The following is a 72,089-nucleotide window of genomic DNA, read 5'->3' on the forward strand; positions in this document are numbered from 1 at the left end:
TGTTCAGTTGCAACCTCTTCTATCTTTTCAGGGGCGCTCTCCAACTGCTCCAGATCATGAGTGGCATATTTAGTTGTCCACTTACTATATACCTCTTCTGTCGGCCATGAGAAATTAATCACATTATCTTTAGTTTTAGTCAACCTTTTCCAAGAATTTCTCATCTTGTTGACTTCTGAATTGAGAAAACCATAATGTGACTTAATTTTTTCTATCTCTTGTATTGTCACAACAAAGAAAGAAGCATCATCAAGATCAATAATTCCTTTAACCCTTGCTGACAATTTAGCTTCTATCTCCTTTAGCCATACTTGTTTGTCTTTTAACTGATCCAGGTTAGCAAAAATTCTTGGGAGCATCTCAAAAACTTGATCAGTGTACTCCTTCTTGCACAAATTAACCTTCCTATCCACATTGTCCATCTCTACGGCTAATTGCATTAAGACTTTAGTGACATCAGAGGTGGATTTGATGATGGGATTAGCCCTTGCTTCATCATAGGATACACACATGAACTCTAAATCTTGCTCCCTAGGCCTCCATTTGTCAAAAATAGGTGTCAAAATGGCCTTGTCTCTCCTGAGCTCATTCCATATGTCCCTAATTTTACCTACATTGTTGTGGAGCAATGAGGCATTTATTGTATCTGCAAAACTGGAAATTGTAGCCCCTACTCTCTCCTCATACTTCTTTGCATATAAGGCCTGAGCTTGTTTCAAGTTCTCTAACTCTTGAGGAGTAATTTCAATCATTTGAGAGTTGGAGGGTGCTGGAGATGGTGTAAATTCAATGATATGGCTAGTAGGTGGAGGTCTTGCAGGAGAAGAGGAAATCATCAGTGTTGAAGACTCACCTTGTTGGTATTGTCCCATCAACTGGCTCTGCAACATAGCAATGATGCTATCTTTACCTCTCACCTCCTCCTTGGCACTGTTATAGGCCTTCAAAACTGTCTCCAACTTAATTTGGAGGGCCTGTTTTTCTTGAGCTTCCTTCTCTGCCACTACAACACTGAATTTTGCAGTTTCTAACATAGTACTAGCAGCCTCTACTACCCTTGTACTCTGTACTCTTTTTACCATCATTCCACCAAGGTAACTTGACCCTAGGGTGTCTTTGTCTTTCTTGCTCTCATTTCTCTTGAGAGACCACATGACTAGTGTAACATTATCCTTATTGAAGGTAACCCCTTCCATGGGTTTGGTCTCTTTTCTTACTGCATCTAACACCAGGGCATCTGCAATATCCCACTCTGGCAAAATAAGCACTCCAGCTTGTGCTACCATATCCCTTCCCTGCTCAGGGGTGATGGTCTTGAATTCTCCAATCATCTCTTGTTTTATTTCTTCTTCCACTGAGGCTGGATCTTTATTGGGCTGCTCAGCTTTTCTTGTCTCACATCTAGCATTATATCTATCTATATGTTGTTTCCAAATGAATTGCATAAATGCTTTCGATGTGACAAAGTTGTCATCAGCTAGAAAAGCACTACTTGCCTTTTTTATCTCAAGATCCTACTCCTGGCCTTTAAGTTCAGTTGAGGTGATATCCATTTCAGCATCAATGGGTTCTTCTGGCATCCCTTCCTCCACTTCATCATAGGTGTATGCAATTTCCCCTAAACTACCCAACTGCAAGAGGTGTTCAGCTGTTGCTTGTTCATTTCCTATATGGATAGGGGATTGGGATGGGGAATACAAAGGTGTATCTGATTGCACTTCCTTCCCCACCCTTTGCTTCTTTGGGTTGTCTTGGATGTCAATGACATCTTGTATCTTCCTCTTTCCTTTGGATGTAGAGGGCTCCCCTGTTGTAGGCACCAGCACACTGTAACCTGTCTTCTTATGCAAGGTGTAATCACTAGGAGGAATTGCTTTGCTAGAAGCTGACCTGCTTAGGATCATTCTGGCCTTTTCAGGGTTTCTCTTGATCATAGCTTCCCTCTTCTCCTTTAGTGTTTGCATCACATCCTCAAAGCAAACAATCAAAAACTTTATTTTTTCTTCTAGTGGGAAGAAGCTAGACAATGGGTCATAGCTAGCATCAAACTGATGCACGAAATCCAAGGCTTTCTTATAAGCCACCCACTTTTCTTTCCTTAGCTCCTGCTCATCTAAATCAAACTCATTTCTGATGAGGTCTTTAGGAAACTGGAATTGATGAGGCCTACCTCTGCATGCTACCTTCTTCCTAAACACACCATTGAAGAAGTCCTCTGGATCAGCACACCTGGACACTATAGTGGACAAATGATAAGGCTTGAGGAAATCCTCAAAGTTGTTCTAGCCTCCCTTTGTTATTACAAATTGGTGGGCTATAGTAGCTGCAGGGAAAATAGTCCCTTTACCTCTGCTTGTCAACTCTGCTTCTTGTAGGCCACCAATTTGCCTAAGGATCTCCGCTATTCCCACTTTGAGAGGGACCTAGTAAGGTAACAAAAATGGAGTGCCCCTAAAACCAAAAAATCTGAAAACTGTGGAGACTGGATATAGATAAATGTCGCCCCAGTTATGAACAATTTTTATATCCTCTGCGAATTCTTTTGGTCTTATGAATTCTAGAAGAACCTTAGGGATTCTTGGGTTATCAGAGCAGAGGAGAGTCCTTATTTTGGATGCAAAATATTTATCAAACTTAAAAAAACTAGCATCCTCTCTATCCCATGACAACACAGTACTCCATAATTGCACTGGCATTTTTTCTCCTCCTTTCTCCTTAGCCAGGTCTAGCCCACTGGCAAAATAATCACCACCTTTGAAGAGAAAAAGGTGCATTAGGAGTGAATACCATCTGAAAGGTCTGTCCACCTTTCCATTCTTTATTCCTATCAACACTCCATGGATAGCATCGGCAATGAAAGAGGCATAATCAAAAGTGATAGCAAGAGAAGGATTCAAAATCTGGGCAATCATTAGCAAGTAATGATTTGGCATATTTGCTTCAGCATCTTCTCCTAGAACTTGACAAAGTGCCCAATACATTCCTTTAGCCCTCAAGGTAAACATACTTAATGAGAAGGGCTCTTGTGTGTTGGGTCCTACAACTGCTAACCCTCCTATTTTCACAAAAAGTTACTTAAGGGGCCCATTCCTGAGATGACTCCTCTGTGTACCGTAAACTTGGGCTAATGATGTGAAATTTATAGGTTCTAAGAAGTTTGTGAACTCATTAAACCCAAACCCTATCCTAAATTCTTTAGCATTAATTTCTACAAGGGTTTTCCCATTTACATCCCGGATGCATCTTGTGACTGGATCATAATTTAATGCCATTTGGGTTAGCAAGTCTGTATCCATGAATACCCCTGGGACTACTAATTTCCCAACATCTAATTCCCAGATACTATTTTGAGGGGCAGGAGAATTTCTCATTCCGAATCCAACTTTAAACAACCCCAATCCAGACAGTCCAACTTGTGGGTCTCTCAACCAATTACCTTTATCATATAATCCTTCTCCTATCTTCAAACGGGGAGCCCTGGGCACTAATTCTTTAGCCTTGGATGCCTGATTGGTTGACAATGTCAACTGTTCTAAAAAATCATCACACACACTTCTTTCTAAATAGTTAACCTTGCCGGAGAATTCCCTTTTAGGAGCCATTTTGAAAATGCAAGAAAATGAATATCACTCTTAAACAATCCTGCATGAATGAATTATCTTATTTAGAACACTACACAAGAATTGCTACAAAATATGAGAGAACCTGCTCTTTCCTTGAAGTAAATTGCTCTGCAACTGAACCGACTTGCTCTGTATCTAATGAAAATAACTCTACGTCTACTCTTCTGCAAAATATTTTAAAAGATATCTTCACTTGGTTGTTAGGAAATCAAATATTTGTACTTCAGGGCCTTAACTATAACATTGATTCTGCATGCTTCGACCGTCCCTTCAAAATCAAATTCATACGAGAATTCATATTTTTCACTCCAACGGGTCACAACATTCCTGCAAGTGTTTCACTTTTACTGTTTCGTTACTGACGGCTTTGGCTTTGCTCTGGGTCCCGCTTTTCTATTGGCTACATAATACCATGCGGCACCCAACCATTGGCCTTGAAATTCCCTTTGCATTCCACTTGATACTGGCCGCATGTCTTTCTTTTATACTGCAGTGGGCCCACACTTTCTTCTTAGACCGCGTGTCATCATGACACGTGGATGGTTCTCATTCACTCTCGCTATTTCACGGGCATAAAGAGTGAGCATTTTACCCTTGCGAAATAGCACAGCCCGTTGGATCATCTTTCAAGTTGATCGGCATTTAATCCTCTGAAAAGGCTCTCAGGAGGGGTGGGCCCGCTGACTCGTCATGAACACCTGGCATCCAGTCACCTGCGGAGCTGATTTGTCACTCTGTCATTTTCCAAAAGGAAACCACGGGGGCTCCACTTTCATCTCAATAGCCATATCCTCCAGGTCATCATCATGACACATGGACAGTTCTCATTCACTCTCGCTATTTCGCGGGCATAAAGAGTGAGCATTTTACCCTTGCGAAATAGCGCGGCCCGTTGGATCATCTTTCAAGTTGATTGACATTTAATCCTCTGAAAAGGCTCTCAGGAGGGGTGGGCCCACTGACTTGTCATGAACACCTGGCATCCAGTCACTTGCGGAGTTGATTTGTCACTCTGTCATTTGCCAAAAGGAAACCATGGGGGCCCCACTTTCATCTCAACAGCCATATCCTCCAGGTCATCATCATGACACATGGATGGTTCTCGTTCACTCTTGCTATTTCATGGGCATAAAGAGTGAGCATTTTACCCTTGCGAAATAGCGTGGCCCGTTGGATCATCTTTCAAGTTGATCGGCATTTAATCCTCTGAAAAGGCTCTCAGGAGGGGTGGGCCCACTAACTCGTCATGAACACCTGGCGCCTTGTCACTTTCGGAACTGACTTGTCATTTTCTCATTTGCCAGAAGGAAACCACAGGGCTTCAATAAATTGTTAACAGCTATACCTGCCAGGTCATCTCCACCTGCGACCTGACTCATCTCTGGGGCCCACTTTGAACCTTTAATCTTGACCCACTAACTGTGGTGACTTGTGCCATGTGCTACCTTTTAATACGCCAAAAGAAAGCCATGGGGCTCTAACCACTCTTGACAGCTACACCCTTTATTCCCTCCATCATGACACATGGACGGCTCTCGTTCACTCTCACTATTTCATGGGCATAAAGAGTGAGCATTTTACCCTTGCGAAATAGCATGGGCTGTTGGATCATTCGCGAGATGCGCACTAGTTACTGGGCCCGACAACTTTAGGAGAAAGACATATAAGGCACAAAATTTTCGATTAATTAACATAACCGCCTAGGCAAACAACAAGGGGGGACATTTCCTACGACCCCATGACCCATTACTTAAGTGAATAAAGTAACAGAAGGTTAGAAACCAGAGGGCTTAAAACAAATACGATAGGATCTAAAATCAAAAACCCTTAAACCCTTAAAGTCTAGAACAAAGCTAAAGTATTTGGAATTACACCCTATTCGAAAGAAAAAAAAACAACATACCATAGCCAATCATGGGAAAAGAGAAACCCAATTTTAATAAGTGATAATAGGGACATTGGTGTCCTAAGGGGTCATTTCATGTACTAGGATGTTAAAAGGGATCATATGGTGTTCTAAGGGGTCATATAATGTCATTAGGGGTCATATGGGGTCCTAAGGGGTCACACCTTCATTAGAACACCATATGACCCCTTAAGACACCATATGACCCCTTAGGACATCATATTGTCCTAAGGGGTCATGTTGTACATTCTAGGATGTTAAAAAGGCTCATATGGTCTCCTGAGGGGTTGTATGGGGTCCTAAGAGGCCACACATGTATTAGAACACCATGTGACCCCTTAAAGACACCATATGATACCTTAGGACATCATATTGTCCTAAGGGGTCATATGGTGTCCTAAGGGGTCATGTCATGCACTAGGATGGTAAAAGGGGTCATATGGTGTCCTATGGGGTCATGTCATATGCTAGGATGTTAAAAGGGGTCATATGGTGTCCTGAGGATTCATATGGTGTCCAAAGGGGTCACATGGTGTTGTTAAGGGTCGAATGGGGTCTTAAGGGGCCACACATGTGTTAGAAGACCATATGACCCCTTAGGACACCATATGACCCATTAGGACATCAGCTGGTCCTAAGGGGTCATATGGGTCCTAAGGGGCAAGACATGTGTTAGAACACCATATGACCCCTTACGACACCATATGGCCCATTAGGACATCATTTGGTCCTATGGGGTCATATGGTGTCCTAAGGGGTCATATGGTGTACTAGGATGTTAAAAGGGGTCATGTGGTGTCCTGAGGGGTCACATGGTGTCGTTAGGGGTCATATGGATTCCTAAGGAGTCATATGTTGTTGTTAGGAGTCATATGGGGTCCTAAGGGGCCACACATGTGTTAGAACACCATATGACCCCTTAGGACATCATATTGTCCTAAGGGGTCATATGGTGTCCTAAGGGGTCATGTCGTACATACTAGGATGTTAAAAAGGGTCATATGGTCTCTTGAGGGGTCATATGGGGTCTGAAGGGGCCACACATGTGTTAGAATACCATATGACACCTTTGGAAACCATATGAACTCTTAGGACATCAAATTGTCCTAAGGGGTCATATGGTGTCCTAAGCAGTCATATCATTTGCTAGGATGTTAAAAGGGGTCATATGGCATCCTAAGGGGGCATGGCATGTACTAGGATGTTAAATGAGCTCATATGGTGTCCTGAGGGATCATATGGTGTCCTAAGGGGTCATATGTTGTCATTAGGGGTCATATGAGGTCCTAAGGGGCCAGACACGTATTAGAACACCATATAACCCCTAAGGACACCATGAGAGAGAGAGTATTAAAAAGGCTAAAAGGGGACAAAGGGAGAGAGGTCCTAAAAGGACTTAAGGGGAGGGGGAGAGAGAGGGAGATATGTATATATACATATATATACATATATATATATATGTATATGTATATGTATATGTATACATATACATATACATATACATATGTATGTATATACATACATGTATATGTATATACATACATTTATATGTATATGTATATATATATATGTATGTATGTGTATGTATGTATGTATGTATATACATATATATACATTCATACACACATATACATATATATACATACATACATACACACATACATATACATATATATATATACATATACATACATATATATACATATATACATATAGACATATAGATATATACATATACATACATGTACATACATATATACATATATACATATATAGACATATATGTACATACTGCTAGATATTGTTGGTCATTGTTGTCGCTAGGATATGTTGTTGTCATTGATGTCAACATATTCCTATGTATTTCTCTGGTGATTGCAGATTGGGAAGATCTTATGATCCGATTTGTTGTTTTGTTTTGCTAATCACTGTTTTAGAGCTTGGTATATCCTCTAGTATATTCCTATGTGATCATATCTTGTACTAAGATTTTGGGATATTTCTTGAGATGGTCTTGTGTATCTTCATTTAAGATGGATTGTGATTTGGTGCTCTGCAAGTTATCTTTCTTTGTGACAGTGGCTGATTGGTTGTGCTCTTGAGCTTTAAGATGTTGATAGATGAAGATTTGATAAATGGTGTTGGTGCAACTATTCCTGATGATTTTAACATGCTTGCCGGTGTTTCCTAGTCATGTGTCCTTTTTTTTTGGTGATCCGCATTGACCGTTGTGTGAGATTTTGATGGTTTCTATCAACTGGTGATGATTTTTGTGATATACAATTTTCTTGGTGGTGTAGTGTGTTGCAGTTGATCTTCGCATGATTCTCGGTGGAGTTGTGTGTTTAGGAATTTGTTTGAGGACCATGTTATGTTATGTAAACCATTATATTGGTCCATTGGTTGATCTTTGTATCATATGATATAGTTTTGTAATTGAGGGTTGAGGGTTTAGCTGACCTTGTTATCAAGGTTGATGATTTGTATATATAGGTGATATATTCATGTAATTTAGGTGTCAATTTTATGTCTGCATTATTAGAGAGATGTTTATGTGTGAACAAATGATTTATATTTCAGTGTTGAGTTTGAAGAGAGACACATATTGCAGAGAAAACATCTATACTTAACTGGAACTGTAATCAGGTATTTGTAGATGCTACTCTTTTAGTTCATTTTTTTTAGATTGTAGTTCAAATCTTATTGCAAGTCAGTGAGACTTCCATGAGGGTTGTAGCCTTCCAAGCTATTATCATTTGAGCAGTGAACTCTAGGTAGTGTGCCTGAATGCATGTGCATTCCCCATTGTAATATTTTCACATAGTACTGTATATCATCATCTTATTGTGGGTAGGTTCGCACAATGGTTTTTCCCTTAACTGGGTTTTCCATGTCAAAATATTGGTGTTGTGTGTTGTGCTTTCAATTTTCTTATTTGTACTGCAATTTATTAGATATGTGTTTTGTGTTTAAGTTTGGTATTCTGGTGAAGATTGATTCACCCCCCTCTCAGTCTTCCTTCTTGGTTGCCACTAACAATTGGTATTAGATCTAGATCCTCCAATAGAAGCTTAATCGCTTGAGGAGATCGGAGATGGCAGCTCAAGGTGTTATCTTTAAGAAGGACAGTCTGAGATTTGATGGAAGTAACTATGCTAAATGGAAAGATTGGATGGAAGTACAATTGAAATGTCTTGGTGAAGATTATTGGAAGATTACAAAGAATGCCTACACTATTCCTCTGAATGGACTGTCTACTCCTTATGAGATCAAGGAAGATGAACACAATATTAGAGAGAAGGAAGCATTGCTTAGTGCCCTGATTGATTCTAAGATGACAAATGTAATGGGACTGCAAACCGCACATGAGATCCGGTTGAAGCTTGAGATTCTATATGAAAGTGATAAATAGGTGAAGGTTGCTAAGTTGCAGAGTTTGAAAGGCAAGTATGAGACATTGAAGATGGGAGATGATGAGAACATACACTCTTTCATGGCTAAGGTGAATGACCTTGTCCTAGGTATCAGATGTGTTGGTGGAACCATTGAGGAAGATGAAATTGTTGAGCTAAGGTGCTGAGATATTTGTCTCCTACCTATAAACATAAGGTTGTTGCTATTGATGAGAACTAGAGTGTGACTACAGTGACAAGAGATATGCTAGTTGGAAAGCTTGCTAAATTTGAGTTGAGTGAGTTTGAAGAATCACATGGTCCAAAGTATGAAACAACATTTAGAGCATCTGCATCTATATTCAGTAAGTATAGATATGATCCTGATGAGTGCAAAATATCTTATATGAAAGAGAGAAGAGAGATGGAAGAGAAAGAAAGGGAGTTGGATGAACTTGAAGCATTGATTTCCCAAAGATTGCCTAAAGGTGCCGATAAGAATGATGGAAAGTTGCCTTTAAAATGTTTCTCTTGTAATAAGATAGGACATTTTTCTTCTAGATGCCCAAAGAGAATGGCTAAGTATGATAGGCATGACAAGTTTGATAAGCATGATAGGAATGATAGATATGAAAAGCATGAGAACTATGATGAGCCTTACAAGCCTAACTGGAAGTATAAAAATCAAAAGAACTATTGCTATGTTGTTGATGAAGGTATTATAGATGAAGAATCATAAGGAGATGAAGTTGTATTTCTTGCCACTAAGGAAGATGGACATGTACCTGTTGATTCCTCTAGTTGTACTATTGAGGAGAAAGATTTAGCTGCTAAAGTTGAAGAGAATGATGAATGGGTAATTAACAGTGGTTGTTCACATCATATGACCGGTGATAAAAGAAAATTTGTGAGTATGGAAAGATATGATGGTGGAATAGTTAGATTTGGAGATGACAAAGCCTGTGTGATCCATGGGAGAGGCTCTATTTCTTTTGATGGTAAGCATAACATTGATGATGTCTTGTATGTTGAAGGTTTGGAGTATAATCTTTTGAGTGATGGATAGATGGTTGATAAAGGTTATGATCTAAAATTCAAGGATGGAAAATGCAAGATCTTAAATTCCTTTGGTATAGAGATCGCATCTGGAACTAAGACTGAAGGTAACATTTTTCATTTGAATGCTGATGAGAAAAGCTGTTTGATTTCTCAAATTGATGAGAGTTGGTTGTGGAAAAGGAGAATTTGTTATGTAAATTTTGATTCAATGATTAAGATCAGTTCTACACAAGTTGTTAGAGATTTGCCTAAGATTGTTAAGCCTTCTAATTGGGTATGTAAGGAATGCCAGTTGTGTAAGAAAACAAGGATTTATTTCAAAAGAAAACAATATACTTCAGAAGGATTACTAGATCTTGTGCATACTAACTTATGTGGACCTACAAATGTTAGAAGTGTGCAGGGTGATAGATATTTTATGCTACTAATTGATGATTATTCTAGGATGATGTGGGTTGTCTTTTTGAAGGAGAAATCAGAAGCATTGGACAAATTCAAGATATTCAAAGCAAAGGTTGAGACTGAGTTTGGATTGAAGGTGAAGTGTCTGAGATCTAATAGAGGTGGACAATTCTATTCTAGTGAGTTCAATTCATTCTATGAGAATCATGGGATTAGAAGACAATTATCTGCTCCTAGAACCCCTCAGTAGAATGGAGTTGTTGAGAGGAAGAACATAACTATTTCGGATGCTGCAAGGACTATGCTGATTTGAAGGAAATGTTCCAAAGATATACTGGAAAGAAGTCATTAGCACTGATGTTTACATATTCAACAAAGTTCACATCAAAGGTGATACCGGTAAGACCCCTTATGAGCTATGATTTGGTCATATTCCTATTGTGAGATATTTTAGAGTATTTCATAGCAAATATTATATCAAGAGAGATTAGGATATAGGAAATTTTGATGCTAGAAGTGATGAAGGAATTTTCTTGGGATATTCTACAAAGAGAAAAGCCTACTAGTGCTGCAACAAGAGACTAAGGAAGATAGTGGAAAGTGAAAATCTGAAGCTGGATGAGAACCTTGAAAAAGAGATAAGAGTATGTGGTTATGATGATGGTTAGCATGTTATTTTAATGCCTATTCAACCTAAGAAAAATGATCCAGTAGAGACAGTTAACCCAAATGTTGTTGCTACTGGTGAAGGAGTACAGGAACCTAATAATCAAAACAATCAGAAGACTATGAGGTATGTAAGACTGAATCATTCTGAAAATCAGATTATTGGTGATAAGAATAAAGGTGTAACAACTATAAGAAGGTTAGCTACTAAAGAATTATGTTTGATTTCTAAAGTTGAACCTAAAGATGTTGCTAAAGCTTGCAAAGATGAAAATTGGATGAAAGCTATGGAAGAAGAACTAGATCAGATTGAAAAGAATAATACTTGGGAAACTCGTGCCTAGACCTAAGGATAAGAATGTGATTGGTAGTAAATGGGTATTCAGAAATAAAGCTAGATTGGTTTGCAAAGGATATTCTTAGAAAGAAGGAATTGATTATGAGGATACTTTTTCTCCGATGACTAGACTTGAAGCTGTTAGACTGTTGCTCTCTTATGTTGCTTATAAAGATTTCAAAGTATATCAGATGGATGTCAAATCTACCTTTTTGAATGGTGATGTTGAGGAAGAAGTTTATATTGAGCAACCTAATGGATTTTCATTGTCAGATGATGGAGACATGGTATGTAAACTGAAGAAAGCTCTTTATGGATTGGAACAGGCCCCTAGCACCTAGTATGCTAGACTAGATAAATATTTGTTGAAATAGGGATTTAGTAAAGGTGTTGCTGGTAGTAATCTGTATTTCAAGATTGAAAATAATAACAAATTGATTGTTGAAGTATTTGTTGATTATATTATCTTTCAAGGATGATGAATAGAGCAAGAAGTTTTCCGGTGATATGCATAAAGAATTTGAGATGTCTATGGCTGGTGAGATGAAATTTTTCTTAGGTTTGCAAATTTCACAGGCTGGAAAAGGTATATTCATTTCTCAAACTAAGTATGTGAAGAAATTGTTGAAGAAGTTTGGGTTAGATGACTCGAAACCGGTTGGAACTCCTATTGTGACCAGTTATAAATTATCTAAGAATGATGAATCTTCGAAAGCTAATCACAGTTTGTATAGATCTATGGTTGGTGGACTTCTATATCTTACTCAGACTAGGATGAACATTATGCATGTTGTGTGCATGGTTGCTAGATATCAAGTTGATTTGAAAGAGAGTCATGTCACTACTATGAAGAGGATATTCAGATACTTGAAGGGAACTGTGGACTATGGTTTATGGTATTTGAAGAATGATGATTTCGTGTTATGTGCTTACACTGATGCTGATTGGGCTGGTGATGTTGATGACCAGAAGAGCACTACTAGTGGAGCATTCTTTTTGGGTAAGAAATTGGTTTCATGGGCTAGTAAAAAACAAGATTCAGTGTCCTTATCTACTGTTGAAGCTGAGTACATTGCTGCTGCTAGTAATTTCACTCAGGTAATCTAGATGAGGCAAATGTGTCAAATAATTTGGTGTAACATTTAAAGACTAAGCATGTGTCAATCAAATATCACTAATTGAGAGAGCAAGTCAGTGATGAGAAGGTGAAGCTAGAGTATGTATCTACAAAGGAACAAATAGTTGATATTTTCACTAAGCCTTTGCCTGCATATACATTTGTCTATTTAAGAGACAAGTTAGGGGTATCCACCCCTCCTGATGAGAATTAGATGCATTGAGTTGCTTCAATCTGGTGGACTTCACAGTCTTATCTTTTTTCCGGATTGGTGTGTTGGTGTTTCTCCTCTACTGGAGTAGTCTATGTTTTGGGGAGAGATTCATGTTTCATATTCCAAGGGATAAATTTTCATTTTATGTTCTTTGGCATTGCTGTCAAAGGGGGAGAGAGATCATGTGAAAAAATGCTTTATATGTCCTGATCTTAGGGGGATTTTGTTGGAGTTTGCTAGAGATATCTTCTTTCTATGCATTGATTGTTTTTTACATTAATATGTTGCCATCAATGCCAAAGGGAGAGATTGTTGGATATTGTTGGTCATTGCTACTGCTAGGATATGTTATTTTCATTGATGTCAACATATTCCTGTGTTTTTCTTCGGTGATTGCAAATTGGGAAGATCTTATGATCCAGTTTGTTGTTTTGTTTTGCTGATCACTATTTTATAGAGCTCGGTATATCCTCTAGTATATTCTAATGTGATCATATCTTATGCTAATATTTTGGGATATTTTGTTGGGATAGTCTTGTGTATCTTCATTTTAGATGGATTGTGATTTGGTGCTCTGTAAGTTATTGTTCTTCATGACAGTTCCTGTTTGGTTGTGTTCTTGAGCTTTTAGATGTTGATCGATGAAGATTTGATAAGTGGTGTTGGTGCAATTGTTCTGGATGATTCTAATGTGCTTGCTAGTGTTTCCTAGTCATGTCCTATTTGTTTTGGTGATCTGCATTGATCGTTGTGTGAGCTTTTGATGGTTTATATCAACTAGTAATGATTTTCGTGTTATGTGGTTGATCTTGGTGTGATTTCTGGTGGAGTTGTGTGTTTGGGAATTTGTTTTAGGACCATGTTATGCTATGTAAACCATTATATTGGTTCGGCAGTTAATCTTTGTATCGTGTGATGTAATTTTGTAATTGAGGGTTGAGGGTTTAGCCAACCTTGTTATCAAGGTTGATGATCTATATATATAGGTGAAATATTGATGTAATTTAGGTGTCAATGTTATGTCTGCATTATCAAAGAGAGGTTTATGTGTGAAAAAGGTGATTTATCTTTCAGTGTTGAGTTCAAGGAGAGATTGGTGTTGCAGAGAAGACATCTGTGCTTAACCAGAACTATAATCAAGCATTTGGAGATGTTATTGTTTCAATTCATTTCTTCCAGATTGTAGTCCAAATCTTATTGTAAGTCGGTGAGACTTTCCTTAGGGTTGTAGCCTTCTGGGTCATTATAATTTGAGCAGTGAGCTCTAAGCAGTGTGCCTAAATGCATGTGCATTCCCCATTGTAATATTTTCACATACTATTGCAGAGTATCATCTTACTGTGGGTAGGTTCCCACCATGATTTTTCTCTTAACTGGGTTTTCCACATCAAAATATTGGTGTTGTGTGTTGTGCTTTCAATTTTCTTATCTATCTTATTACTACAGTTTATGAGATTTGTGTTTTGTGTTTAAGTTTGGTATTCTAGTGAAGACTGATTCAGCCCCCCTCTCAGCCTTCCTTCTTGGTTTTTGCTAACACATACATACATATATATATGTATACATATACATGTATGCATACATATATATACATGTATGTATACATATGTATACATAAATGTATGCATACATACATGTATGCATACATATATATACATGTATGTATACATATACATATATGTATATGTATCCATACATATATATATATATATATATATATATATATATATATATGTATGTATATATATATGTATATATATGTATGTATATATATATGTATATATATGTATATATATATATGTGTACACACACACACACACACACACATATGTATTTTACATACATATATATATGCATACACATTATATACATATATATACATATATTATATATATATACACATAGACATGCTATATGCATATGTATACACATATTATATACATACATACATATTTCTATATATTGGTATATTTTTATGTCAACATAACTTGCAAAAGATTTCAGGGCTAAAAACCATGATCGATCTTTTATATTTAAAAAACCCATTTGTGCTTTTATTTTAAAAAACCCGATTGCATTTAGGCTCATTAATAGCCTTGGATGACAAGGCTGAGGCTTGAGAGTTTGATTTCCCTCCATTTCCCTCAATTTTTACGTCAAATTATCACCATAATTTTACATGTCTTTTGAGCTTTCAAACCATATAATTTTTTATATATTTGGAGAGCATTAACATATTAAAGTTTAATTTTTTTTACCAGTGTCTCTATAGTTCTCAGAGACATGTGTACCATTTTTTAATAACTTTTGATATACTTATCCAAATTTAAGAGAAATTATATATTAATGTAGTGAATTTGATTCTTTACACTTTTTTTTAAAAATAATTATATTTTATATTATTTTGATGCAAGTTATGCTTCGCGCATGAATAGGCATCTAATTTTTAGGATGTGCCTGTTTCGAAAAATCATAAAAAAAAAATACTTAACAAAAAATTACAAAAAATACACAACATCTAGTGCTCACTCTTTACTATCTTTCTACCAAATTATTTATCAAAATACTAAGTCTAACTATGAATTTTTTTGATGTGCATGCCAAACACTATGTTATGTTTTTCAGAAAAAAATCAGGAACTATTTTTTGTGCACAAAGGATTTGACCCTCTTAATTGTATCAATTGTTTAAAAACTTTAGTAGTTTAGAAACTAGATTCAGAGCACTACAATTCTTGTTCTATAAATACATCTTCTAATTTTGAGTGTATGACCATCAAATTGCTCTTCCAAGTTCAGGTTTACCCGATTTCAGAAAAAATGTGTCCACTTATACCCCCCTTTTTGCACACCGTCTTGGTGCACTTACCCAATATGTTGACATCAATGACAAGTATACTGACACATCAACCATCTTCACATTTTCAACAATCTCCCCCTTTGTCATTGATGGCAACATTCATCAATGACAAACACCAATTCTCTAATCTCTCCAAATTTCTCTCCCTTTGACATCAAAGACAAAGGTGAACAACAACTCAACATAGAAACCACACAACTCCCCCTAAGAGGAAGGCCTAATCATTAGCCTAGACTAAAATATGCATGAAGTTCCCTAGACTAATGCACTGCTAAATGCATTTAGTTCAAACTAGGAAGGCCTATGACCCCCAACATCTACCAGAGATACTAAAAGGTATCTTTGCACAAAGCCTTCATAAAGATATCTACAACATGCTCTTTTGTAGGTACATATTCAAATTTCACCTCACTATCTCACACCTTTTCCCTTAAGAAATGATACTGAATAGAGATATTCTTTGTTTTGAAATGCAGTACTGGGTTCTTAGAGATATTGATTGCACTTATATTATCACACATGATTGAGATTGGCTCATCAAACATCACACCAATATCCTTCAATGTCTATTTCATCTAGAGTACCTGAGTACATCATGAAGCAACTGTAATATACTCAGCTTCTATGGTTGATAAAGATACCAAATCTCGCTTCTTACTTAACCATGCAATTAATCGAGAGCCAAAGAAAAATGATCCACCAATAGTACTCTTTCTATCATCAACACTTCCTCCCAATCTGCATCACTATAAGATTTCAACATAAAGTCTGATCCTCTAGGATACTACAATTTGAAATATTCTATTCCTTTCAAACATCTAAATTTCCTCTTTACTGCAACAACATGTGATTCTTTTGGTTCTTGTTAAAATTTGGCTGCAAGACAAATGACATACATTATATCCTGTCTAGTAGCAGTTAGGTTCTGATAGTTCTGATACTTAATATAAGTATAGATCCAATAGCCAGCAAGATGAGAGGGGGGCGGGGGGGTGAATCATACAAACTTAATCTTCCATAAAAACATCAGATTCAACCTCACTAACATATATTTCAGTAATATAACCAAAACTGTTAAACATGCAAACTCAAAAACATATGAACATCATAAACCTCATAACACAAGATTTAACGTGGAAACCTAAATAGGGAAAAACCACTGTGGGATTTCAGACCCACTAAGAAATATACTCTTCTAGAGTATGCTCGGTTAAAAGCAAATCATGTTAAAGATTACAAACACATTGCTAGATGTGACCCGATTAAGGGATTTCCCTCAGATCTGTTAGGATCTTCACCTTGTTAGAAGTGACCTTGTTAAAGGATTTCAAACACTCAATCCGAATGTCACCTTGCTAGAGGGTTTTACAAATAAGACTATTAAGTCCACTCAGTTAAGAGATTTTCTATCACTTTCACAAAATAACAGTAATGGTAAAGCAGATTCTTATTTGTTCAATACAATCTAGACATAGAACTAATCTTGTCTATCTGCTGGGCTTCTATACTCTATTATTCAAATAGGTCTTCAAGCTTCTGTGCTTGGTAATCACAATGTAGCATCCTTGTGCATACACTTGCCCACATACATTGTTTATCAACAATTTCCTATTTATAAACAATTAAGTAACCGCTTAATCTCCTTGATCACATTTCACATGATCAATGATAGCCATCAGATATTCAATCTTGTCTAGGTTCAATGCATCTTTCGATCTGAAAACATTTTACCCTGCCTTGGAACTTGTGCCAGGGTATTGCCATTTAATCTAAGCTATAGATCTTCATGCCGACTTTTCATTGCCTTAGATTCATTAATAAACTTCATTCACGGGTCACCAATCATTGATCAGTTCCAGTTCATCAGCTTCCTTCATTAAATAATGCATGTAAACATTTAATGCATTATGTTATAGTTCGGTTACAACTCGGTAACAACTCGGTGAATACTAAACTTCACTCGGTAGACATTCCGCCTTCATTAACCGATAGCGATAACCTTAGGGTTTACCGACTAGGTTCTTTGCTTGATAACATAGTATAGTATTAACCTTTATATTTACAACATATGTATGATGTTAAAACAATCTAAACATCATGATCTCATCATTGTCTGACTCGGTACTAGTTGCCCATTTAATACCTTATTCATCCCCTTATTCATCATATTCTTTCCTGTGTCTTTTACCAACATCTTTATAATTTTCATATCATACTTCTCAAGATATGGCAAGATCATACTGAATTAGAAAATCAATTTCTTGACATCAATGACAAAATAATAATATCAAGATAGTAAACATCTTTAAATAGTTATATCCATAATCATCAACAACCTTCTCAATATCCTATGAAATGCCAACAATCTTTCATTGTCTGTTATAATGCAATATTGCCAACAATCTCCCCCTTTGGCATTGATGGCAAAACCAATTGATTTGACCTTAAAAGATTCAGATTGCAGTGATTCTGAATTGCTAAAATGCTCTCCCCCATACATTAGACTTCTCCTGTTTTCAGTCTTCTTTCCAATCTGTAGTCTACTCAGTTTTCTTTTAGTCTTCTCCCCTAATAGGTCTTCTTCCTCTTTATAGTAGTCTTCTCCCCCTTTGACAACAAGGCCAAAAAGTAAAGAACTAAAACATAATTACTTTCTGTAAGAAGTTATTTCTTGCTGTTATGTATCAACTGAGTCTTGATCAGAGCATTTGTCTTCAATTCTCGTTCCTTGTAATATTTCCTATATTATTTTCTGGACACCTTTAGAAAACATCCTAAAGTGTGTAAATCAACATCAACTCTTAAAAGATATTTGATAGAGTCATCGAATTGATGCTTTCACTGAACTCGGTCAGTGAGTAGAAGATAGGGGTAGGACCCCTAACTTACTTCTGAGATACTCAAAAGTGTCCCTTGGTAGTGGCTTGGTGAAGATATCTGCTATTTGTTCCTTTGTGCTAACATACTCCAACACCACTTTCTTCTCTTGAGCTTCTTCTCTAAGATAATGATATTTGATAGATATGTGCTTTGTCTTAGAGTGCATAACATGATTCTTTGAAATGTTAATGGCACTAGTATTGTCACAGAATATAGTTTCTGGCTCGATAACTTTCTCATTTATACCTTCCAATAGTTGTTTGATCCATGCTATGTTGGTACAATTCAATACTGCAGCAACGTATTCAACTTCTGCTATTGACTGTGAAACACATCCTTGTTTCTTTCTAAGCCAACTCACTAGTCTTTCTCCTAAAAAGAAAGCTCCTCCACTTGTGGCTTTTCTATCACCAATGTTTCTTGCCCAATCAGCATCAGTATAAACTTTTAAATCAAAATCATTTCCTTTCTGATATACTAAGCCATAATCCTCAGTGCCTTTCAAGTATCTAAAAATTCTTTTGGTTGTTGTCATGTGTGTTTCCTTAGGATTTGCAAAGAATCTTGCAACTATACCTATTGCATGTGCTATATCTAGTCTGCTATGAACAACATATTGTAGCTTTCCAATCATTGATCAGTAAAGTGTCTCATCAATAGATGCAGATTCATCATTCTTTGATAATTTACAGTTGGTAGTCATAGGAGTACTTACTGGTTTTGAATCCTCCATTCCAAATTTCTTCAAGATTTCCTTTATGTACTTGGATTGAGTAATGAAAATCTCATTTTTCTTTTGCAGTATCTGTAAACCTATAAAATACTTTATCTCACCGATTAATGAAAACTCAAATTCTTTGCTCATTTCATTTCCAAAGTTCTTGCATAAAGAGTCATTTTCACAAAATATAATATCATCAACAAATATGGCTGAGATCAGTATTCTATTTTCATCATTCTTCATGTACATGTTGTTGTTCTCACTTGTCCTTATAAAGCCAATCTTAATCAAATAAGAGTGCAGTCTTTCATACCATGCTCTTGGTGCTTGTTTCAAACCATATAAAGCTTTGTTCAATTTACATACCTGATCTTTATTCTTATCTTCAACAAATCCTTCAGGTTGTTTAATGAAAACTTCTTCTTCTAATATTCCATTCAGAAATGCAGATTTGACATCCATTTGATATATCTTGAAATTTTTGAAAGTAGCATAGGCCAACAATGTTCTTACTCCTTCAAGTCTAGCAATAGGTGCAAAAGTTTCACCATAATCAATTCCTTCTTCTTGAGCATAACCTTTGCAAACTAGTCTTGCTTTGTTTCGAATGACCTCTCCTTTTTCATTTAGCTTGTTTCTGAAAATCCACTTTGTATCGATTACATTTTTGTCCTTCAGTCTTGGGATTAGTGTCCATGTGTCATTCTTCTTGATTTGATCAATCTCTTCTGTCATAGCATTTATCCAATCTTCACAATTAAATGCCTCTTCCACTATTCTCAGTTCAAATTCAGATATCAAACATGTGTTCTGTCTTAGTTTGTTCCTTGTCATCACTAGATCATCCTTATCTCCTATAATCTGACTTGGTGCATGATGTCTTCTGACATACTTGGCTAATACAGGCTCGGTCGGATTTGTATGATCTTCTTCATCACTCGGTAACTAGATATTCTCTTCATTTTCTTCAACAGTCTTCTTGGTAGGACTTCTTACTTGAACATAGACAAATTCATCATAGTCTTCTGGTTCCTTGGAATTTTCTTCATCATTTCTTTCTGCAAATTCATCAATTTTCATGTTTGCACTTTTTACTATTTTGTTAGATGATTTGATCAGACATTTAAATGCTTTGCTTCTAGAAGAATAACCTAGAAACGTTCCTTCTTCACTTTTCTGATCAAATTTGCCATTTCTATCATCTTTATGAACATAGCATCTACTTCCAAAGATTTTAAAATAACTTACATTAGGTTTCTTATCATACCAGATTTCATATGGTGTCTTCAAAGTACCTTTCTTCAATTGAACTCGGTTCAAGGTGTAAACTGTTGTGCTTATTGCTTCTCTCCAAAATGTTTGTGGCACCTTCTTTTCAATCATCAGTGTTCTAGCACAATCCACAATAGATCTGTTTCTTCTCTCAACTATTCCATTCTGCTGTGGAGTTCTCAGTGTAGAGACTTGTCTTTTAATACCATGATCATTGCAAAATAACTTGAACTCATCAGATGTGAACTCTCCTCCTCTATCTGATCTAAGACATTTTAGTTGTCTTCCTGTTTCATTTTCAACTCTTGCCTTGTACCATTTAAACATTTGAAAAGCTTCTAATTTTTCTTTTAAAAATATTATAGACATCGTCCTTGAATAGTCATCCACAAATAATATGAAATATTTATCACCATAATAACTTTGAACTTTCATAGGACCACAAAGATCAGTGTGCACTAGATCTAAAATTCCTTTAGAAGTGTAAGACTTACTTGTAAAACTTGATCTTGTCATCTTACCCATCTGGCATCCTTGGCACATAGCATTCTTAGGTTTTTCAAGACTCGATAGACCTCTTACTCTGTGCTTCTTGCTTATTTTGATTAGATTATCAAAATTGACATGACAAAACCTTTTATGCCATAACCAGGTATCATCTAACTTTGCATGGAAAAACTTATTCCGAGTTGAGTCAAGGTGAAATGTGTTACCTTTTGTTTGTGTCCCGGTAGCAGCTAACTTTCCATTTTTGTCATGAACTTTGACAATTCCCTTCTAAAATTCTATTTAGTAACCTGTGTTGTTTAGTTGTGCTACACTCAACAAATTGTATTTCAAACCTTCAACCCAATAAACATCATTGCATCTTGCATTATCAAGAAGTGTTATAGATCCTTTACCTCTCACCAGACATGGTGCATCATTACCAAATCTAACATAGCCTCCATCATAATCTTCTAATATAACAAACTTGTGTTTATCTCCTGTCATATGATGTGAGCATCCACTATCTATAGTCCAAGAATCATTAGTGTTTATGTGAGATATTAGGGCTTTTTCTTCATACATCTCTTCATCTGATCCATCCTTGATAGCCACATAAACTACTTCCTCTGTATCAGTCTCATCTAATTTATTATCGTTGGACTCCTCATCAGCTATTAGGCATGTCTTTCTATCTCTTCTTCTGAAGTCTCGGTGTCCTCTGTAATGATTATCTTTCTGTCTATCATCTCAGTAATCTCTCTTTTCAGTAGAATCTTTGTCAGGATAGTTAGAAGCCATATGTCCTATTTTATCACAATTGAAACATTTCAAAGGTAGTTTTCCTTTATACATACCTTTGCCTCTCGGTAACCTTTTGGCTAATAGTGCTTCAAACTCTTCTTGCTTTCTGATTTCCTCATATAATTTGTGTACTGCCTCCATGTTCTTACGAAATCTTTCACTTGCTCCACTATGATCTCCTTTAGAGTAATAATACTTTCTTTCATTGAAATCATTAGATTCATCAAGATGAAAATAACTAAATGCAGATTCAACTTTATTTACCGAAGATCCACTATTATCAAAATTACTTAACTCAAGTGCATGTAGCTTACCAATACTAGCATCTAAAGAAACTGGCATATTAGGTATAGACCTCAATTCATTGATTGCAGAGACTTGGATTGCATAAGCTTGTAGAAGGGTTCTTAACAACTTACTTGTTATATCCTTTTCTTCAATAAGTCCACCTACACCTTTGATTTGATTGACAATCTCCTTTAGTCTTGTACTATACTGAGTTATGTTCTCACCTTCATTCATCCTCATGGATTCAAGTTGTCCTCTTAGACTATCTACTTTTGCTCTTTGAACATGTTCATCTCCTCCATATATTGATATGGGCTTATCCCACATTGCAGCCTTCTAGATCATTAAACTCTGAATCGATCAGTGCAGATGTTATTTCAATCATTGCTTGAATATGTTCTTGCTTTGCCTTTATCTCTTCCATAGTCAATGGATAGGTGCTTGGTGTGACAAAATCATTCTCCAGATAGTATACAACATATTCTCCAAATCCTAATAGATGTAGCTTCATCCTTTTCTGCCATGTAGAGAAACTTGACTTGTTCAGCTTCGGTGCATCCCTCTTACACATCTTTGGATCTTTAACTCAAGTGCCTTCAAACTTTCCTTCCGGAGTCCAAAGCTCTGATACCAATTGATAGTTTTGATACTTAATATAAGTACAGATCCAATAGCCAACAAGATGAGAGAGGGCGTGAATCATACAAACTTAATCTTCCATAAAAACATCAGATTCAACCTCAGTAACATATATTTCAGTAATATAACCAAAACTGTTAAACATGCAAACTCAAAAGCATGCGAACATCATAAACCTCATAACACCAGATTTAACATCGAAACCCAAATAGGGAAAAACCACTATGGGATTTCGGACCCACTAAGAAATATACTCTTCGAGAGTATGCTCGGCTGAAAGCAAATCCTGTTAAAGATTACAAACACATTGCTAGATGTGACCCAGTTAAGGGATTTCCCTCAGATCTGTTAGGATCTTCACCTTGTTAGAAGTGACCTTGTTAAAGGATTTCAAACACTCAATCAGAATGTCACCTTGCTAGAGGGTTTTACAAATAAGACTATTAAGTCCACTCAGTTAAGAGATTTTCTATCACTTTCACAAAATAACAGTAATAAAATCTATCTGCAACTTCACATCTAAAATGGTAAAGCAGATTCTTATTTGTTCAATACAATCTAGACATAGAACTAATCTTGTCTATCTGCTGGGCTTCTATACTCTATTATTCAAATAGGTCTTCAAGCTTTTGTCCTCGGTAATCACAATGTAGCATCCTTGTGCATACACTTGCCCGCATACATTGTTTATCAACAATTTCCTATTTATAAAGGGTGAACTCACAATACTGGTTCCCACTTTTTGACCAACTTTGACACTTAGATGAATATTTTGAAAAAAACCTTCACTTTCTGACACCTATAACTTTTAAACCATTAAGAATTTGAAGATAATATAAACTAGTGATTTTTAATATCTTGTTTATAAAATCTAAATATATTTTTTGCAAATTTGTTTGAATAAAATTTTATTGATTTTTCCATCTCCCTTAAAAAGTAGTTGTTTACAACAAACAACACTTTTTAAGAGTGATGTGTATCCCGAAACGCATAATTTTTTTACTATAAATAATAAAAACTTAATTCTTTTGAATTTTGGTTTGTAACATCAATACACAAGGCATGCACTTGGTTTGATAGTGATATGTTGAATATGTTTTATTTTATTAAGTTTTGAAGTTTGACTAATTACAATTTGGATATAGGTGTACCTTTGAACACATAACTTGTTCTATATATATCAAAACTCAATTTTCTTTTTTTTGTTAGAAAGAAAACACCAATACATAGTGCATAGATATTTTTCAGATTTTTTTTGAATTAGTTTACTATTTTTCCCAATGCATTGAACAAAGAAGTTCATGTTCGACAGAAAAACTACATTCATAAGAACTAAAATAAAAATATATTAATAAAATTAAATATATTAAAAGTTATACTATTTGGAAAGCTTATAATAAGGACTAAATACTTTTAAAAAAAAAACTTTTAAATAAATTAATTTGACCCCCCAAAAGCTAATGTAAATTTATTTTTTTATCAGCATTTGATAGATGCAAAGGAGACTCCATTGCAAGTATGATTTATAAGTAGAGAGGTTCTATCCAAGAAATTTTGATCTAAGAGCCTTTGATTTAACTCTCTTCAATCAATTACTTCAAATGAGACCTCTTAAAGCCTAAATCATTCTATTTTTTAAAAAATGTATGATTTTAGCAAAAATTAGGACGTAACAAAAAGTGGGAACCAGCTTTGTGAGTTCACCCTAAACAATTAGGTAACCGCTTAATCTCCTTGATCACATTTCGCATGATCAATGATAACCATCAGATATTCAATCTTGTCCAGGTTCAATGCATCTTTCGATTTGAAAATGTTTTACCCCACCTTGGAACTTGCATATTAGTCTTGGAACTTGTGCCAGGGTATTGCGGTTCAATCTGAGCTATAGATCTTCATGCCAACTTTTCATTGCCTTAGATTCATTAACAAACTTCATTCACAGCTCACCAATCATTGATCAGTTCTAGCTCATCAGCTTCCTTCATTAAATAATGCATGTAAACATTTAATGCATTTTATTATAGCTCGGTTACAACTCGGTAACAACTTAGTGAATACTAAAATTCACTCGGTAGACATTCTGCCTGCATTAACTGATAGCGATAACCTTAGGCTTTACCGACTGGGTTCCTTAGGGTTTACCGACTAGGTTCTTTGCTTGATAATATAGTATAGTATTAAACTTTATATTTACAACATATGTATGATGTTAAAACAATCTAAACATCATGATCTCATCATTATCTGACTCGGTACTAGTTGCCCATTCAATACCTTATTCATCCCCTTATTCATCATATTCTTTCCTGTGTCTTTTACCGACATCTTTATAATCTTCATATCATACTTCTCAAGATATGGCAGCATCATACTGAATTAGAAAATCAATTTCTTGACATCAATGACAAAATAATAATATCAATTCAGTAAACATCTTTAAACAATTATATCCATAATCATCAACAACCTTCTCAATATGCTTATGAAATGCCAACAATCTTTCATTGTCTGTTATAATGCAATATTGCCAACAGGTACAACAGTCCTCTAATCATTGATATATACTTTCTTGCATTATTCTTAGGATATCTTTCATCATTAGTCAATTTGCATCTGGTAGTCATAGGAGTACATATCGTTTTGGAATTTTCCATTCTTAACTTCTTCAATAGCTCTCTAACATACTTTGACTGTGAAATGAAAATACCTTTACTATTTTGATTCACTTGCAATCTAAGAAAGAAATTTAACTCACCAACCACAGACATTTCAAATTCCTTTTGCATTTCACTAGCAAACTTCTTGCACATGTCATCATCACCTCCAAAGATTATATCATCCACATACACAACAATAATTAGGATCTTGATTCAGCTTTAAAGTAAATATTGCTTTCCATAGACCTTTTTTGAAAACCTTGAATCAGTAAATACTTGTCTAACCTTCCATACCAAGCTCTAGGAGCTTACTTCAACCAATACAACACCTTCTTCAGTCTATATACAACATTGAGATTATTTGATAACTTAAATTCTTCTGTGTGTTGAATGTATAATTCTTCTTTTAACTCTTCAATTAGAAATGTTGACTTGACATCCATTTGATAAATTTTGAAATCCTTAAATGCTGCAAAATCCAAAAACATCCTAATAGCTTCCATTCTAGCAAGGTGCATAAATTTATTCAAAATAAATTCCTTCAACTTGTGTGTATCCCTTGCATACCAATCTTTCTGTGCTTCTTACTACATGACCATCTTCATCTAGCTTATTCCAGAACACCCACTTTTTTCCAATGACATTCTTATATGCCGGTCCAGGGACTAGTTCTCAAGTTTGAGTTTTCTCAATTTGATCTAGCTCTTCCTTCATAGCCTTCATCCAATTATGAGCTTTACAAGCTTCTTCAATTGTCTTTGGTTTTGGTTTAGAAAGTAAAGATAAAAGAACTTGTTCTTCAACAACTTTGCTTCTTGTAATTACTCCTTTGTTTTTGTTTCCTATAATTTAATTCTCAAAATTATTTTTCTATACATACCTCAGGGTTTTTGATACAATTGTTAGAGCAACCTAAGCTTCTTTCTATTTGTCTTCATCAAGCTACTTTTCTCTTCTTCTCTACTTGTAGACTCATCAAATTGATATCTTGTTTGTATACTAGATTCTTTTGAAATATTTTCATCAACCTTCACATTTGCACTTTCAATGACTTTAATTAATCTCTTGTTATAACATCTGTAAGCCTTTCTCATTGTAGAGTAACATGATTAGTAATAGATGTCGTAGATATTTTTATTGTTGAAATATATTGTAATACCTTTTAAGCTTTTGTAAGACAAGCAACTGTAGCCATTCCTATCAAGAGAATGAGGAACGACTCTAGTTGGAAAGAATTAATTTCTTCCAGTCCACATAGACATCTAGTTGACACTAAACTACCTCAGTCTTCCTCTTTAGGGAAATTTTATGAGCATTGTTGGATAGGTCATGGAGAGTAGATGCTGACATCCTCTTCGAAAGATAAGCAATGAGGGGGGCTAGTGCCCTCCTCCTTAAGGAGTTCTGAAAATCAACAATGATGGATCATTTAGTGGAACATTTTCAATCTATTATATAATAGTTTATGGTTTGATATTTTCTTCTTTATCCCAATTGAGATGGATTGTATGGATCCTCTATAAATAAATCATAATTATAATGCATTTGAATCAATAATAATAAAAATTGTTTTTTCTTTGCTATAGCAGAGATCTATTTTAATTTCTTTTCCTCTGCTAACAAAATACTCTCTCCATTGATGATGGAATATGTAGAAGTAGAAGTGGGAAGTTGAACAAACCTTATAGATCTCCCCCTCTCTTCCTGTCAACACATCAAGCTGAACCATCTTCAACATGGTAGCCACCAATGTTTTGAGCAAGAAACTCTCCTTCACTACAAAGCTTATAACTATTTCACTAGTGTTGGAGTCAGTGTAGAGACTCTCATCAGATGTAAACAATGTGATGCTCTGCAAAAAGGATTAGAAAATCTGTTTGATGGCAACACACACAAGAGCACAAGAAACAAACGTTAGTGTTAGCAACAAAAGATTATCCTAAACAGGCATATCAAGAGAGATATTAAGCATGAAATAGAAAGCATATAAACATAGAATGAAATAGCTAATCAAGATGCTCATAGTTGCTCCTCCCTTGTTCCTCTCCTCTCCAAGTCCCAAATGAGTGTAGCTCTCAGCTTTTAGCACTAGCCATGGATGCCATATGGAGATTCAAGATGGTTGAATATGATAAGAAAATACTATGCAAGAGTAGATAGTGATGCTATGAAAAAGCTCTATGCTAATGCCAGTATAACAACAATACTCTAAAATGCTTCTTTTTGCTTGAGGAGAAGGGTTCTATTTATAGAAAAAATGGGGAAATGAAGGGTTAAGATTGAATGGTTTAATCAAGGGCCAAGTTTGAAAGTTGGGGATCCATGTGCACAATTGGCACCAATAAAATGGTGACAAGTGTCAACATAGGATTGGGTTGAGAGAAGAGGTTGGAGGCATTAAAGGCCTGAGAAGACCTCATGGTTATCTAGAAGGTAAGGGTCAAGCCTAAATTAGGATTACCCACTGGATTAAGAGTTAATCCAAGGATAAACCTTTGTGCAAATGTTTAAGAGATAATCATGGTCAAAGCATTAATGGCCTGATGAGACCTTTGGGTTGGGTAGAGGTTGAGTCAAAACAAATGTTTTAACCATGTGGGAGGGTTGAATTAACCATTAATGGTTATTGGAGACTTTGGGGATTAAGTGGTTGAAGGTTGAAAGCTTTCAAAGGTTATCCAAGACTTTGAGGGTTAATTTGTTGAACACACAAAGCATTAATTGCTTTTCAAAGACTTTGGAGTCTTTGAGAAGTGACTCCAATTTGCTTAGGAATGTGACAATATTTAGGGGATGGATTAGGCTAATTAGGAAGGGTTTAGAAGAATCTAGAAGGGGTTTAGGCATACAAGTGGATTTTGTAGGAAAATGCAAGTGGGAGAAATTTTGGTATTTTCAATTAAAATTAAATCATTTATTTCAATTAAATGGTGTAAGTTGAATTTGGATAAATATTTAAATAAATATTAATTTATTTAAATGAGAAAAAGAAGATAAAGCATTTAAAATGCTTGAAGACTTTGAGGGAAACCATTAAAGGCTTGAAGACTTTAAGGAAAACCATTAAAGTCTTAAGAAGATTATAGAAGGAAGCCATCAAGTTTCAAGACTTTAAAGCCATCAAGTTTGAATACTTTAAGGGAAACCATTAAAGGTTTCAAGTGGGTGAGGATAAATAGGATTTTAAATAAATAATTTATTTAAAATAGTTGTGCAACTTGCTTTTGTAGGAAAATACAAGTGGGTAGAGGATAAAGGTGATTTAAATAAATATTAATTTATTTAAATGTGAGAGGTGGGATTTTGGGGGATTTAAATAAAAATTAATTTATTTAAATGTGAGAGAATATTTTAATTAAATAAATATGATTTATTTATTTAATTAATGGTCTGAATTTGGTTAAGTGAATTAAATCAAATAAATTGAATAATTTATTTAATTAATAGGAGAAGAGGGTTAAGATGAATTAATTAAATATATTAATTTAATTAATTATTAATTGATGGTTAAATAATCAAATAAATATTAAATATTCATTTAATTAAGTGGACAGATTTATGTGACTACACAATGCTTCTTCATTCTCTAGGTTCACGTAATGCTTGTTGTCAAACAAATTTGGAGTGCGAATGTCCAAATCAGTGTCATGGATGGCGGTAGAAGAGGGGCATCCCAGGTAAAGTTCCTCTGCAAAACTATCATTCAGAGTGGAATGTTATGTTGGATAGTCTGTCTACGAAGTATGCGCAATGGGAGAAATCAAATGTATGACCACCTAGAAATGAGAAAAATAATCTCTATATATTTATATTATAGATGTTGAGTGCAAATACAATCTAAAATAATATATATAACAAATTACAATATCCAATATTTTACGTAGATTTTTTTTAAATCTTCACCCTTCACAAATACAATAATAAACTTCTTATTTGACTAATTTGAATAGATTAAAGTGGGAGAAGACTAAAACCTTTACATAACTGACTCATACGCACACAATAGGTAGGATCTCACAAGTAGTGAGACCACCAAAACAATAGAAATAAAAAAAAGACGGGCCCTTTTTTGATCCGATCTTTTGACTGTTAATAATTTTATACAATCATAAAAAAGGGAAAATAATATCTAATTTTAATTCATATTAAAAAATAAAGTAAAGAAATGGATTAAATTGAAAATTTTTACAATATTTGCAATTTTTTTATATTTTTTTTGATTTAGGGAAAAGCAAGTTTTGAGGGGACCCGAAACCATGAACAACAGGTTTTAAGGGGACCTGAAACCCTGAACAACAGGTTTTAAGGGGACCCGAAACCCCCTGCTGGCATCCAGAATCTAGCAAGAAACAACTGATCAGAAGATCTACAATGGATCCATACAGCCAACCACAAATGAAACTCTAGCCACAGGACCATAGAGAACATTACAAATCGGGCTGGTCCATAAAAAGACTCTGAGGGTTTTGACTGGCACCCACAACCACATAAGAGGTTTTTAGAGAAGCTCCCTCAACCTGAAAGATATTGAGGGTTTTGACTGGCACCCACAACTATACAAGGGGGTTTTAACCAGGACCCCACAACCTGAAAAATAGGCTCCCAAGCCCAACACCGATTAACCATAAACAAATACCATAAGGAACCAAGGTGTGCCCTTTATAAGTATCAACAAGCACCCATATAGCACAAATAACAAACGGAGGAGGGTTTTTGTTGGCTCCCTCAACCAGGAGGAACAAGAATCTAGCTGGCAATCGAAAGCTCTCCACAATAACCACCTCAATAGGGATCAGAGGATGAAGAACAAAACAAAGCACATACCCAACCATCAAAAAACAAAGGATCTCAAAAATGGGATTAGACATGCTCCCAATGCTTGAAGAGCCAGGAGAAAGATCACCTCTAGGACCCAGGCAGTTCAGAGGATGGACATCACCAACCACCCAAACTCCATAACATCAGACACTTCCACCTCAATAGGAAAGAAGTTAACTCTAACACCATCCTTATCCACCTTCGAAGAAGGAAGGACCACCTCTATAAGGCAAGTTGGAGAGAACCTAGGCTATATATAGAGGGCAAACTAGAAGAGTCTGCCAGCAAAATCATGCTTCCACCCTTCAGGAGGACTATATATAGAGGGCAAACTAGAAGAGTCTGCCAGCAAAATCATGCTTCCACCCTTCAGGAGGACCACTGTCCTATCTAGAAGCCACAAACAACAAAACCCCCATATCTGGGAGTCTCCCCAGAGACAGGACAATTAACTTGGACTCAAGATGGGCAAGTAAAGCACAACCGACACATAAAAAGCCTCTACCACAGATCCAAGGAGTAGAAGTAGAAGGAGTGGGGTGGGAAGGAAGAGCCCTAAAATAGAACAGGTGGAGCACACAATCCGAGAAAAAAAATCTTCCAAACCCAGAAAATGCCAAGCCCACAAGAGCATTCCAGGACACCGAAAGAAGAGAACCACACGGATCCCAGATCCTCTCCCTACACCAAGCCAAAACACCATCCCCAACAATCATCACAATCGAAGAGGTAGCAAGGGCCCAAAACCCCCTGCCCTGGTACACTCCATCCGACAGGAAAGAGCCCAGCTAAAGGCATTCCCCATCCATGCGAGCAACATAACAAAGCCAGACCCAACCTCCCTCATCCCAAACACACTGAGAAATGGGCCACCAAAGAGAGCCCTACCTAGAGCAAAACCCATCCACCCAGGTAAAAGACCCGAACCACAAATTGGCCACCGACATGCCACCGCACAAAGGAGGGAGAAGCAGGGCCAACACCAACCACGTCGAACCCCAAGTCACCACTTCAATGTTGTCTTTGTCATCTTCTGCATCTCTCTCTCCATCTCCGTCCTCTCCTAAAACCCTATCTCTCACCTTCTCCCTCACCGTGATCTTCATCGCAATCCATAAATTGTTGTTTCTTTTATCTATAATGAGAATTTCTTGTATGACAAAGGAAAATACATTGTTGAATATTTAAACATCATAGATGTTTCTAGAAGTTGTTTGAATGGCTACGAAATTCCCTAAAAGGAATCATCTAGAACTAATAGAATTTTCTATGTGGTGACACATTTTGAAAACTTGCCAAATAAACATTTTATTTCTAGTGGAAAGTTTTTGAATACTTTTCCAATAAACATTATCATCTCCAACACCTCCCATAATGTTTCTTTCCAAAGAATAATTACAACAAATAATCATATAGCAACTTTCTTTAGATGTAGCAAGTTTCTAAGTTTGACAAATTTTACAATAGTCAATGCTTTTGTAAATATATCAACTTGATCTGGTCTGGTCGGGCTTAACTGGCACACTCTAAGCATTGTCGGACGCGTCTATTCTGGCTCCAAAACAATAGTACGGATTGACTAACACGCATGTTAGTCGTGGGTTTTACACCGTTGATTTTGCAATAAATGATTGCGATTGACTAACCTATCGTACAGAAAGTCTGTTTTGGAACCAAAATAGCTTCAACCAAGCATTGTCTGCTTAGGTGGTTGGGTTCATGTGGGGCCCTCTTAACCAGGTTTTTCTCTTTACTTCAACATTTTCTTAACTAAGCGTTTCCGTAGCATTCTGTCGTTAACCCTTGCCTAGTCTTCGTTTAGCATTTTGCTATTGCGGTTCACATTTGCTCTTCAACAAACATAAAATCAACGTCGGGGAGGGATGCAACGAAAATCACGATCGCATGCCAGTTTCAGGATTTCTGCAATCTACCTGGTCCGTAAGGAACCCCCATTTATTATTGCTCATTCCCTGTGTTTCAATATTATTTGCATCACAAATCCACTCTTAATCCCACATTCATTTCATTACTTGATTGGCTGAGTGTACCCGTTTATATAAAGGAACCCCATAGGAAAATGAATTTAGTATAAGTAATCATCTTTCCTACTTCATTTTACACGTGAATATTATTTTCTTATATTAAAATATATTTATCTAAAAATAACTATTTGTTAACGTTAATAATTTAATTTTTAAATGATTCTTATTTAATTATATATATATATATATATATATATATATATATATATATATATATATATATATATAATTTCAAATTAATAATTTTAATTTTTAATGATTATTATTTATATAAATATGCATTGTTAATAAATATATATTCTAAAATGTTATTTATTTTAATTAAAAAATTTACTTTGTGTAATTTATTTTAAAAGAAAAAAGTAAATTTTATGAAAGTTATGGAAGAATAGATACTACTATAAGGTCGATTATATAATCTTACAAAAAATATTATTGGATAAATTTATGAAAATTATGAATCATATATGGTCGATTATATAGTCTTGCAAAAAAAATATGAAAAATAAAATGAACAAAAATAAATAAATATCAAATGATGAATGAGTTGATCTTAGACTATATTTCTCTAGCAATTTCATTGAATTTACATGTCTACTCAGATAAGAAAATTATGTGGGCAAGAATGTGCAAAGTAAGGCAAGGTTCTTAAATATTGTACTTTTTGTTGAAATCTATAGATATTTGGAAGAACGAGAATTTAAGGTTTTGAAAAGTTTCTATGCTTTTTTATTTGTGAAGTTTAAATTCATACAACTAAATATGTCTTTATCATTCAGGTTTAAAATGTAAATATCGATTTTACCATATCTAAGTGTATATATAAGGTTTGTATTAATCAATTTTTCCTATATTTAAAAAACATTATTTTGTATGACTTTTAAAATGGTTGGATGATAAGACTATTAATTATCAATTCATGCGACATATGATCATAAGAAAAATCATTGCATATACCTCTAATAAACACCATCACCTTTAAACAATCTTTATAGAGTTATATTCTTGACCTACTATGTGGTACAAACCTCTATTACTTCATGTAACCCACCTAAATGGACAAGAAAAGCAATGCTTAAGAATGTGTCTTTACAAAGCTAAATTCTTGGATGAGATGAAATTGCTCAAGCTCGTTGGCTTCTACATCTTTTCATTTTCTTCATCTTCATTTCTTTATGGATTATTACCTAGGTTATTCTCATATTTTATGGGAATTCCCCCCCCCCCCCCCCCATTTCTACATGGAGTCGGGGCACAATTCTCATTCAATAGTCTTCAAATATTTTTTTCATTTTCATTTCTATTTCATCTTAATTGTATGTTTAAATGTTAACATGTTAATTAATTCAAACATCGACCATATAGTTTCATACAAATATTGTTTCTATAGCCTATCATTTTGGAAATCACAACAATTATCCCACTAATCACCATATTCACAATTTGTAAAATAAAATTAACTTAAGTTTATTACCATCTATGAACAAGATGAAGTCAAAGGGTGGGTTTTAAAATACTTGCATGCATCGTAAGTACTACATATTTAATATAGTGATTATAAAAAAATTAAAATAGTAAAACATGTTAAGACTAAAATTCTCTAGATGGATTTTGGGCCTTGGAACCTAAAGTTTTGGTTACCAAGTCCATCCTATCTCTTATCCCTCACAAATTGATGCTAGATCCCCTTTGCATTTTGATTTTTGAATCCTTTTGAATCCTTGTTTGTATTCCCTTCTAGTTCTTGGACTTGCGACCCATTCTTTGACCTTTCCTTACCAAGAACAAACTTATGAATGGATCCTGAACTTTAGAACTAAATTCCTAGTTCATATTTCCATTTGTACCCTAATCTCTTGTTCTTAGTTCCTCCCCACTAGACCTTCTTCCCATTGATAAATAGTGAACCTTGACACCCAAGGTTCAAGGTCCCACATCATCCTCAACCTTTATGACTTAACATTGTTTTCAATTCTCTTCTTCATAATCTTCCATGACCATTTCCTTATTCCAATATCCTCATATTCCTTGAGAAGTCATTCAAACCTTTCATGTCTCACCTCAATTTTCTCTACATTCATCCTTCCTTCTTGCACCTAACTTGCACCCCTTTCAACGTGACTTTCTCAAGTCCATCCCAAACCTTGACTTTGGCCAAGCATAGGAATGTCTAGAATTTCACATCAAGAGTCAACATGCTCATTCCACCTACCCACCCACCTTTTGTGGATACTATTAATGAATGTAGATATTATAGATTGAAGGGAGATGAATCCCTACAAGGACATGTTTTAGGAAGATTTAAACTAGCAAAATAATAAAAAAAAAAAACATGACATTGAGGTATATTTTTACTTTATAAAACTTCCCAAGGTCATAGATTTTAGGAATTCCTGGAAAGCCTACATGTTTTCCACTTTGGCATGACCTACTAATAAGTATAAAGATTGCATTTTAGTTGAAAAAAGAAGATGGAAAAATAAATATTAGAATAATTCCAAAATCAACAATAGAAGACTATCCCACATTAACCTTGGGGTTTCATTCTCTAGTTTTGGCTAGTGTAGTTTAAGAATATAGTAATGTGGGTTCACTCAAAATATAGAATAGACATTAAAATTTTAAAGAGTGTCTGTAACTAGAAGGTTTGATAAAATTTTAGTGTGTCCAAGGATATTCTATGCATTATCTTGATGAGTTTTGATCAGTTGGTCAACTAGAAGGCCATTGAATTATTTGAATTTTTTTATCTATCTACTCAAGATCAATAAATTAATATACAAGTCAATTTTTGAATTATTAAGTAGGCTCATGTAAAGTTCTACAAATTTCAATTATTTATTTATATGTATGTGTAAAATCTAGTTTATGTGTGCATTTAAATAATTATAATATTTGGATATATCTTGATTACTGTACCCATTTAGTTTTGAACAACTATTATATATTTTAATTAAAATTCATTTATTTTTCTCAAGTAGATATATGCATTATATAATTTTTTCACTTTCCACCATCTTAACACATACTATCATTTCTCTCCTTCAACTCTCATTTTACATCCCGATGATGGATCATGGAGTGTGATCCAAAATGTTGATGCAAAAGAATATCACATTATTGATCCAGAAACAAAACAAATAATTTTAACATGGACCACAGAAATTTAATGTCTCTTACCTAATATCAAACTAAACTTTATATACATTTGTAGTTGTTTTTCTACTCCTAGATTCCATGCATGTATTTAAGTATAATTTTAAAAATAGGGATTTTTAAATCTACTATTTAAAAAACCTACACTTGACTATCCCTTTGTTGCTATATAAAGGTCTAACTCTACATTTTCAAACCAACATATAGATACATTTTGACAAGTTGTATACAAGTATAATATGTAACTGTGGCTATGGTTTGTAATAATAAAATATTTAATCTTATTCATATTATATAACTTGAACACCTCATTGAAGCCCCCCTGATCTTGTAGAAATATAAGTGAAGGAGGTCCTATGCACCTCAATATTTTGTCCTTAATTGCCCAGCTTGAATATAGTTTTTGTGATAACCTTCCCAAGTTTGACACCTTTCCAAATTCATAATTATCCATCCATAGGGATTTGGAAGATATATCTTAGAACACCAATAAATTGACATCATTGCAAGGGAAAATTTAATTTAACCTTCTATTTTAAGATTTAGGTTGATAAAATAAGTGGTATATCTAGTTAAGTTGACACTTAGTTCAAAAAAAGTCAAAAGATTTATTCTTATCCAAATATATTTCTCTGAATTTGAGGATTGGTGACTCTATCAAGGAAGAAAATATTAGATACCAGAAAGAAGAAATATAATCAGAGAAAGGGAAGAAATTTGGAGGTCAAAGATAGCCTAATGTGATTTATTAGATGGAAGGAGGCAATAGGTTGAGTGATGAGCTAAAAACCAATGTATGTTGCTTGAGCATGATTCGCAAATTATTGAATTAGTAATGATGCAAGAGCATCCCCGGTCTATGAGTAATATTGCATCAACCAAAAATATAAATCCTTAGTTTTGTTCTTCTTCAGTTCATGTAGCAGTTTTCTTTGTTTATTTCAGTATATTTTGGTATCTATTTATCTTTCATTGCAAATTAGATTTTTGGGTTCTAGGAATGTTATTGTGCATTATTCTAGATTTCCAATTCATTTGGGTTCTTTTTTGGTGAGTTGTTCCTTCTGGAGTAACTGTTTCTGGGTTCCGTAGCAGTTTTGAGCTTATTGTCTAAGTTGGAGATTTCTTCAACTGCGGATCAGTTTGGCACCACATTCGATGTTCTTAGTCCCTTGGACGACCTTACTTTGTGGTTTGCACTTCCGAATTGTTCTTGGTAGAGGATATCTCCATTGTTTTGGGGCCGACCTGTCTTACACATTTCATTTTCCTTCCTTGGTTAATGTAATCTTTTAAGGCCGAATCGGATGTATTCAGGAGGATATTTATATTGTTTTCTATAGTCATTAGGGTAATATCAATTAGTATGAGATTCTAGATTAATGATTAAAGATCCAGATAAATTTGAGAGTTCTGGATGGATTGTAATATGACATGTTAGCTTGCATGTAACCGGTTGATTATTAGATGTTGTATGAGGATAATATGATGGTGCAAATGTTTGATTCTATGATATTCCTATGTGTTCTTGTTGCTTTCATCATGTTACTCTTGATCCATGATCTTGTCAGTTCTCTTTGAGGACACATCAGATCATGGCTACATCAAGTGGTATCAGAGTTGGTTGCAAACCTTGAGGCATTCCTTTGGGTGAACATATCACCGAGTGGAGGTAGCTTGCGAGTGTGTTCAATAGATCGCTGAGCATGAGCCAATTGAAACCTACAGTCAGATTGCTGAGTTGAGATAGTTGCACCAGAGCAAAGGAGGATTTGTCACCTAGAAGGATGAACCCCTTGAGGGTAGAGTAGATGATTGTGGACTTAAAAAATGAGATGAGGAATGAGATCTGGAATGCATTAGCTAGTTTGCGGAGGAGTCCAAAGTCTGAGGATGAATATGAAGAAGCTGGAGAAGAGCTTGAAGAAGAAGAGTTGGAAGGACCGAAAGACAGGAGAGAGGAAAGATTACTAAGAGTAGCGACACAAGTGAGAAAAGTTCATAAAGTGGAGGTTCCAAAATTTTTCCGGGATGTTGAATCCAGAGGATTTAATTGACTGAATTGGAGAGTTGGAGAACTAATTTGAATTTGAGGATATTAAGGACCCGCAGAGAGTCTATTTGGCATAGACTAAGTTGAAAGGGCATGCTGCCTTATGGTGGAAAGAGTTGCAAAGAGACAAAGTGGAGAATGGTGAAATGAAGATCACCTAGTGGAGACAAATGGTTGCAAGATTGAAGGCTAAGTTCATTCTGGGAGACTATGAGTTGAAATTATTCAAGAAGTTATAGAACCTGAAGCAGAGAGACATGTGTGAAAGAGTATACTGAGGAATTCTACAAGGAAATGATCAGATCTGGACATAGAGAGATGGATAGGGAAAAGTTGGCTAGATACATAAATGGACTTACATTTAACATTAAGGATGAGATGAGCATGCTAAATATTTATATAGTTGGGGAGGCTTAACAATATGCTTTGAAAGTTGAGGAGAAAATGAAAAGGAGACAACAGAGTAACTCTAGAGAAAAAGAGAGATATAAGGGACATATGGGTCATAGTATAGAGAAACATAAAGTGCATGAAGAACCAAAATCTAAGTGGAATAAATAACCAGATCAGAAGACAAAGAGAAAAGGCAATGCCAATAGAAGCAGAGTATTTTTGGGTAGATGTTTCAAGTGTGGAGAGAGAAGACATAGATCTTATGAGTGCAAGAAAGGATTGACAAGAAATTGTGTGGCAAATGAGGACCAGGAAGCTAGAGTCACTAAATCTAAATGTGCATCGTAGCAAGGAGAATCTCTTATGTTTAGGAGAAACCTGATGGAGCAAAGTAGTGAAGATACTGAACTACTCAGAGGAGTCTTTTTTGGACTGTAAACAAATCAGGTGGTAAGTGTTGTAAAGTTATTGTAGATGGTGGAATTACTGATAATTTTGAATTTGAGGGGATGGTGGAGAAGCTTGGATTATAGAGGCTTAAGCATCCTTGTCCTTACAAGGTGAGTTGGTTACAAGATTATCAAAAGATAGAAGTGGAGAAGTGTTTAGTACATTTTAATATTGGACCTTTTAGAGATGAGGTCTTATGTGATGTTGTGCCTATGAGTGCTTGTCATGTCTTGTTAGGTAGACCTTGATAGTTTGATAGAAGAGCTATTTATTATTGTAGAAGAAACCTAATCACTATTGAGAAGGATGGGCAAAAGTTCACTTTGACTTCCTTGAGAGAGAAGGAGGAAGAAGTAAGAAATTTGAGTCTTGGGAAGAGTTGTAGTAATGAGAAGCTGGTTGCAAAGGATACACTAGTTGGTGGCATGGATTTGCAGAAGGATCAAGTCAATAAGTTTGATAGCAAGATGGAACTAGATGATAGTAAACTTATGGTGGTAGACCGAATGAAGTCTTGTGGTCGAAATAAATCCGAGTTACAGAGTAAAGAGAAAAGCAGCAAGTAGAGACAGTGTGCAGATAAGAAGCAAGAAAATAAGAATAAAGAGAACCACAAGCTGGAGGATATGGTTGAGGTTCCAGAAGAGGAAAGGAAGCGGTTTGTAGACAAGGAAGATGTTTGGATCAGAAATGAGCATGGGGTTTATATTCTAAATCCTTTTCAATGTTCATGAGTCGCCACTCATGGAACATCTCTTTCTACTTGGGGTTTCTGATGCTGGAGCATCCCCAGTCTATTAGCAATCTTGCATCAACCAAAAATATTTCCTCACTTTTGTTCTTGTTCAGTTCATGTAGCAGTTTTTTGTGTTTCTTTCAGGTATATTCCGATAGTTGTTTATCTTTCATTATAGATCAAATTTTTGGGTTCTAGGCATGTTATTGTGCATTATTCTAGATTTCTAGTTCATTTGGGTTATTTTATGGTGAGTTGTTCCTTTTGGAGTAACTATTTCTAGGTTCCAGAGCAGTTTTGAGCTTATTGTCTATGTTGGAGATTTCTTCTTTTCCAGAGTGATTTCTTGGATTGTAGATCAATTTGGCACCACACTCTATGTTCTTAGGCCCTTGTTCGACCTTCCTTTGTGGTCTACACTTCTAGATTGTTCTTGGCGGATGCGATTTTTACCGTTTTGGGGCCAACCTATCTTACACATTTCATTTTCCTTCCTTGGTTAATGTAATCTTTTGTGGCTGACTCGGATGTGTTCTAGAGGATATTTATATTGTTTTCTGTAGTCATTAGGGGAATATCAATTAGTATGAGATTATAGATTCATGATTAAATATCCACATAACTCTAAGAGTTCTGGATGGATTGTAATCTGGCATGCTAGCCTGCATGTAACTGGTTGATTATCGGATGTTCTATGAGGATAATATGATGATGCAGATGTTTGATTTGGTGATATTCCTATGTGTTCTTGTTGCTTTTGTTGGCTTACTCTTGCTACATGATCTGGTCAGTTATCTTTCAGAACCCATAAGATCATCGCTGCATCAAATAAGCACATCAAGTAGGGGACGATCATTTTAATAGACCTCAAATGAAACTACCCACAATAGGGTTAAAACTAGTAGAACTCTCAAAAGTGATTAATAGGCCTAAAAATAAAATAAATTTTGGTCTAAGAAATAGAGGTACACCTCAATAATTTTATACCCAAGGTGTAGATATGAGTTTACCTTGACCTCCACATTTGAGAAATCCTAGGAGTGACTTGCATCACAACTCTTCTACCTCATCTCATGAAATTGAAGAAGTGAAAACAACTTTCCAAGATACTAATGTTCATGCAACTACTTAATAAAAAAATGAGCATAGAGAATAATAATTATATGAGTAATTAGATGTACTTGACTAGCTTATATAGATGTAGCATGAAATAGAATCTAAAATTAAGTACTAATAGGTTTAACTTTTTCTACATGACTATCAAATGAACCAAAACCTAAATATTAGACAACATAATAGAAAGCCAATAACACATCAAACATTACTAATGATTAGATGCACAATATGCAGAAAAGTCAATGGGTCCAAATCAATAAAAGACTCAACAAAAAGGTATAGGATAGAACATGGGGTCAATCGCCAAAAGTGGAGCTATTATTGGAATGAGAATGTAATGGTGAACTATATATTTTAAGTATATTTATATCCTTTTAATATTTAAAAATATTTAAATAATTTCCTTGTTGATATCTTATTTTACTTTAGCATGAACCATAATAGAAGTTCACATGTATATCAAAGTGGGAGAGAAAATCAATGATATATCAGTGCCCTTTTCCATTATGTTATTGACACACTTTGACTAGATTGTCCCTTGTGCAATAACAAGTGTACAAATGACATATTCTTGTCTCAATTCACATCACCCTATCTTGGATAAGGTGTACTAGTCTCAATTCACATCACCCTATCTTGGATAAGGTTATCCACAATTATAATTTTGAACGATACACTTTTAAAATTTAAATTCAATTTAAATATTGACAACACCCTCCAACTAGTCATTGGAAGCTTACCTACTTGCATGTTTGTGTTGATTTTTGTGTTTATTTTTATTTAAAGAGATTCACTCAGTGATTTAAAATTATCAAAGATTATTAGGGCCAACTAGGATTTATCAAAAGAGCATTTTGAATGAATGAAAGAAATGTAATAGTTGTTTATCATAATGTATATCATTATTACAAGTCATGAAATTGATCTGGTTAAAGTTATAAATAAGGGAAAAAAACCTTACAATTTAGTAGGTTCTCTAAAAGTATTACTAAACATTGCTGGTCTAATTTAGTAGGCTCTCTAACATTATTACTAAAAATTGTTGGTCTATATTGGTGTTTGAAATTCAAATATTAAAAGATCAAGACAACAAAATTATAAGTATCTTTTTTACTAGTTGATTCATATATATATATAATTATATTTGCACACTAGCTGAATTTCATAGACATAGATATGAACCAAAGGAATGTTTTGATATTTACTTATTATCTAGAGATATAAATATAGAGAACCCAGACCTTATAAAATTTGGCAGATTTCAAACTGGTGTTTCTAAACATTGTCAATCCATACTGAGGTGTAATTTTAGAAGACGAAAGTTAGTGTATCTCAAGAATTATTCTTTTACTAGTTGATTTGTGCAATTATAGTTTTAAGATTGTAGACTAATTCTATTTTGTAGACAAATATCTAAAGAAAAGAAAAGAAAATAATTTACCTAATTTTAAAGAATTTATCAAATCAAATCTTAAATTACCAACACTTCAAATATCATATTTGTATTATTGAATTTTTAAGATAAACATCATATTTAATTTTAATATCAAACCTCTCATAAATCCTATCTTAATGTTGTTTTAAAAATAGATCATAATAAACAATACTAAATAATATGCATTTAATAACATTATCTATTTAACTTTTTACGAATTATAAATATTAATCATTAAAAGTTAAAATTATAAACATTTAATAACCCTTAAAGCTTTTAAAATCAATTTACAACATTATTTAATCTAAATTTTGCTAAATTTCAATAATAATCATTAAATATTAATAATCAACATTATTTCTTAATAGTAATTCCTATGGTTTTCTAAGGGGTCATAAAACACCATTTGACCCATTGGGACACAATACGACCCCTTACGACACCTAAGGGGTCATAGAATACCATATGATCCCTTAGGACATCATACAACACCTTACGACACCATATGATGTCCTAAGGTGTCGTATGGTGTCCTAAGGGGATATAGGACACCATATGACCCCTTAGGACACCATACGACACCTTACGATACCATATGGTGTCCTAAGGGGTCATATAACACCATATGACCCCTTAGAACATAAGAAGACCCATAATGACATGATATGGTGTGCTAAGGGGTCATATGGTGTCACGAGACACCATATGACCCCTTAGGACACAATATGACCCCTAAGGTAAGGGGTCATATGGTGTCACGAGACACCATATGACCCCTTAGGACACAATATGACCCCTAACAATACCTAAGGGGTCATATGGTGTCCTAAGGGGCTATATGATGTCCTAGGAATCTTTAGGACACAATATGACCCCTTAGCACAACATACAACCCCTAACAACACCATATGGTGTCCTATGGGGTCGTAGGACACCATATGACCCATTATGACACAATATGACCCCTAACAACAACTAAGGGGTCATATTGTGTCCTAAGGGGTCATAAGAGACCATATGACCCCTAACGACACTGTATGGTGTCTTAAGGGGTCATATTGTGTCCTAAGGGGTCATATGACACCATATGACCCCTAACGACACAAAATGACACCTAACGATACCTAAGGGATCATATGGTGTTCTAAGGGGTCATAGGACACCATATGACCCCTTAGCACACCATACGACCCCTAATCATTAGGGGTCATAATGTATCCTAAGGGGTCATATGGTATCTTAAGGGGGTCATAGAACACCATATGACCCCTTAGGACACCATACAATGCATAATGACACCATATGGTGTCCTAAGGGGTCATAGAACACCATATGACACCTTAGGAGACCATACGACCCATAACAACATAATATGGTGTCCTAGAGGGTCATAGAACACCATATGACCCCTTAGAACACCATACGATGGATAACGACACCATGTGGTGTCCTAAGGGGTCACAAGACACAATATGACCCCTAACGATGTCATATAGTGTCCTAAGGGGTCATAGGACACCATATGGCCCCTTAAGACACCATAGGACCCCTTATGAAACCATACAACACCATATGGTGTCCTAAGTGGTCATAATGTATCCTAAGGGATCATATAACACCATATGACCCCTTAGAACATAAGAAGACCCATAAAAATATGATATGGTGTCCTAAGGGGTAATATGGTGTCATGAGACACCATATGACCCCTTAGGACACAATATAACCCCTAACAATACCTAAGGGGTCATATGGTGTCCTAAGGGGTTATATGATGTCCTAGGAACCTTTAAGATACAATATGACCCCTTAGCACACCATACAACCCCCCCTAACAACACCATATGGTGTCCTAAGGGGTTGTAGGACACCATATGGCCCGTTAGGACATAATATGACCCCTAACAACACCTAAGGGGTCATATTGTGTCCTAAGGGGTCATAGGATACCATATGACCCCTAACGACACTATATGATGTCCTAAGGGGTCACATTGTGTCCTAAGGGGTCATAGGACACCATATGACCCCTAATGACACAAAATGATGCCTAATGATACCTAAGGGGTCATATGGTGTTCTAAGGGGTCATAGGACACCATATGACCCCTTAGCACATCACACGACCCCTAATGGCACCATATGGTGTCCTAAGGGGTCATAGAACACCATATGACCCCTTAGGACACCATACAATGCATAATGACACCATATCATTTCCTAAGGGGTCATATGGTGTCCTAAGGGGTCATAGGACATCATATGACCCCTTAGGAGATCATATGACCCGTACCAACATAATATGGTGTTCTAAGGGGTCAGAGAACACCATATGACCCCTTATAACACCGTACGACCCATAATGACATAATGTGGTGTCCTAAGGGGTCATAAGATACAATATGACCCCTTAGGACATAATATGACCCCTAACAACATCATATAGTGTCCTAAGGGGTCATAGGACACTATATGACCCCTTAGGACACAATACGACCCCTTAGGACATAAAATAAACCCTAACGACATCAAATGGGTCATATAGTTTCCTAAGGGGTCATAGGACACCATCTGACTCCTTAGCACACCATATGACCCCTAACAATACCATATGGTGTCCTAAGGGCTCATATGGTATCCTAAGGGGTCATAGAACACCATATGACCCCTTAGGACACCATACGATACATAACAACACCAAATGGTGTCCTAAGGGGTAATAGGATACCATATGACCCCTTAGGACAAAATACAAACCATAGCAACATATAGTGTCCCAAGGGGTCATATGGTGACCTAAAGGGTCATAAGACACCATATGACCCATTAGGACACAATACGGCCCCTCAAGACACCTAAGGGGTCATATAGTGTCCTAAGGGGTCATAAGACACCATATGACACCTCAGGACACCATATATGGTGTACTAAGGGGTCATATAACACCATATGTCCCCTTGGAACACAAGAAGACCCATAACGGCATGATATGGTGTCCTCAGGGGTCATATGGTGTCACGAGACACCATATGACCCCTTAGAACACATTATGACCCCTATCGACACCTAACGGGTCATATGGTGTCCTAAGGGGATATATGATGTCCTAGAAACCTTTAGGACAGAAGATGACCCCTTAGCACACCATACAACCCTTAACAACACCATATGGTGTCTTAAGGGGTCGTAGGACACCATATGACCTGTTATGACACAATATGACTCCTAACAACACCTAAGGTGTCATATTGTGTCGTAAGGGTTCATAGAATACCATTGTTGGCATATGTGCAGAGCATGATGACATGATGGTATTGTATGTTGTCATTGATGTCAATATGATGAAGAGTGAATTGGTATATTGAAGTAGGCAACTTGCAAAAGAATCAGTATGGTGTAGTGAACTGATATTGTAACAAAGTGAAGCAGTATGTCTGTCTAAGTGAACCGGTATGTTGGAATGTGAACCAATATATAGAATGTTTTGTATCAAGGTTTCATATGGTATGACTACCGTTTGGTAGCCTTAGCTTTAGGGTTTCCAGTTGAAGTGTTCCAAGCCTGTGTGATTCAACCGATGACATCATGTGATGAGTTAGCATTGTAATGAAGAACAGATTGTGTTGCCACGTCAACCTTGTGCGCATGAAGGAGATTGATCCTATCTACCTCGGGAATGTGCGTAGTCTTTGTAAATGGTAGAAAATGTGTGATGGGTTATTAGCCTCCAAGAAGAGGTGAAGAACGAATGATGGAGAACGTCTTGAGATCTGTTCAAGATTGTTGCAATCAGTGCAACATGTTCAACGGTTAGGATTGAACCGACTGAAATGCTTAACCTAAATTTTTAGGGTTTAGGGTTTATGCTACTAACCTATCTGTTCCCTATAAGGTCAATGTTGTTTTTCATGTTGAGGGTGTTGGCAAATGTTGTGTGTGTGTCTAAGTGCAAAGATATTTGATTCTTGCTAGACCACATAAGAGAATAGATACATGCAGAGTGTGATTGTAGAAGGAAGGAACTAAGCGGATCCGCATTGGCATGTAAGTGCTATTACCAGATCATTGTAATACCTGTTGACCTCTAACCACTTCAATAGTTAGAAAATCCCTTAATAGGGCAGCTTTAACCGGCTTGCTGTAAACCCTTTAACAGGGTGACTCAAAATCTTTGAGTTCTTGAAATCCTCTAACAAGATAGCCTTTAATAGGGTTTAACCCTTAACTGGTTATTTTAGCCATCCCTTAATCGGGTGATCCCTACCAGGATCAGTTCCTAACAAAACCTATTGTAAAAGTCTCTAACTGGACTAGGCTCCTAACAGAGCGGACTTCAGAAGGGTTCAAAGAACAACTTGTGGGTATTCATTCCCACCGTGGTTTTTCCTAGTTAGGTTTTCACGTGAAAAAATATGTGTGTTATGTGTGATGCTTTTTCATGTGATGCTTTGTTATTTTCTGTCAAGCGGTAAAGCATGTTGAACTAGTAAGTCTTTGCATTTCTGTTGATGTATCACTAGTGTATGCATATGGGTGAAGTGGAAATAAGATGTTAGATTGTGTGGAAAGTTAAGAGCTAACAATTTATGTCTTTCACATACTTATCATGTTTAACTAGGAGTAATCTGGTTTAGACTGGTGTTATTGCTTGCGAGTCAAGTGTAGAGTTTTCAGTCAAACCGGTTTAAGGAAAAGTGATTTTTGCCTGTATTGATTCACCCCCCCTCTTAGTACCACTTTGGTACTAACTGTTCATCATTTATTCATCAATTGGTATCAGAGCATCTTCCAGGTCCTTTATGTTGTAAGCTTAACCGCTTGAGGTAAAGATCCTACTCTAATGATGAAGAGGGAAGTTCCAAAGTTCAACAAAGAGAACTTTAAAATATGGAAGGATAGAATGAAGATATACATCAAAAGCATGGGTTCTCAACACTAGAACCATGTTGAGAATGCATATGTTATCCCTACCGGTACTCTCACCGATGATCAAAAGAGAGATATTTAGGAGAATGGGCAAGTCATGGAAGCCCTAATCAACAACTTATTTGACATTGAGTTTAGTGATGTTCAAGATAAAGAGAATCCCAAAGAAGTATGGTATGCCCTAGAGAATATCTATGGCAGTGATGAGCATGTGAAACAAGCTAAGGAAGAAATCCTTAGGGGAAAGTTTGAAGACATGTGGATGGTTGAAGGAGAGACCATTCAACAATATGGAATAAGAATCAAAACTGTTGTTGGAGATATCAAGAGCGTAGGTGGTAAAATGGAAGATTCCACTATTGTTAGCAAAGTTTTGAGATCCTTATTACCGATCTATTCAATAAGGGTTGCTTCTATTCAGGAGTTGAGGTCTGTAGACAAGACAAAGGTATCCTTGGACTCCATCATTGCAAAGCTAACAACTTCTGAGCTAAATAATTATGATGGCAGTGTTCAGAAGACTGAATCAGCTTTCAGAGCATCTACTGCACCATCCAAAAAAGGCAAAGAAGCTAGTACCAATGGTGAGCCAAGACAGAATAGAGAAATGGATGATGAGGAGATCTTGATGGAATTTGAAGCTCTTCTTGCCAAGAGACTTCCTAAGGGAACCGGTAAATACAGAGGTAAGCTCCCTTTGAAATGCTTTTCTTGTAACCAGATAGGACACATTGCTATAAACTGTCTTAATGGTGATAGCAAGGACAAACCAAAAAAGTTCAAGAAGTTCAAAGGAGGAAACCAGAGAAACTATTTTGTATAAGTTGATGAAGGTGTCATTGATGAGGAATCAGAAGATGAAGAAAGTGAAGATATTGTGTTTGTAGCAGTCAAGGAAGATGTGTCAGACAAGAAGGGTCTTGTCTCCCGCTTTGATAATTCCAATGAGTGGATTATTAACAGTGGTTGTTCTCACCATATGACTGGTGACCGGAGTAAGTTTCTATCTCTGGAAGAGTATGATGGTGGTGTGGTTCATTTTGGTAATGATGCACCATGTATGGTAAAAGACAGAGGGTCCATTTGTCTGAATGGAAAAAGCAATGCTGACAATGTGTATTAGGTAAAAGATCTCAGACACAACCTTTTGAGTGTTGCCCAACTGAATGATAATGGACTCACTCTGGAATTCAGAGATGGAGTGTGTAAAATAAAAGGTAAGAGTGGTGAAATGATGGCCACCAGTATGCAGACCAAAGGTAACCTATTTTAGCTGAATGCTAATGTCAATACATGTCTAATGGATAAGTTTGATGATAGCTGGATATGGCATAGGAGACTCTGCCATGTAAACTTTGATAATATTGTGAAGGCTAGTAAGATCAAGGCAGTTAGAGGATTGCATTTGTTGAGAAAACCAGAAAATCATTTGTGCAGAGAGTGTCAACAGGGGAAAATGTCTTCCTCAACCTTCAAAGGTAAATCTTTCACTGTAGACAATTTACTTGATCTTGTGCATACTGATTTGTGTGGTCCTATGAAAACTAGGAGTGTGCAAGGAGATAGGTATTTTATGATTCTTACCGATGATTGCTCAAGAATGATGTGGGTCACATTCTTGAAGGACAAATCTGAAGCTTTTGGAAAGTTCAAAGCCTTCAGAGCATTGGTTGAAAAAGAAAGTGATAAGGGGATTAAGTGCTTAAGAACTGATCAAGGAGGAGAATTCACTTCCGGTGAATTCAACAAATACTGTGAAGAGAATGGAATCAAGAGGCAACTATCTGCCCCCCGGACTCCACAACAGAATGGCCTAATAGAGAGGAACAACCAGACTATGGTTGAAGCAGCTAGAACTATGTTGATCCAAGGGAAGGTTACTCACACCTTTTGGAGAGAAGCGGTGAGTACTGTAGTCTACACAATGAACCGGGTACTCATCAAAAAGGGTTAGGATAAAACACTTTATGAGTATTGGACCGGTAAGATACTAGTGGTAAGCTACTTTAGAGTGTTTGGTAGCAAATGTTATATCAAGAGGAGTGAACATCAGAGCAAGTTTGATGCTAAACGTGATGAGGGAATATTCTTAGGGTATTCCACAAAGAGAAAAGGTCTCAAATGTTTCAACAATAGGACTCAGAGAATTGTTGAAAGCATCAATGTTAGAGTTGATGAAACTTCTGAGAAATCTGAGGAAACCAATAGTGAGCAAGTAGGAGATGAACCAGTTGTAACCTTCTGGGAACCGGTTGCAAAATAGCCTAGCACAAGTAGCAGTGCTCCTACACTGATAGATGCTGATGCGGATGAAGAAGAAAAGCAAGAGGAAACAACCAAGATCATTCCTAGGTATGTAAAGCTAAATCATGATCCAAACAAGGATGCAGGAATTCTTACAAGAAGAAAGGTCAGAGAAAACTCTTGCATGATCTCTGAATTTGAGCCTAAAACATTCAAAGAGGCACATAAAGATGAAGACTGGATCAAGGCAATGGAAGAGGAACTTGACCAGATAGAAAAGAATGGTACATGGTCTTTGGTACCCAGACCTGAGCATACACATGTCATAGGCACCAAATGGGTTTTCAGAAATGAACTGAATGAAGATGGCACTGTGGTAAGAAACAAAGCCAGACTGGTGTGCAAAGGATATGCTCAAGAAGAAGGAGAAGACTATGGAGAAACCTTTTCTCCTATAGCCAGATTAGAAGGAGTTCGTATGCTTCTTGCATATGCAGCATTCAACAGATTCAAAGTATATCAAATGGATGTTAAATTTGCATTCTTGAATGGAATACTAGAAGAGGAGGTGTATATAGAGCAACCAGATGGGTTTTCCCTATCAAAAGATAGTGACATGGTGTGTAGGCTACATAAGGCCTTGTATGGACTAAAGTAGGCACCTAGAGCATGGTATGAAAACTTGCACTCCCATCTCATGAAGATTGGATTTGAGAGAACAAGTGAAGATAGCAATATCTATCTGAAGTCAGAAGGAGATTAGATTCTAATCTGAGGTATTTGTTGATGACATAATCTTTGGAGGAGATGACAAGATGAGTCATGATTTTGCAGATGAGATGAAAAAGGAGTTTGAGATGTCACTTATAGGGGAGATTAAGTTCTTCATTGGACTACATATTCAACAAATGAAAGATGGAATCTTTATCACTTAGTCCAAGTATGTCAAAGAAGTATTGAAGACTTTTGGCATGGAAGACAACAAACCGGTTGGTACACCGATGGTGACCGATTGTAAACTATCAAAGGAGGATGACTCAATGCTGGTAAATGATAAAGAATATTGATCAATGATTGGTAAATTGCACGATGTAGTACATAGTAGACTAGACATTGCACAGGCATTGGGCATTAGTGCATGGTTCTAGAAAAGCCCAAGAGAATCCCACTTGGTAGTAGTCAAGCGGATTCTAAGATATCTAAAGGGAACTATTGACTATGGATTATGGTATCCATATAGTAATGATTTCAACCTGAAAGTGTTTATAGATGCTGACTGGGTTGGTAATGTGGATGACCGAAAGAGCACAACTGGTGGTGCATTCTTTCTTGGTGGTAGGCTATTCTCATGGATGAGTAAGAAGCAAAGATGTATCTCTCAGTCTATAGTAGAAGCAGAGTATGTTGCAACATTTATGAACTACACCCAGACAATCTAGATGAAGCATGTATTAAATGGCTTCAAAGTTCCTATATCTGAACCGGTAAGTATATTTTGTGACAACACAAGTGCTATTAACATCTCCAAGAATATAGTTTTACATTCTAGAACTAAGCACTTTGAGCTTAAGTATCATTTCTTGAGGGAAAAGGTTTAGGACAAAGAGATTGTATTGGAACATGTTTCTAGTAAGGAGCAGTTAGCAGACATATTCACCAAGCCTCTATCGAAGGCTACCCTTACCTATTTTAGAGGTGAATTAGGGGTGTTGCCCCTTCAAGATGTGAGCTAAAGGTGTGTGCTCCACATTAGTCAGGACTTAATTGATATATCTTTTTCAGGATTGATGTGTTGAAGGATGCTACTCCTTAGGGGGAGCAACATAGTTGGACATAGTTGTTTGTGCCTCCACTTTGGCATTGTTGTCAAAGGGGGAGAAGATGTAAAGCGGAGAAGATATCTGCAGTATTGGGGAGAAGATGTGAAGCTGAAGTAGAAAGATATCTTTGTATATTGCCATCAATGCCAAAGGGGGAGATTGTTGGCATATGTGCAGAGCATGATGACATGATGATATTGTATGTTGTCATTGATGTCAATATGCTGAAGACTAAACCGATATATTGAAGTTAGCAACTTGCAAAAGAACCGGTATGATGTAGTGAACTGGTATATGTGAAAAAGTGAAGTGGTATGTCTGTCCAAGTGAACTGGTATGTTGGAATGTGAACCGGTATACGAAATGTTTTGTATCAAGGTTCCATATGGATCAAGGTTTCATATGGTATGACTACCAGTTGGTAGTCTTAGCTTCAGGGTTTCCGGTTGAAGTGTTCCATGCCTATGTGATTCAATCAACGACATCGTGTGATGAGTTAGCATTGTAATGAAGAACATATTGTGTTTCCACGTCAGCCTTGTGCACGTGAAGGATCTTGCGTGAAGAAGATTGATCCTATCTACCTCAGGAATGTGTGTAGTCTTTGTAAACAGTGGAAAATGTGTAATGGGTTATCAGCCTCCAAGAAGCGGTGAAGAACGAATGATGGAGAACGTCTTGAGATTTTTTCAAGACTGTTGTAATCAATGCAACATGTTCAATGGTTAGGATTGAACCGATTGAATTGCTTAACCTAAATGTTTAGGGTTTAGGGTTTATGTTACTGACCTATCTGTTCCCTATAAGGTCGATGTTGTTTTTCATGTTGAGGGTGTTGGCAAATGTTGTGTGTGTATCTAAGTGCAGAGATACATGATTCTTGCCAGACCAGATAAGAGAATAGATACCTGCAGAGTGTGATTGCAGAAGGAACGAACTAAAGCGGATCTGCATTGGCATTGAAGTGTTGTTACTAGATCATTGTAATACCTATTGACCTCTAACCACTTCAATAGTTGGAAAATCCCTTAACAGGGTAGCTTTAACCAGCTTGCTGTAAATCCTTTAACAGGGTGACTCAAAATCTTTGAGTTCTTGAAATCCTCTAACAAGGTAACCTTTAATAGGGTTTAACCCTTAACTGGGTATTTTAGCCATCCTTTAATCGGGTGATGCCTAACAGGATCGGTTCCTAACCGAACCTATTGTAAAAGTCTCTAACTAGAGTAGGCTCCTAACAGAGCGGACTTCAAAAGGGTTCAAAGAACAACTTGTGGGTATTCATTTCCACCATGGTTTTTCCTAGTTAGGTTTCCACGTGAAAAAATATGTGTGTTATGTGTGATGCTTTTTCATGTGATGCTTTGTTATTTTCTGTGAATCAGTAAAGCATGTTGAACTAGTAAGTCTTTACATTTCTGTTGATGTATCATTAGTGTATGCATATGGGTGAAGTGGAAATAAGATGTTAGATTGTGTGGAAAGTTAAGAGCTACCAGTTTATGTCTTTCACATTCTTACTGTGTTTAACCGGGAGTAATCTGGTTTAGACTGGTGTTATTGCTTGCCAGTCAAGTACAGAGTTTTCAGTCAAACTAGTTTAAGGAAAAGTGATTTTTGCCTATACTGATTCATCTCCCCTCTCAGTATTAGTTTGGTACTAATTGTTCATCATTTATTCATCAACCATATGACCCCTAACAACACAAAATGATGCCTAATGATACCTAAGGGGTCATATGGTGTTCTAAGGGGTCATAGGACACCATATGACCCCTTAGCACATCATACGATCCCCAATGACACCATATGGTGTCCTAAGGGGTCATAGAAAACCATATGACCCCTTAGGACACCATACGAAGCATAGTGACACTATATGGTGTCTTAAGGGGTCATAGGACACCATATCACCCCTTAGGAGACCATACGACCCATAACAACATAATATTGTGTCCTAAGGGGTCAGAGAATACCATATGACCCCTTAGAACACCATACGACCCATAAGGACACCATGTGGTGTCCTAAGGGGTCATAAGACATAATATGACCCCTTAGGACATTATATGACCCCTAATAATGTCATATAGTGTCCTAAGGGGTCATAGGACACCATATGACCCCTTAGGACATAATACGACCCCTTAAGACACAAAATAAACCCTAACGATACCTAAAGGGCAATATAGTTTCCTAAGGGGTCATAGGACACGATATGACTCCTTAGCACACTATACGACTCCTAACGATACCACATGGTGTCCTAAGGGATCATATGGTATCCTAAGGTGTCACAGAATACCATATGACCCCTTAGGACACCATACAACACACAAAAACACCAAATGGTGTCCTAAGGGGTCATAATAACATTACAAAATGATTTACTAAAATAAATCTTTCTTGATGTCGGCTTCCTTGAAGTATTGATGCCGATGTCAGTGCCAGTGTAGCCCTAAATGCTTCCAATGCCGGTATCTCCCGGTATATGCTTCCTAGTGTTGGTTTGTGACTTCCATCATGTCTTGTTGCCATCAATGACAACAAAATGAATCCAATGAGTGTCAATTGCCAAAAAATGTAATCTTTTGTGGCCAACTTGGATGTGTTCCTAAGGATATTTATAATATTTTCTATAGTCATTAGAGGAATATTGATTAGTATGAGATTATAGATTCAAAATTAAAGATCCAGGATAACTTTGAGGGTTTTGGATGGATTGTAATTTGTCATGTTAGCCTGCATGTAACCGGTTGATTACTAGATGATCTATGAGGATAATATGATGATGTGGATGTCTGATTGTGTGATATTCCTATGTGTTCTTGTTGCTTCCATTGTTTTACTCTTGCTACATGATCTGGTCAGTTCTCTTTGAGGACCCACTAGATCATGGCTGCATCAAGTTGTATCAGAGCTAGTTGCGAACCTTGAGGCATTCCTTTGGGTGAGCAGATCGTCGAGTGGAGGAAGACTGTGAGTGTGTTCCATAGATCACTGAGTGTGAGGCAATTGAAACTTGTAATCAAATTGCAGAGTTGAGGCAGTTGCATTGGAGCAAATGAGGAGATGCCATCTAGAAGGATGAACCCCTGAAGGAGGGTAGAGCAGATGATTGAGAACTACAAAAATGAGATGAGGAATAAGATTTGAAACACATTGGCTAGTTTGTTGAGGAATCTGAAGTCTGAGGATGAATATGAAGAAGTTGGAGAAGAGCTTAAAGCAAAAGAGACTAAAGGACCGCAAGATGGGAGAGTGGAAATAATCTTGAGAGTAGTGGTGCAAGTGAGAAAATTTCATAAAGTGGAGGCTCCAAAATTTTTTGGGACATTGAATTTGGAGAATTTGATTGACTGGATTGGAGAGTTGGAGGAATAATTTGAATTTGAGGATATTAAGGACCTACAAAGAGTTTGGTTGGCATAGACTAAGTTTAAAGGGCATGCTGCCTTATGGTGGAAAGAGTTATAGAGAGACAGTGTGGAGAATGGTGAAGTGAAGATCACCCGGTGGAGATAGATGGTTGCAAGATTGAAGGCTAAGTTCATTCTGGGAGACTATGAGTTGGAATTGTTCAAGAAGTTGCAAAACCTGAAGCAGAGAAACATGAGTGTGAAAGACTATACTGAGCAATTCTACAAGGTAATGATCAGATCTGGACATAGAGAAATGGATAGGGAAAAGGTGGCTAGATACATAAATGAACTTGCATTTAACATTCAGGATGAGATGAGCATGCTAAAGATTTCTACAGTTGAGGAGGCTTACCAATATGCTTTGATAGCTGAGGAGAAAGTGAAAAGGAGACAACAGAGTAACCCTAGAGAAAAAGAGAGATATAAGGGACATATGAGTGACAGTTTAGAGAAGCAGAAAATGGATGAAGAACCAAAACCTAAGTGGAATAAAGAACCAGATCAGAAGATAGAGAGAAAAGGAAATGGCAATAGCAGCATAGGATTTTTGGACAGATATTTCAAGTGTGGAGAGATTAGACATAGATCTTGTGAGTGCAAGCAAGGAGTGACAAGAAATTGTGTGGAAAATTAGGATCAAGAAGCTAGAGTCACTGAATCTGAATGTACATCAGAGCAGGGAGAATCTCTTTTGTTTAGGAGAAACCTGATGGAGCAGAGTAGTGAAGATACCAGATCTACTTAGAGAAGGAGTCCTTTTTGGACTGTAAGCAAATCAAGTGGTAAGTATTGTAAGGTTATTGTGGATAGTGGAAGTATTGATAATTTTGTATCTAAGGAGATGGTAGAGAAGCTTGGATTACAGAGGCTTAAGCATCCTTGTCCTTACAAGGTGAGTTGGTTACAAGATGATCAAAAGATAGAAGTGGAGCAATGTTTAGTGCATTTTAATATTGAACCTTTTAGAGACGAGGTCTTATGTGATGTTGTGTCTATGAGTTCTTCTCATGTCTTGTTGGGTAGACATTGGTAGTTTGATAGAAGAGCTATTTATGATTGTAGAAGAAACCTAATCACTATTGAGAAGGATGGGCAGAAGTTCACTTTGACTTCCTTGATAGATAAGGAGGAAGAAGTGAGAAATTTGAGTCTTGGGAAGAGTTGTAGCAATGAGAAGCCGGTTGGTGGCATGGATTTGTAGAAGGATCAAGTCAATAAGTTTGATAGAAAGATGGAACCAAATGACATTAAACTTATGGTGGCAGACTAGATGAAGTCTTGTGGCAGAAATAAATCCGAGTTACAGAGTTAAGAGAAAAGTAGTAACAAGAGACAGTGTGCAGATAAGAAGTAAGAAAAGAAGAATAAACAGAACTAGAAGTTGGAGGATATAGTTGAGGTTCTGGAAGAGGAAAGGAAGTGGTTTGTAGACAAGGAAGATGTTTAGATCAGAAATGAGCACGGGGTTTATATTCCGAATCCTTTTCGATGTTCATGAGTTTCCACTCATGGAACATCTCTTTCTACCTGGCCTGTCTGATGCAAGAGAATCCCCGGTCTATGAGCAATCTTGCATCAACCAAAAACATTTCCTTACTTTTGTTCTTGTTCGGTTCATGTAGCAGTTTTCTCTATCTCTTTCAGTATATTCCAGTAGTTGTTTATCTTTCATTGCAGATGAAATTTTTGGGTTCTAGGCATGTTATTGTGCATTATTCTAGATTTCCAATTCATTTGGGTTATTTTCTGGTGAGTTGTTCCTTCTAGAGTAACTATTTCTGGGTTCCAGAGCAATTTTGAGCTTATCATCTATGTTGAAGATTTTTTCTTTTCCAAAGCAATTTCTTGGATTGCAGATTAGTTTGGCACCACAGTCGATGTTCTTAGGCCCTTGGTCGACCTTCCTTTGTGGTCTGCATTTCTGGTTTGTTCTTGGCGGATGAGATCTTCACCGTTTTGGGGCCAACCTGTCTTACACGTTTTCATTTTCCTTCCTTGTTTAATGTAATCTTTTGTGGTTGACCCAGATGTGTTCTAGAGGATATTTATATTATTTTCTGTAATCATTAGGGGAATATAGATTAGTATGAGATTATAGATTCATGACTAAAGATCCAGATAACTCTGAGAGTTCTAGATGGATTGTAATCTGGCATGTTAGCCTGCATGTAATCAGTTGATTATTGGATGTTCTATGAGGATAATATGATGATGCAGATGTTTGATTTTGTGATATTCCTGTGTTCTTGTTTCTTCTGTTGTGTTACTCTTGTTGCATGATCTGGCCTGTTCTCTTTGAGGACCCACGAGATCATGACTGCATCAAGTAAGCACATCAAGTAGGGGACGATCATTTTCATAGACCTCAAATGAAGCTACACACAATATAGTTAAAACTAGTAGAACTCTCAAAAGTGATTAATAGGCCTAAAAATAAAATAAATTTTGGTATAAGAAATAGAGGTACACCTCAATAATTTTATACCCAAGGTGTAGATATGAGTTTACCTTGACCTCCACATTTGAGAAATCCTAGGAGTGACTTGCATCACAACTCTTCTACCTCATCTCATGAAATTGAAGAAGTGAAAACAACTTTCCAAGATACTAATGTTGATGCAACTACTCAATAAAAAAATAAGCATAGAGAATAATAATTATATGAGTAATTAGATCTACTTGACTAGCTTAGATAGATGTAGGATGAACTAGAATCTAAAATTAAGTAGTAATAGGTTTAACTTTTTCTACATGCTATCAAATTAACCAAAACCTAAATATTTGACAACATAATAGAAATCCAATAACGCATCAGACATTACAAATCATTAGATGCACACTATGCAACAAAGTCAATGGGTCCAAATCAATAAAAGACTCAACAACAAGGCATAGGATAGAACATGGGGTCAATCGCCAAAAGTGGATCTATTATTGGAATGAGAATGTAATGGTGAACTATATATTTTAAGTATATTTATATCCTTTTAGTATTTAAAAATATTTAAATAATTTCCTTGTTAATATCTTATTTTACTTTAGCATGAACCATCATAGAAGTTCATATGCATATCAAAGTGGGAGAAAAAATCAATGATATATCCATGCCCTTTTCCATTTTGTTATTGACACACTTTGACTAGATTGTCCGTTGTGCAATAACAAATCTACAAATGACATATTCTTGTCTCAATTCACTTCACCCTATCTTGGATAAGGTGTACTAGTCTAAACTTGACCTAGGTTATCCACAATTATAATTTTGAACCATACACTTTTAAAATTTAAATTCAATTTAAATATGGACGACACCCTCCAAGTAGTCATTTTAAAATTTAAATTCAATTTAAATATAGACTGCTACACTCACCCAATCTAGTAACGAAACGAATGTGGGATTAAAAGTCCATTTGTGACGCAGATAATAATGAAACACAGGGAACGAGCAATAAAAAGCGGGGCTTCCTTACGGACACAGTAGATTGCAGAAATCCTGAAAATGGCACGCGATCGTGATTTTCATTGCATTCTTCCCCGGCGTTGATTGAGTGTTTGTTGAAGAGCAAACATGAACCGCAACAGCAGAATGCGGACTGAGGAGACTGTCTAATGTCACACTCTCATTAGAGAAGGTTGGGCTGTCTCACCTGCCAAGCGGTACTGCAAACGCCGGCCCTCCAGCCTGTTCTCAACAACTAAAAAATATTACATTTCTTTCAAATTATATAGGAATTGCAAATATACAGAAAGACATACTAAAGGTGAGCCATAAGTGGACTAAATGGCAATTATAATTTGGACCATTTCATACATTCAAATCCGAAATTGGTTACCAGGTGAACTACATAGGAGCCTGCTAATGCTAGGATGTCCTCACAAGACATAACTTCAACTGCACCTTTTATTAGCTGAATCATATCCAATGCCACCTCTCTTCTCCTCATGTTTGGAGTGTCTTCCAGCTCACTTTCCTTTATATTTAGTAAGATAGATCTATCGTATCTGGAACAGCTTAAACTATACATACTAAGTTTACATTTCTATGTTTAAAGTGTTAAACACTCAGAATTGACTAACATTTTCCAGGCTTAATATGTTGTTTAATGTGTGTTGTCACACTAAGAATATACTTAGACTTAAAAATATTTACAGTGTCTAGACTTAATTTATTGCTGTAAGGTTGACCAAAAATAACACCAATAAACTAGTTGTTATATTAAATTTTAATAGCATAGATTTTCAAAACTATGGTTAAAAAATATCCATATTATTTTTTAAATATTTATATTTAATTTATTATATACATTAAATATGTCACATTGTTTTTTTCAATATTTTTAACTTACTGTGCTCGAATTTCCTCTCCCTGTTCTTGTCATGACACCCATGACACGAATATATGAAAAAAATACAGATAACTGAAACCAACCTTCTCTGACTGCTGATCTTGCTCTTATCAAATTTTTTACTTGAATTAATTTTTTGCTCTGTTCAGAATCTAGAGATGTGACTTATCTACCCACCTTCTTACAATCTATACATCTTTTAATTAATAATAAAGACGCCTAATTATAAAACAAATATAGTAATGTCGTCTTCAAGCAAGGACTGGAGTGTTAATTTGCTTCTCCATTTCTTGTACAACTCAATAAATTCACCCACTGAACTATTTACAAGCTATTCTGTAAGGCAATACGCCTCTGAATGGAAATACAGAAAAGGATCAAGATAGAACAGCCAAGGTTGACAGTATTAAAATGAAATTTATTATATAGCACCTCCAAGTCTTGTGACTGACTCACAGGTACTTGATTGGATAAAATATTGTGTAAGAATGTTAAGTATAAGATGCTTTCATGGGTCCCTGGAGTAAAATGTATGGTATCATGGGCATGCCTGTGACTTAACTTTCAAGTTTTCCCAACGGAACGCTTGGTTTGAATTCCAGCTGATTTACATTTTCTGTCCGCCACTATCTTTTACTATTTTGCCATATCTAATAATAGCTCTGAAAGTCATTTATTATTTTGGTGTGTCTAATCAAAGCTGTAAGTCCAAAGAAGGTAAGCTTTCTGCAGAGTATTATTATATTATCCCAAAACTTTTTATTTGTCTTTAGCCAAAGACTGAGTTACAGGATAAGTTAAACTCCGAAATAATGGATCATATATACGATTTATATTTTTGAAGAGGAAAAGAAACTTTCGTTAAGCTTTGTCTTGGCTGTCATATCTATATTTGAACAATTATAATTTGTAATAATTAAATAAAAATATAAATAAAAAATAATGATAGTTAATTCAATTATTAAAGAATGTTGAAGTGATCATTGTGGTGTTTTTTATTAGAGTAAAATAGGTTTTGAATGGACTCCAAAATGTTTAACAAAAAAGGACAACCAACATCAGGTAAAAACTAGATGCAAACAACAATTCGCCTACAACAAAATTAAAGGAAACCAAAAGGTCAACAAACCTGAAAGCCTACTAAAGATTCTTTAACATTTTTGTAGCTTCTACATTATTGCGAATCACTCCTTCGTTGATGTTCAAAACAACATGGACAATGTGGGCTTGGTTAATCTTATCTTTCTCATGGTTGCACATTCTACTTGAAGGGCCAAGAATAGGTCTCATACGCATACCTTGTTGATCTACAATAGCATTCTTCCCCTTTTCCTCCACAGTAGCCGAAGAAGGGCTAGAGTTACCCTTTGTCAAACCTTTACAGGTTTGCACCTTTTCATTGAGTTGTTTGAGACCATCGATACTAATCTGCATAGTTGTTCTACTCACATCCACAACAACTCTAAGTTTATCATGTACCTTATCGATGGTCTCTTCTAGAAGCCTGATCTTTTCCTTATGATACATCTTCATAGTTTTCACATCCTTGGCCACATTTCGGATAAGAGCAAGCATTTTATTAGCGTTGTCCAAATTAGGGATCCTTCAAACTATTCTACCCCAAATCCACTTTGTCATTAAGGGTATTAACCTTATCCTTAAGAAAGTTGTTTTGAGATACCATCCATTTGAAAAGGTTGGTTTGTCCCTCCATCACATCCTTGGCCACCATCAATATGTTCCCTATCTCGGAGGCAGAGGATCCCTTTACCATTTTTGTGGGGGTGTCTTTCTCTATTTCAATAGGGATTTCTATGTGGAATTCCATCCTTTGTGTGTCTATCCTAGAATCAGGGATGTCAGCCTTGTCCCTTGCCTCCTCATCCATCATATTTTTGACATTCACACTTGATTTTTCCAAAGTCTTCTTGACATGGGGGGTACTAGTCTTCCTTTAATCTCTAATCACAGAATGAGACAAATTAAAGCCTTTTTGTACTTTGAAGATTTAGAAGATTCCCTCACCTGATATTTACCCTTTTTAGTAGAACTTCGGGTTTGGGAGTCCAAACCGTATTCCTCTAAGGGCACATAAACAAAGTATTCTTTATTTGTTTCATACCCATGGGGCCAATTAGAGGTAGAGTTATCCTTTTTAGGGTGTTTGTGATTACTAAGATGGCATAAAGCTTTATCATCAGATGGGGCATCTTCAGGGTCAATAGAGAAATCTGAGTAATGCCAATGAACATTTTATTCAAACTCAATATTATGCTTATAATATGATGGTTTAGTCTAAGTAAACAAAGCTTTAGCATGCAACATGAGAAGGATTATGATGCCTTCATGGAGAAGTGGGGAATTGGGGTTCTTTCTATGTGCATTAATCCCATTGCAAGGATAAGAAAGAAGATAATAGGGAAAAGAGATCCATCTATCATGCCAAAAAATATTTTAAATGATGAAATGATAGTTAAGAAACCTTTATAGTGGCCATCAAGAGTTATGTACCTCATGATAAATTTTACAACTTCAGTCCAAATGGTATTTATAGATGCATGGTCATATCCCCCATCAGTAGTCTGCTTAACTCTCTCCCATTCACGTTCTTTGAAAAAGATATTGACTGCTTCATCAAATTGTTTTTGATCCCTGTAAAATTTCTTTGCTTCCATTGACATTCTAGTGATTTCATCAATGAGGTCTTGAGTGATTGAGATTTCAACCTTATATGCAGGTAAAATCCCACTCTTCCACTCTCCCATAAAAGTATTGGTCACCAGAGGGTTGTGGCCATGGAGTTTCTATAAATATGGAGTAATACCTCCTACTAAAAGCTTATCCTAAACATGATGAGTGTTTTGTCATTTCATAAAAGTTGGGCTCTACCTTGTTTCTCTTACTAGCAATAATTTTGCGAGACCCAATAGGGAACCAAAGACTAAACAAGGGAAAGCTAGATGCTAGAAAGAAAGTGAAAACTAGATTGGAAAAAACATCAGGCCAATAAAGCTTGTAAATAAGTATCCTTCCATTTCCTCCCATAATGGGGATCATACATTTCACCCTTCCCATTCACATAGGCCAAGTGTAATGAGCCATAATTGCAAAGAGAGCCATCCTTTTAGCATAATCAACTATCATCAGCAATGAGATTTTTATTTTCTATGGAGATTCGATCATAAGTCCCCCAGCATAATATGTTAGGTTGCTTGACTCCAATGTAAAGAAAGGAATCAACAACTTTATTACCTTCACAAAAAACATGGGAGATTTTATAATCATCAAAAGATTTATTCTTTTCAATGCTATCAAGGATTAAGATTTTGATTGTCCAACTAGGACCCTGAACACCCTTTAAGTAATTGATAATGTTTAATGAGTCACTCTCTAGCCAAATATTTCAGTAGCCATTAGAGATTGCCAATTTAGTTTCAATGTGGGTTGTATTTGCCTCAACATTATGCACCAATATATGAGGATCGAAGATGACTTTCTATCACATGCATTGATTGACACAACTATCAAGAAGGTAAGTCCAAAATCTCAAAAGTTGCCAAGAATTTTAGTGGGCATAATGCTAGATAACCATGCAAAAGAATAATATGTGCCAGCATAACATGATATCATAAGGATGTATGTGGGAAAAACATGACACACCAAATAGACAAAAGCACACAAAAAACCATGATTATTCCCCCAGTTTCACCATTTAATTGCATCATGATATAATAGATTTTAACAAGGTAAATAGGAAGATCAAAATAAATATTAATAAAGATTAAAAAGTACCAAAGAAATAGGAATCATTTCAAGTATCTTTTTCCATAAGGATGATTTACGTATGTGATTGATATGGTTTGATATGAGGAGGGATACATCATATGAATACTAATAATGGGTCTTAAACTAAGGATCCTATGACATGAGACATACAAGAAATCTGAAACCTTAAATATATTAATAGATTTTATGGAAGCACTAGCAAGATAAGTACACTTTTTATGACACATGATAACTAACACCAAGATGGAACCTAAGAACACATATACACAAATGAACCTAGGTGGTGATACACAACCAACACTATGTACAAGATCCTATTTACAAGGTTTACAAGATATAGAAGGGGTTGGGATGGTGAGTGAGGATGGAATTATCTCCTAGTGGATTGATGACCCAAATAAAAAACATGATGTTGCCACTAGTAGAAGTATTATATTAAAGAAAATATCCAAGAAAGTTGCAAACTTATTGAACAAAGAGATCTCTAAAGATGAAATTAAAAAATATATATAGGTGCTAGGTAATGAAAAATTTCTAGGAGTAGATGGCCTCCCTATGAAATTATACAATAAAAATGTGAAAAAAATAAGTGATGATTTTCTAAATATGTTGAGAGAATTCATTCATAATGGCTTCTTAGAAAAACAACACTAAAAAATAAATAATCAAACTACTACATAAAGAGGGTGATAAATATTTAATTAAAAACTAGAGGTCCATTGCCCTTCTAATGCCTCATATAAGATTATTCCTAAGATATTAGCTTTTGGGTTAGTGGATATTCTCCTTTCCTTAATCAATCACACACAAATTTGATTTATCAAAGGGAGATACAAAGTGGGGAGCTGTGGAGTGGGAAAGATGTTCTAATCAAAATATAAGCATGTTTCTTCTTGATTTTGAAAAGCCTATGATAGGGTGGAATGACTGGCCCCAAGATAAAAGGACTTTCCCTCCCAGACAAGGAAATCTTATTAATGTTCAATTTCTTGATGATACAACACTTTTTGTTCAACTTGAACAAGATAATTTTGATAACATAATAAAAAAATATATTTTTTTGTGTGTTTCCCCTACAATAAATCTATCATCAACAAAATATATATTGCTAAGTTGGGAATAAACCCCCAAGACTAGTTTACTAAATATGAATCCAATGGGGTGAGTCCAATAAGAAATTTAAGCACAAGTTAAGAATGCCATTCGTAGTTAACCCATGCTTGAAGGACATGTGGGAATGGATAAAAATTAAAATTGACAAAAAAAATTAAAGTATTGGAATAAAAACTACCTATATTTGGTAGGAAGAATAAAAGTATGCCAAAAAATTCTCTCTTCTTACAATCTATATTGCTCCTTTGTGTGGCTATTAAATAGCTATCAAATAAACATGATCAAAAGGAAAATTAGGAAATTCCTATGGTCTGACATAAAACAAAACAAGAAGAGGAACTTTGTCAAGTGGATTTGGTATTGTGTAAAGAAAAAAGGAGGTATAGGCTTAAGAGACTTAAATAAAATTTGCATATCCTAGATATTCAAAGCCTTGAAATAGAAAGAGAAATGGAAGGTTTAATTAAGGAACTATATCTAGCTCACTATTCTAAATCATGCTAAAGCCTAGAAGCTTTTGTTGGAAACAACAATTGATGAAAATTGAGAGGGTGGCAGGGGGGTGTGAATCAGTTTTCACTGGATTAAACAAATTAAGCACAATTTTAGATTTGATGAACTACAACAAGAATAAAGATAAGAACAATACGAACAACACACATAACACCAAGATTTTGACATGCAAAACCCGATTAAGGGAAAAACCATAGTGGGAACCTACCCACAATAAGATGATACTCTGTAGTAGTATGTGTAAATATTACAATGGGGAATGCACATGCATTCAGGCACACTACCTAGAGCTTAGTTCTCAAAATATGATAACCAAGAAGGCTAAAACCCTCAGAGAAGGTTCAATACCTTACAATAACATTTGAACAACAATCTGGTTTACATGAATTAAAAGAATAGCATCTCCAAATGCCTGATGATAGTTCCGGTTAAGCACATTTGTCTTCTCTAAAAACCTCTCTACTCAACACCTCATACCGAAAGATGGATTTTTTTGTTCATACATACTCCACTCTCTCATAATGCAGACAAAATGTCTAATAACCATTGATCTCCAAATTAGATGAATATGACACTTATTTATAGAAATCATCAACCTTGACTACAAGGTCGACTCAACCCTCAAGACCTAATTATAAAATTACATCACATGATACATAACTAAACCACTGGAACAATACAAATTCCAAGATGACATAGCATGGACCTAAATAAAATCCTCTAACATGCAACACCATGAAAAATCTTGCCAAGATCATCTGTAACATGCTACACCACCGAAAAATGTTGCATAACACGAAAAACATGACCGAACCCATAAGATCATCAATAACATGCACAATGATCAATGTGGACTAGCAAATAAATAGGACATGACTACAAAACATCAAAAAGCATGTTAGAACCATCCACAATAGCTACACCAACACCACTTAATCAAATCTCTATCGATCAACATGCTGATACTCAAGAACACTCAAATAGCAGCAATTGGGACTAGAAAGATAGCTTACAAAGCATCAAATCATGAACCACGTGAATTGTAGATACACACAAACATCCAAAAACTCTCTCAAATCCAAAACTCAAGATGTAATCATTCTAGAGAACAATGGATCAAATACCAGAACACTGAAAAACCAATCCTCATACTAGAATCCATAACTTGATTAGAGCACCACATACCATCATGAAACCAATTTGGAAATAAGTATCTCTAGCATATCAAATAGATAAACCAACCAAATCAACTCTCTGTAATCACCAGAATGCCAAAACATAGGAATATATTAACATCAATGACAACAACATATCCTAGCAACAACAATATCCAACAAACTCCACCTTTGGCATTGATGGAAACATATGGATGTGAAAAACAATCAATACAAAAGAAGAAATCAACATCAACAATCTCCAACAATCTCCCCCTAAGATCATGCGCACAAAGCTTCCAATGATAAGGCTTTTTTTTACATGCTTCTCTCCCCCTTTGACAACAATGCCAAAGAAACATACATATTATTATTCTCTCCCCTTTACCAGACAATCTCTCCATCTAAGAAGGACAATATCTTCTCCTTAGGATAAACTCACAAATTTGAATATCACACACTAACTACTCTAGTTGAGTAGAAACACCTGCTCATCAATCCATATAAGAAGATAAGACTATGAAGTCCACTAGATTAATGCATCTCAATGCATCTAGTTCTCATCGAGAGGGGCAGAGACCCATACGTTGTATCTCAGATATACAAATGTATCTGTAGGGAAAGCCTTAGTAAAAATATCTGCAATCTGATCCTTTGTGGACACATATTCTAATTTGACTTCTTCATCATTGACCTTCTCCCTCAAGAAGTGATACTTAATTGATATATGCTTTGTTTTAGAATGTAGTACCGGATTCTTGGAAATATTAATAGCACTTGAATTGTCACAATATATAATAGTAGGCTCATCATAAATAACTCTAATATCCTTCAACATCTGCTTCATCCAAGCTACCTGAGTACAGTTGCTAGCAACAATAATGTATTCAACTTCTGTAGTAGATAGTGAAATAACATCTTACTTCTTACTTGCTCGTGAAACTAACTTCTTCCCCCAAAATAATTCTCCATTGGTAGTACTCTTCTGGTCATCAACATCACCTACCCAATTAGCATTAGTATAAGCACATAACATGAAATCATCATTCTTTGGATACCACAAACCATAGTCCATAGTCCCCTTCAAGTATTTGAAAATATTCTTCACAACAATAACATGACATTCTTTAGGATCAACTTGAAATATTGCACAAAGACAAACAACATGCATAATATCTAGTCTATTATGAGTCAAGTATAGAAGTCTACCAACCATAGATCTATGTAGGGTCTGATTAACTTTCTAGGATTCATCATGCTTAGACAACTTGCATCCAGTCACCATAGGAGTTCCAATAGGTTTGGAATTAGCTAACCCAAACTTCTTCAACAATTCCTTCACATACTTAGATTGAGAAATGAAAATACCTTTGTCAATTCGTGTAATCTGCAATCTTAAGAAAAAATTCACCTCACCTATCATAGATATCTCAAACTCTTTTTGCATATCATCAACAAATTTATTAATCAAATCATCATCTCCTCCAAAAATAATGTCATCAAGAAAAACTTCAACAATCAATATGTGATCATTATCAACCTTAAAGTATAAATTACTATCAGCAGTACCTTTATAGAATCCCAACTTCATCAAATACATGTCCAATCTAGCATACCAAGCTCTAGGGGCTTGTTTAAGTCCATACAGCGCCTTCTTCAATCTGTATACCATATCTCTATCTGATAATGAAAACCCATCTGGTTTCTCAATGTAGACTTCCTCTTCCAAATCACCATTCAAAAAGGTTGACTTAATATCCATTTGATATAACTTGAAGTTCTTATAAGAAGCATAGGCAATAAGTAATCTAAAAATTTCTATTCTAGCTATCGAAGAAAAAGTCTACTCATAATCAATTCCTTACATTTATGAATATCTCTTACATACCAATCTTTTTTTGTTTCTTACAACTTCACCGACTTCATTCAGTTTATTCTGGAACACCCATTTAGTACCAATCCCATTCTTGTCTTTAGGTCTTGGGACAAGTTCCCATGTGTTATTCTTCTCAATCCGGTTCAACTCTTCTTCCATAGCTTTTATCCAATTTGCAATTTTACAAGCTTCAACAACATCTTTAGGTTCAATCTTGGAAATCAGACATATCTCTCCAACAACAATCCTTCTCCTAGTCATCACACCTTATTTTTGTCACCAATATTCTAATTTTTTGAATGATTTAATTTCACATACCTTAGAGTCTTCTGATTATTCTGATTCTCAGGTTCTTAAACTTGTTCATTGGCAACAACAATATCTAGATTAACTGTCTCTACCGGATCATTCTTCTTTAGGATCTTAGCTTACAGTTGCTTTAGAATAATATCCTGATCATCAAACTCATATCTGCATGTTCTGATCTACTTCTCATAAATTCAACAACCTTCACATTTTCACTTGCCACTATCTTCTTCAACCTCTTATTGTAACATCAGTAGGGATTGCTCTTAGTAGAATAACCCAAGAATATTCTTTCATCACATCTTGCATCAAACTTTCCTATATCCTCATCTCTTTTGATATAACATTTACTTCCAAAAATTTAGAAATGTCTAACTATAGGAACATGACCAAACCATAACTCATAATGAGTCTTACCGGAATCACCTTTTATATGCACCTGGTTGAATGTGTATACAATAGGGCTAATAACTTCTCTCCAAAATGTCTACAGAATATTTCCTTCAATCAACATAGTCCTAGTAGCATCCAAAATAGTTTTGATCTTCCTTTCAACAATTCAATTCTACTAAGAGGTTTTAGGAGTAGATAACTGTCTTTTAATTGCATCCTTGTCATAAAATGAATCAAAATCACCAGATGTGAATTCTCCTCCTTTTTCAAATCTCATACATTTCAACTTCAATCCTATCTTTGTCTCCACCTTAGCTTTGAATATATTGAATTTATCCAATGCTTTTGATTTCTCCCTTAGAAAAGTAACCCACATCATTCTAGAGTAGTCATCAATCAACAACATGAAATATGTGTCACCCTGCATGGTTCTCACTCTTCTATGACCACACAAATCAGTATGCATAAGATCTAACAATCCATTAGATGTATACAACTTACTTCTGAATGAAATTCTTGTTTTCTTTCCCAATTGACATTCTTTACATACCAAATTAGAAAGTTTCACAATATTAGGAAATTATGTAACAACTTGAGTAGAACTTATTCTTACCATGCTCTCAAAATTAACATGACACTATGCCATAACCATCTTTCATCTATCTGAGCAATCAAACAACTTTTCTCACCAGCATTCAAATGAAAGATATTACATTTAGTCTTAGTTCTTGATGCAATCTCTATACTAGAGGCATTCAAAATCTTGCATTTACCATTCTTGAATTGCAAATAATATCCCTTATCAACCACCTGTCCAACACTCAAAAGATTATTCTTTGAACCTTCAACATATAAGACATCATCAGTATTATGCTTACCATCAAGAGAAATAGCAACTCTACCATGAATTACACAAGCTTTATCATCTCCAAATCTCACTATACTACCATCATACTTCTCCATGTTTACAAATTTTCTTTTATCACCTATCATATGATGTGAACAATCGTTGTCAATGTCCCACTCATCTTTTTCTTCAATCTTAGTAGCCAAAGCTTTCTCCTCAACAATGCAGCTTGTAGAATTTACTAGTACTAGATTATCTTCCTTGATATCAATAATTACAAATTCATCTTCTGAATTCCCATTCTCAGACTCTTCATCTGTCACACCTTCACCAGTAGCATAATAACATTTCTTCTGATATCTGAACTTCCAGTTAGTCTTATAGGGCTTATCATATCTATCTTGCTTCTCATATCTATCATGCTTATCATGCCTATCATACTTTGACATCCTTTCAGGACACCTAGATGCAAAATGTCCTATCCCATTACAAGAAATGTTTTTCAAAGGTGACTTCTCATCATACTTACTAGCTCCCTTAGGCAATCTCCAAGCAATAAGTGCTTCAAGCTCATGTAACTCTCTTTCCTATTCTTCCATCTCTCTCATTTCTCTTTCATATCTGGAAACCCTAGATGAACTCTCTCCCAGATTATACTTCTACTTCCCGAACACAAATGCTTTAAATGTAGTCTTAGATTTACCATGCAATTCTCTAAATTCATTCAACTCCAATGCAATAAGCTTAACAAACAACATGTCTCTTGTCATAATGGTGACAACCTGGATCTCATCAATAGAAGCAACTTTAGATTTGTAACCAGGAGACAAAGATCTCAACACTTTAGCACCAATCTCATGTTCTTCAAGAGTTCCACTGACACATCTTATGTTCATGAAAAGTTCATTCACTTTAGTGATAAAGGATGATATGTTCTCATCTTCTCCCATCTCTAGCAACTAATACTTTCCATTCAAAGTTTTTAATTTAGAAACTTTGACATGTTTATCTCCTTCATACAAGGTCTCTCACTTTTTCCAGATCTCATGTGCAATCTACAGTCTCATCATATTAGTCCTCTCTAAATTGGTCAGGGAACTCAACAATGCTTCTTTAGCTCTTATGTTATGTTCAACATCCTTGATCTCACTTGTAGCATCTGATCCATTTTGAGGAATATTCAAGGTATTCTTTCTAATCTTCCGATAGTCATCTCCAAGACACTTCAAGTGACGCTACAGTTGATCATTCCATATAATGTAGTTGCTTCTGTCAAATATCAAACTCTCTTTCTTGAAAACATAGGTTTCCATCCTAGATCTCCTCAAGCGGTCAAGCTTCTTCGGGAGGATCTAGCTCTCATACCAATTGTTGGCAACAATAATAGAGAAAAACTAAGAGGGGGGGGTTGTATCAGTTTTCACCAAATTAAACAAATTAAGCCCAATTTCAGATATGATCAACTACAACAAGAATAAAGATAAGCACAATAACATCAAAACACATACACCAAGATTTTTACATGGTAAACCTAGTTAAGAGAAAAATCACAATGGGAACCTACCCACAATAAGATGATACTCTGTAGTACTATGTGTAAATATTACAATGGGGAATGCACATGCATTCAGACACATTGCCTAGAGCTCACTGCCCAAAATATGATAATTCAGAAGGCTACAACCCTTAGGGAGGGTTCACTACCTTACAATAACATTCAGACAACAATCCAGTTTACATGAACTAAAAGAATAGCATCTCCAAATGCCTGATGACAATTCTGGTTGAGCACATTTGTCTTCTCTGCAACACTATCTGCTCAACACTTCATATCAAAAGACTAATTTTCTTGTTTGCACATACTCCACTCTTTTATAATAAAAAAAAAAAACCTCTAACAACCACTGATCTCCAAATTACATGAATATGATACTTATTTATACAAATCATCAATATTGACTACAAGGTCAACTCAACCCTCAAGACCTAATTACAAAATTACATCACATGATATATAAATCAACTACTGGACCAATACAAATGCCAAGATGACATAGCATGGACTTAAATCAAATCCTCGAACATGTAACACCTCTAGAAATCTCACCAAGATCATCTGCAACATGCTACACCACCAAAAATATCAAATAACATGAAGAACATCACCAGACCCATAAGATCCTCAATAATGTGCACAATGATCAATGAGGACCAGAAAATCAAATAGGACACTATTAGAAAACACCAACAAGCACATTATAACCATCCACAATAGCTACACCAAGACTACTTAATCAAATCTCCATTGATCAACACGCTGATTCTTAAGAACACTCAAATAGCAGCAACTGGGACTAGAAAGATAACTTGCAGAGCACCAAATCATGAACTATTTGGATTGTAGATACACATGAACATCTCAAACACTCTCCCAAAACCACAACTCCATATGTAATCATTCTAGAGCACGACAGATCAAATAATAGAACATTTCAATATTGAACACTGAAAAACCAATCCTCATACTAGAATCCATAACTTGGTCTGATCACAACATACCATCATGAATGCAACTCTAAAACAAGTATCTCTAGCATATGAAATAAATTAACCAACCAGATCAACTCTTTGCAATCATCAGAATAGTAAAACACATGAATATATTGACATCAATGACAACAACATATCCTAGAAACAACAATATCCAGCAACTTATTTTCCTTTGTGACCTCTTGTTTGGTAGTTGTCCTATCTCACTTGTTGGTTCTAATGTATTCAACATAATTGTGGAGAGCTTGAGAACTTAGTAGAGATTTGATAAAAAAGAGAAAAGTTAATGACAATAGTAGAAATACTTTCTACTCTTCTAGATAAATATGGTGGAATTTAAGATCTTGGGCCTCCTTAAGTTTTGAATATGATTTGCTTCCATCCCAATGAAGGATACACCAAATAATTAGGGAGTCTTGTAAAACCTTGCATTTTACCCTTCATAGTTGTTCTACAAGTGATATTTTTCATTCTTTCAATTTATTTTATGGATATGATATATATGGAGTTAGCACCAAAAATGTAATAAAGTGAATAAAGTAAGACATAGCCTAATTAGATAATTAGCTATGTACTAATCTTAACTACTCCAACAAATACTAAATCAATTTTTTGAAAGTGACTATCCTCTAATAATTTTAGTAGGTTTTAAATCTTCAAAAACAAGTAATATTATTCAAATAAAATCACAGAGAGAAATAATCCATGATTATTAATACTATGCCCAAATAGAGTGCCTATTCAATAAGCATTAAAGAGCAATTTTTAGGCTTTACCCCCTCAAATATAACAAGGGGAATTATAATTTCACCCCATGAGAGATAAATATATCTTCAATCCATGTAAGAAGTGATACCACTCAAACTAATGAAGCATTGCCAACCCTCAACCTCATAATTTTTTGTAAGAATTTTTTTTAAAGAAATTATTTCCTTAGTATTTTTTCTTAATTTTTTTTTAGAGTTATTGCTGCACACTCTGAATCACTAAGAGAACCAAAAATTTATTCCTCTTTCTACTACATACATTAACTAACAACTCTAACTGACATTTGTAAAATATCTTCCCTTTTTTCTTGAGGCTTTCCATACAGAAAATTCCCCCTCAAAATTCAAAATTCAAGCTTACCTACTATCAATAAATTGTACTAGCTATTGCTATTATAATATTAGGAGCAAGTGGGAGTTTTTGATCCCAATGAACTACTGGAAAACTCTAGGTTGTATTTAGTCTTGGTTCCGCCTAATAGGGTAAACTAATGGCTGC

This window comes from Cryptomeria japonica, chromosome 10 (genome assembly GCF_030272615.1).
Source record: "Cryptomeria japonica chromosome 10, Sugi_1.0, whole genome shotgun sequence".
In the NCBI taxonomy this organism is placed as follows: Eukaryota; Viridiplantae; Streptophyta; class Pinopsida; order Cupressales; family Cupressaceae; genus Cryptomeria; species Cryptomeria japonica.